General features: G+C 39.6%; 8 protein-coding genes across 13 annotated transcripts in view; 4 read left to right on the top strand and 4 right to left on the bottom strand.

Moving 5' to 3' along the window:
* The window catches only part of spats2 (spermatogenesis associated serine rich 2), a 15,796-nt gene extending 14,023 nt beyond the window's left edge, over positions 1-1,773 (top strand). For both annotated transcript variants that reach the window (XM_031844982.1, XM_031844981.1), the window contains one exon: positions 1-1,773. This exon is cut by the window's left edge and continues 1,882 nt beyond it. The gene's annotated coding sequence lies outside the window, so the exon portion shown is untranslated.
* A 1,490-nt stretch (positions 1,774-3,263) lies between these two features.
* pan2 (poly(A) specific ribonuclease subunit PAN2) lies at positions 3,264-12,680 on the bottom strand. 3 transcript variants are annotated; one of them, XM_031844980.1, is made up of 26 exons: positions 12,595-12,680; positions 11,842-12,146; positions 11,573-11,742; positions 11,328-11,448; positions 11,128-11,205; positions 10,773-11,043; positions 10,315-10,660; positions 9,571-9,667; positions 9,288-9,407; positions 9,040-9,159; positions 8,793-8,921; positions 8,505-8,704; positions 8,239-8,387; positions 7,982-8,088; positions 7,779-7,877; positions 7,576-7,667; positions 7,030-7,174; positions 6,788-6,925; positions 6,643-6,702; positions 6,472-6,562; positions 6,226-6,383; positions 5,729-5,872; positions 4,999-5,178; positions 4,764-4,857; positions 4,096-4,287; positions 3,264-3,981 (listed from the first exon to the last, which is right to left on the bottom strand). In XM_031844980.1, the coding sequence occupies exons 2-26, from the start codon at positions 12,127-12,129 to the stop codon at positions 3,947-3,949; spliced, it is 3,624 nt and encodes a 1,207-aa protein (XP_031700840.1). In that variant the 5' UTR covers positions 12,130-12,146; positions 12,595-12,680; the 3' UTR covers positions 3,264-3,946. The 3 variants fall into 3 exon arrangements, with proteins under 3 accessions (XP_031700840.1, XP_031700837.1, XP_031700838.1); XM_031844978.1 differs by having other exon boundaries at positions 3,947-3,981; positions 4,084-4,287; XM_031844977.1 differs by lacking the exon at positions 12,595-12,680 and having other exon boundaries at positions 4,084-4,287; positions 11,842-12,129.
* A 7,102-nt stretch (positions 12,681-19,782) lies between these two features.
* Positions 19,783-24,273, top strand: ormdl2 (ORMDL sphingolipid biosynthesis regulator 2). Of its 2 annotated transcripts, none has more exons than XM_031845605.1 (4): positions 19,783-19,836; positions 21,101-21,275; positions 22,167-22,318; positions 23,571-24,273. In XM_031845605.1, exons 2-4 carry the CDS (start codon positions 21,102-21,104, stop codon positions 23,704-23,706), a joined length of 462 nt encoding a protein of 153 aa, XP_031701465.1. In that variant the 5' UTR covers positions 19,783-19,836; position 21,101; the 3' UTR covers positions 23,707-24,273. The 2 variants fall into 2 exon arrangements, with proteins under 2 accessions (XP_031701465.1, XP_031701466.1); XM_031845606.1 differs by lacking the exon at positions 19,783-19,836 and adding an exon at positions 19,843-20,007.
* A 1,661-nt stretch (positions 24,274-25,934) lies between these two features.
* nemp1 (nuclear envelope integral membrane protein 1) lies at positions 25,935-30,295 on the bottom strand. Its single transcript, XM_031845604.1, has 9 exons — positions 30,167-30,295; positions 29,483-29,604; positions 28,982-29,198; positions 28,823-28,895; positions 28,641-28,734; positions 28,424-28,538; positions 27,815-28,040; positions 27,409-27,585; positions 25,935-26,735 (listed from the first exon to the last, which is right to left on the bottom strand). The coding sequence occupies exons 1-9, from the start codon at positions 30,276-30,278 to the stop codon at positions 26,582-26,584; spliced, it is 1,290 nt and encodes a 429-aa protein (XP_031701464.1). The 5' UTR covers positions 30,279-30,295; the 3' UTR covers positions 25,935-26,581.
* A 4,398-nt stretch (positions 30,296-34,693) lies between these two features.
* On the top strand, positions 34,694-41,962 carry cd63 (CD63 molecule). Its single transcript, XM_031845345.1, has 8 exons — positions 34,694-34,802; positions 35,498-35,583; positions 39,055-39,243; positions 39,399-39,473; positions 39,567-39,665; positions 39,860-40,003; positions 41,154-41,237; positions 41,569-41,962. The coding sequence occupies exons 2-8, from the start codon at positions 35,518-35,520 to the stop codon at positions 41,632-41,634; spliced, it is 723 nt and encodes a 240-aa protein (XP_031701205.1). The 5' UTR covers positions 34,694-34,802; positions 35,498-35,517; the 3' UTR covers positions 41,635-41,962.
* letmd1 (LETM1 domain containing 1) lies at positions 41,535-49,354 on the bottom strand. Its single transcript, XM_031845344.1, has 9 exons — positions 49,224-49,354; positions 48,184-48,338; positions 46,917-47,032; positions 46,395-46,477; positions 45,961-46,147; positions 45,174-45,275; positions 44,911-45,063; positions 44,690-44,786; positions 41,535-43,455 (listed from the first exon to the last, which is right to left on the bottom strand). The coding sequence occupies exons 1-9, from the start codon at positions 49,337-49,339 to the stop codon at positions 43,379-43,381; spliced, it is 1,086 nt and encodes a 361-aa protein (XP_031701204.1). The 5' UTR covers positions 49,340-49,354; the 3' UTR covers positions 41,535-43,378.
* Positions 49,355-50,214: 860 nt separating this feature from the next.
* On the top strand, positions 50,215-52,798 carry gtsf1 (gametocyte specific factor 1). 2 transcript variants are annotated; one of them, XM_031845877.1, is made up of 7 exons: positions 50,215-50,236; positions 51,133-51,252; positions 51,365-51,471; positions 51,595-51,721; positions 51,812-51,895; positions 52,278-52,335; positions 52,419-52,798. In XM_031845877.1, exons 2-7 carry the CDS (start codon positions 51,168-51,170, stop codon positions 52,468-52,470), a joined length of 513 nt encoding a protein of 170 aa, XP_031701737.1. In that variant the 5' UTR covers positions 50,215-50,236; positions 51,133-51,167; the 3' UTR covers positions 52,471-52,798. The 2 variants fall into 2 exon arrangements, with proteins under 2 accessions (XP_031701737.1, XP_031701738.1); XM_031845878.1 differs by having other exon boundaries at positions 50,219-50,236; positions 51,137-51,252.
* Positions 52,799-57,929: 5,131 nt separating this feature from the next.
* nr4a1 (nuclear receptor subfamily 4, group A, member 1) lies at positions 57,930-62,540 on the bottom strand. The gene is made up of 7 exons (XM_031845319.1): positions 62,458-62,540; positions 60,658-61,450; positions 60,410-60,539; positions 60,157-60,320; positions 59,837-60,039; positions 59,561-59,739; positions 57,930-59,048 (listed from the first exon to the last, which is right to left on the bottom strand). The coding sequence occupies exons 2-7, from the start codon at positions 61,438-61,440 to the stop codon at positions 58,792-58,794; spliced, it is 1,716 nt and encodes a 571-aa protein (XP_031701179.1). The 5' UTR covers positions 61,441-61,450; positions 62,458-62,540; the 3' UTR covers positions 57,930-58,791.
* Positions 62,541-69,395: the final 6,855 nt, after the last annotated feature.

Raw genomic sequence — 69,395 nt, 5'->3', positions numbered from 1 at the left:
GCATTGGCAGGTTGTCTTTTTTTTTTTTTTTTTTTTGGTCCTATGGGGGCCGAGATGCTTTGAGGCTGAAGTCTCATCGTAGTGTCCACAGCTGGTGTATACCTCATTGCTGATGTTGTGGCACGTTTCCTCTGTGGGCTCTTATTTAAGGGACCCCTGGTGATTCCTCTGATCTTCTTGTAGTTGTGTACGTACAGTGTGTGGAGCTGCAAGGCTGTAGTCATAGACTGGTTGTTACATAATTGCTGCATTTTCTTCATAATGTGTTGTCTTCCTTCGAGCAGTCTTTTGGAAGAAAAATGAATTCATAATAAGCCCCCCTGCCCCGCCCTTTTTTTTTTTTTTTTTAATTTCTTCGTGGTTTTCTGATGAAGGGGAGATTTTTTTGTCATATTTGAGTTTTTACTTCAGTTATTATATTAGTTAATGTTGTGGCGAGAAGAGCGTTAACTCGTTTACGATCTTTCTTAAATATGTGCTGTAACGACACATAAATAAGTTTAGGCTAAAAGGGAAAGTATGACATTTTGTGAAATACTCATTTCCTTTGTTACAGTTTGAAAACACTTCTGATTTACCGTCGTCTCATCTTTGTGTCGCTGGTAGAAGTGTTTTTAGTGAGATTAGGCTCATTGTTGCCCCCTGTGTGCGTTGGGGGGGGTGGAACAAAACAAAACACCTGAGGTTCTCATCAATGATGGTGCAGCAACAAAAAAGTGAAATGTATGCTTTATCGAAAGTGTTTTCAAACAGTGAATGGTTTAACAGGAGCAAACACTTCAATAATGAAGAATAACTGCTTGCTTTGGCGACTGTACACCTGGTTAAGCGCCCCACCTCCACTAAAGGAACTGTCTCACTCACACGGTCCTGAAGCTAGAAAACTCCTGTTTCCTGTCTTAATGTGACAAAAACCTCCTACCAGCCCTGGTGACCTTCGTTTGTTTTCTTGAACAAAGCTAAGCTAGCTGTTTCTTATCTAACTCAGTAATGTAGTGAGAAAGTGTGTTTCCTGAAATGTCAAACTTTTCTTTCAATGCTCTCGGAGGTGGTAAAGACCTTTCTTGACTGGTGTTTTGGGGGCTACATTTTGGATGGAAAGCTGTCGGACAGATGACGGATCAATCGGCTTGTATTCCACATATCTCCAGTGAGCCCTGGAGGTGCTGGATTCTTTCAGTCATGACTCAGAGTAGATCTAGTCTGCCTCACTTTATCCACTTGTTTCCAATCTGTAGTAACATTAGGTTTTCACCAAAGATAATTTTGTCCTGTTTTGAAGTTGCTGCCTTTCCCCCCCCCCCCCCCCCTCAGCCTGTAAAAGAATTCCAAAGGGGATTAATCCAAAACTTCACATCTTCTTCTTCTTCTTCTACTTGATCCCGCCCTACTTTACTTTCTGATTCCTTACTGTATATACATTTATGTAGCTATATAATTTTGTGCTCACATGGGGCATTTTGTATGTGATATTCATATTAGGCATAATAGAGGTTAAAACATCTCGTTCATTCCTTCTTCCAGTAGACTGTGTCCTCCTCCTCAAAACTACTTTTCTGAGACAACTGTAAACTCAAGTGCCTTTTCTTGTCTCCCACCAATTCATTGACGTCCCCTCCACCAGAGTATGGACCAAAGACATCGACCGTCCCACACACCCCTGTTCTCTCTCTCTCGTTCTCTCTCTCTCTCTCTCGTTCTCTCTCTTTTCTCTCCCCCCCACTCACTGAATTGCACACTTTTCATTTACTATGAATAAACAGTTTGCAATACTGAATGTGTTTTGTTTTTTTTCTAGCTATAGTGGCATGTAATGGTGGGGTGTGATGCATCCATCAGTAAGCAAACCAGGAGACACAGCTGCAGTAACTCAACATATGTCCTGCTTTTTACTCCATATGCTGCAACTTGCTGTTCACTTTTAATTTTAAATGTTAAACACTGAACTGTTACAAATCCTTTGCACATAAACTGTGGTTGTATCTTAGTACATTTACTCAAGTACTGTACTTAAATGTGTCCTTTTTATGCAGCTCTATACTATCTCAAAAGCATATATAATACTTTTCGTCTCGCATGTGGAGTTACTTTACAGATCACAATTCACCCTTCCTGTCCAGTGAAAACCATGAATCTTTACATTGTTCTGATGACTCCTCCTCCCGCTTAAGATAAATAAACTATAATCCTCTTGGACGGCAAATGCATCGTTGCGTAACTGACAACCGGCTGTTTTTCTGAGCTCATGAAGAATTGACATTTAAAGAGCATTGTTTCCTGACACTCGCTCTATCATGACACATTTTTATTGTGAATTTTTCTATACATTTTTATGACGTACTAAACTGACTTTATAATTATTTACAACATACTATATTGTGTATATTTTACTTGGTGGCACAATGCTGTTTGTTTTGTGAGATTTTTAAGGCTTACTCAACTGACTCTTGATATACAATGGTATGTTTTATAGGATACTAAGAAGTTTTATGACACTGTAATGATCTTTATACTTATAACGTACTATATAACTTTTTTTATGGCGTACTATACTTTTTTATATTTTTCATGACCCAATATACTGTGACTAGTGACATGTTTATTTACATACTATAGCATACATTTTTGTGACATTTCTTATACAGTACATATAATTCTTATAATACTGACATTGTAATGTTTATCATGACATAATATACTGTGGTTGTGACATTTTTATTAAGGTTTTGTAAAGTCATATAGTATGTAAAAAATAATTAGAAAAGGAAAAATAGTATAGAATGTCAAAAAGCAACACCAGACATATTGAACTGATAAAATGTGAAACATCCCACTAACCTGCACAGCCAGCAGAGGGCACCTTCACTCTAAGAACATGTTAAAACGTGATTTTTGAGGGAGGTCTGGAGGATCTCATCAAGCAGCAGTGGTGGAAGAACTGTTTAGATCTAACAATAATACAATTTCATGTTCATGTTTTAAAGTTTCATATTCATAATTCTACGTAAGCAAAAGTATTAAAAGTAAAAATACTCGTGCATTAAAATGACATATTATAGATTACATTCTTGTAAAAAGTGATGTAAGAGCAGCATTTTACTCTACAGTTTGGTAGTTTAGTCCAGTGTAGACAAGTAACTATAGCTCATAAATAAATGTGGAGTAAAAAGTACAATATTTCCCTCAGAAGTGTTGTGGAGGTTCTTCGCTCATGTTTCACTGCTGTAGGGTTATTCCAAAACAATTGACCTTTCCCTTTACAGTCGTGTTTAGATTTATCAATGACACATTTTATTCAAATGCAAGCTGCAACATGTCCACATACAGAAAAGGTCATGTTGAAGAGGACGTCTGTTCACATGAGTGGCTGCAAACAGAAAGCACGTTGAGTCAGAACAGATCCAGGAGGGGAATCCGAGGCTGGATAGACGACTACGATCGTTCGTAGGAGATCCTAACTGATCGATTAATCAACAACATCGTATTGTTAGTCGACTTAGAATTTCTTAGCTTGAGGACAGCGCTACTGCGAAGCAGACAAAACAAATGAACTGTTAAATTTGAAAAGACTTCTCAGAAATACCATGTTAATAATGTAACATATGTTTTCCACTCCTTGGTATTAAACACAATGCGTCTTCTTGTGCTCATGATACATTTATTTATTTACACGCACCAAAAGGAACTTTCCGTTTTTTTTTTTTAAAAAAAGCCTCCAAAAGTATACGATACAAATTTTCTTTTTCCAAAAACCTTTCCTGGATGAAAAGTACAAATTTTGACATGATTAAAACCCCAAGCTGGAGTGGACTGTACAGGCAACAAAGGCCTTCATGAACTTTCTACGCAATGCAAACATAAATGCAAAATAAGTACAAAATATGAGAGCAACTGAACCAGCAGATGTCAATCAAAACTCTTCAGTGGGAAGATGTCCCGGTGCAGCTCACAGCCCCATCACAGAGGGAAACACAGCAGCACCTGTTGAAGGAAGGAGAGTGCTTTCAATCCACTCAGACAAGTCTCCCATGAACTCATTATTACATCACTAACATCAGCATCTAATTCAATGTTGCGTCGTACTTTTTGGGCTACCTTGACCATCTCCTGTTTCCGATTCCGGGACTTTCCAGTCCATCTGGCGACCTTTTTCGTAGAGTCCCTTCAGGACCTTCCTGACTTCGTCGTTCCCCCCTCCGCGACCCAGCTCCACGTGCTTCCTGTACAGCTGCAGAGCGGTGCGTGCATCCTCTATGCTGTCGTGGGTTTCTCCCTGGATGCTGAGGTCTAGGAGCCACAAAGAGGAAAAAGGACAATCCGGCTGCATCTCAACCATGAAGCATCAGTTTACAACGGGGACAAAGTGCCCCTCCAACCCGGCCCACCACTTATTAAGCTGTCGGAGCTACCATGGAGACCACACTGTCACTAAATATAATTTCAGAGAGAAGCAGGCAGAAGTGTCTACAATATGCGTTTAATAGATGAATCCAGGATGTCAATGAGTGTCACTCTTACGCAACGTTTAAACACTGCAACTACACCTCCTGATGAATGCATGTCAAATATTCTCTCTCAAACCAAACCGTGAAGTTGCCAGAGAGCCAAACAATGAGCGGAAAGATGCTTCACAGCTCCATAAGAGTTGAAGGAACTGAAGGAAGTTGTAGTCGGCTGATAACGATCTGACGATTTGTCATTACGAGCCAACCCTTTCGTCATGTGATCTGTTAATCATAGCAGATGCTTGATCGTTAACTTACCTAGAAAGTACCAGGCGAGAAATCTCAGAGAAATCATCCTTTTGCGAGGTAAATGGAACAGGTAGACGGTGTCGATGACTTGGTCCTTCAAAACCTTCAAAACAGCAAAGAAACAGACTAAAGTTACCTGTGTTCATTTTATGTATGCACTACTAAGTACTTCACAGTCAACTGTTAACCTAAAATACCCATTTAAATAAAAATAATGACACTTTAAAGTTGTGAAATAACATACCAGTAAATTAATAACCCGGAAGTCCTTCTGTAAACCGTGACCAACAAAGCGAACTCCCGTGTCAATGAGGAAGCGCAGCTTTAAGTAAGTGGACTTCAGCGTGGTCAAATGCTTGGAAGAAATCTTTGCATCCAGGTCTCCCGGTTTGATGCCAGAATATTGAGTCAAATAGTCGACCACCTGGAAGAACAGACATTCAGCAGTGTTAGGGGTCGACAGCAAGAGCGACGCTTTCACGAGTGCTTCTTCAGGGTTAATGTTCATCAAAACTAATAAATACAGTCTTTCCTATCAAGCTAGAAGAAAGTACTCGGTATGGTTGCTTGTCTAACTAGATAAACGAGGGACAAGTGATAAAGCACAAATAAAGATCATTTTCTGTGACGCTTGCTTCTTGTCCATCAGGAATTGGAAAGTAAACAAAAGAAAACACTGTCTGTGGATGTGCTACTTATTTCAGAACTTTCCAGAATTGCTAGATATGCAGTCCGACCAAATGTCTTGTTCTTGTAACAGATTATCCTCCATTGTGTGTATGAGTGCATTATCATCACCAACAAAAGGACACACTGTCCAATGACAATGACGGTAACACGATAGAGGTAGTGATCGGGAATAGGTCTCATACCCGTGGAATAGTTTATTTGTCAGATGCATCGTGTTTCCACAACATTCAACACTTCCTTCAAAGGTTATGTTAATGGACGACCCCCCCGCTGTTTACACTCACCTGCTCCTGAGTCGATATGTAGTCATCGATGAAGGGCACTCCCTCGTTGGGCCCCTGGCCCCTCACGCAGGTGATCCTGGCCACGGACATCTGGCTAGGCTTGATGGTCGACTTGGTGCCGTCACTGCGAAGCTCCGCCTCTTCCTGCAAACACACGGTCGTGAGGTTTATTCAAAGTGTCCTACCACAATAAGATGACTTTACAACAACAACCAGCTTTAGTACGAACTACACACTGTACAATATAGAGCTAGTTTGATTACAAAAGTAATAATACTCTCAGCAGAGCTCAACAATTAAGCATTGAGCTGAATCTCGTAAAAACTCATCACAAAGACATTTAAATCATTCATCGAATGTATACACAGCTTTACAGGAACCAGGTTACTACAGTGCCTCTTAACCCGAGTTCTCTGAGTGAGCTGGCTTTCTTGTAAGCGTCTTCTGTGACAGACAGCGTGAGGTACACAGACAGCGGCGTTATAACCCAGACACACCTGGTTGAGCGTGACAAACTCGGCGTCCAGCCCCACCATGTCACCGGCCTGCGGCATCTCGCTGACCATGAGGGGGATGAACGTGGCGTGACTCTTCCTCTGCTTCCGGGCCAACGAGGCCTCCGTCAGCAGCACGCTGGCATCTATGGGATTTTTAACTGAGACAAACCTCAACGCGTGAGCAGGCGAATAAAAAAAACAACAACCTTCAAGTAAATTCGCCAGGTTTGTTGTCCTAAAACTTACTGCGGAGGTCGTATTTGGTGTGGTAGTTCCTCTTGGCATAGTACAGGATGCCTGGCACCTTCCAGCTCACATCAAACTGGGCAGCTTCAGTCTTTGACAAACACGAACACAACACTTTGACATGACTGGAAACATGACATGTCAGTAGCATAAATGAAATCAAATAGTTACCTTGTCAATTGGCTCAATTAGGAAATCATTGAAGAGGTACCACTGCTGATGTGTGACTCCCTGAAACAGACACGGATTTTGTAAACTACACTTTGTTTGTATCAGTATCTGTTGGACTGTATTGTCTAATCTAAGCTTCACGGACCTCTTTTCTTTGATGGTAGGTCTCTCCTACTTTGATGTGTGCAACCAAGTTTCCACCGGTGCGAGCATCCAGGATGTGAGGCACCGTGACCACCAAGTCGTAGACCGATGCGCCCTCCTCCTCTTCATCAGCGCTTAACTGATAAGAGACGATGCAACAAGTTTGTTGCATGCAAATCTTTACACACGAGCTAAAACCAAAGATACGGAATCTGTGTTTTAATGAAGATCTCTCTCCGTCACCTCCTCTCCTTCAGGCCAGCTGCTGATCTCCAGACCCTGACTTTTGCTGATGGACATCTTGAGAGTCAGCGGGATCCAGACGTGTCGCAGATCCTCCGCTCGCGTGTCAAAGGTGAAGCCCTCCATATTGCAAACGCCCTCCCCGCTGCATTGGGATGTACAGTGACGTGAAAGTGTTCAGACACATTCAACTGATACAAGTTATGTTATTTGTAGAGCTGAAACAATTAGCCATTAAGTCAATTAATGGGAAACGAAATTGAGTATCAATTGTTAAAATCCATTTTTGGCAAACGTGAGCCTCTCAAATTTAAGATTTGCTGCTCATCTCTCTTTTATAGTACTTTGGACTCTTGTTGGGACAAAACAAGCAATTTAAAGACATCTGGGGAAATTGCAAAAGGGCATTTTAGAAAAAACCTATTTCCTGATGTTTTATAGACTAAACAGTTAATTTATTAATTAATTAATCAAAAACATGAATTGATAATGGCGAAAATTAACAATGCAAAACTATTTATTATATTATATCAAAAGAGATCTTACTCCAAGCACCACTCGGTGGGCATGGGCGGGGGGGGTTCTTTAGGTTTTGGAGGCTCCATTGCTTCTTTCTGCATGGCCTTATTGAAGGAGTACTGTGAAGAACGACAATTACGTAATTTATTTAACAACGACAGGTATGTTAGGAATTAAATGAAGTGTATTTGAAACCGCCAGGATGGGAATAAAACCAAAATGTCATTTACCTCCGCCTGAACCTTCCAGAATTCAGCCTCTTTAGCGCTGTTCACCTCACAGTTGATGACCAGAACATCTGGGAGACATCGAATGTTGCGCGTCTGCACCTAAAGCGGCACACAGAAACACCCGTGATGCAGAAAAGACTTCAAAGAGACTACGACAGTCTCGTCAGATAATACGATGTGCCTGAACGGGAGCTGTAACTCACTGTGGGTTGATACTTCTCACAGTTTTCACACCACGCCTGAGTGCTCTGCTCCAGACAGATGCTTTTCTTCAAGATCTCAGCAAAGTCATATTCTTTTACTGTTTTTTCTGACGAGTCAAAGTTAGATGAGTACAGTGTCAGACAGTTAACTATTATTATTTACTTTTTAATTGGTCTTTTAGGGCCAGGCTTGAGGAACATGATAGCTGCCATAGACTATCTACAAACAGCCGTGTGAGAGAGTACGCTGAACTCACCTTGAGAGTTCTGCTCGGGGTAATGCATGGTGAAGAGCAGCGAGAGGGAGGAGCGGACCGTCTCCTTGCCACAGCGACACAGGCTGCTGTTCTCAACTTCACAGCCAAACAGTTTCCCGATGGCGGACTCACCAGAAGAACCCAGAGTACTGCATAAATGTGTCAGAAACATTAGTGATCATCTTCACATCTTCCCGAAACTGCACCTAGAATACCTCCAGACTCTGTGCTGGGCGTGTCAAACACTTTTTTTTTTTTTTTCTGACCTGCTGCTGGCTCCCCTGTAGGCCTGTGGGCCCTCTTGCTCCTGCGTCTCCTGGTGGAGCTGGGTGAGGATGAAGCGGTTCCAGCTCTGGATTAAGCGACCGAGCCTGGCCTTCCCCGTTTGCTCGTCCGAGTCCGCGAGGATCAGACCCAGCGCCGACGCTTCTGGGATGGTACGAAACGCTCGGAGGAAGTTACTGGCCTTAAGGAGGTGGAGAGGTTGGATTAGGAACTCTACGAGGGACACAATGTGCAGTTGCGACACAATGTCGGTTGTAACAAACAGCTACCTGACATGGGTCTCCGCGTGACAAATCCAACATGTGGAAGAGGAAACCAAGCTCACAGGCCAAGCAGAACTCCTTCTGGCACAAATGGTTTTGCACTAGATACCGGATTGGCTCCAGGAAATACAGCACCTAACGGGCCAACACAGAAACAGGAGAGCAACAGCTGAGCAATGGGTCAGAGACAACAACAACTTTTAATTAATCTCTCAAAAACAAACTAAAATTCACTAAAAACCTTGTTTCTTACCTGGATCATGCAGTTGCAGTAAGCATTGGGGATGTGAGGCTCCAGACCAGCGAACAAGGTTCTGTTGTAATGTTTGAAGTCAAAGTCCTCTAGTCCAAGTTTAGAGTATTTAATTGTGACCTGATCCAGCACAAAGATCAAACATATTTATATACACAGCAACAGCAAACAAATGATTAAAAGAGGATAATTATTATTTTCCAACAGTCCTCTTATATAATAAGCATGATAGATATGTTGAGTCGAACCTTTCTGTACTTTTTGGGCACCATGTAAAGATGTGGCTCTTCATCACGTCCAATTGGTGATTCGGGGACCTGGTTGTAATTATCATAATCCAGCTCCACGTCTTTTATTTTGTAAGGAACCTGAAATAAGACAGGAAATAGAAAAAGGTTATGTTTGTTATCTTAATCTGAATATAGTGGAAATGACAGAATACTGAGGTTGTTCACATAATGTGTTTTGTTATAACAATGAAAGGCTGTTTCACAGTAGTGTTAGATCTACATTGTGTGTTTTTTGACATGCCTGGTTCCGAGGGCGGGTACGAGGATTTGCTGCATAACCGATGAACCCAACAGTTTTCATGGTGCGCAGGATTTCTGGGTCCACAGGAGGAGCTCGCCTGTTGGACAGAACAATAATGGGCCTCATGCAAGAACCACTCGTACCGACAGATTTGTTCGTAAGTGGCTCGTACGAGTGACGCAGGAGATGAATTCACCAATTTTCTCACGTTTGAGTCTGTGTTTCACATCGTTCCATATGTGACTCATAACATGACAAAAACACTGACATCACTTCAGGAGAATCAGCCAACCATGACTGCAGGAAAGAGAAATTAACAAGTTCCTAAAGGTGACGGTGTGGTGTGCAGTGAGATCATACAGCACAGTTTGATATTTTGATAAAACTAGTGATGTTAATTTCAAAACCAAAAGTGCATTCTTCTGTCTCTCGGTACTTTCCTGACTTCCCCATCTTGTCCCAAGTCTAATGGTTCCCACGTAAGACGTGAATCTTGGGTCACAAATATGAGTTACATTTTTAACAAAGACAAAATAATTTCCTAGCACAGCTGGGAGTTAATGCCGTATTTGCTGGGAAAAAATTTCAGCCGCAGATTTGATGTGTTTTTCAAACTTTGTGGACAACAATAGAGCTCTATCATGCAGAGAAGTAATGTCGGTGCTGTTGCTTTTATGTAGGGTTGCCATTGCCCGTCACATAACATCAGCTGGGGTAAAGACATAGTACCGGGGACTGTGTTACCTGGGGCTGGGCGTAGCCATTGCAGCGGACCAGTCCGACAGCAGATGCTCTGTGCTGGTCAGTTGCGTGGGGATAATCGAGAGGGGCAACAGATCGTGGTTCCAGTCCAGCTGAGGCAGCGTGTCCACGAGGCAAGGCAGAGCGAACTCTGTCTCCCGGGAGTAGTCGTTGAATGAAACCTCTGGAGCATCAGACCACAGGTGCACACATCCCCCAGAGTCCCCGAAGGCCAAGGCTTGTTTGCTGGCCGATACGTCAAAACTCATGAGCACCTGGCCCACGGTGTTGACGTGGAAAATGTCCGCCATATTGGCGAGACCAGTGGGTTCACAGAACTGGCACTGACCTGGACAAAGAAACAGGAAGTGGAACATTATTACAAGGTGTCAGTATTGGAGGAAACATTTGCACTCAGTTAAGATGGTCAGGAATGTGACCCCACATTCCCCGGCTGATACCTGTCTGTGAGATGATCGCCAGGCGTGACGTGTACGTCGGAATGAAGCGCAAGAACAGGGGGTCCACGTGAACCTGAAGTGGCGTTACTGCTCGCATCATACGCAGGTCATACACCATGAGGAATCGGTCGCATGCCAACCCATTCATTCCTCGGCTGGAGAACCCGCACGCAGCCAGAAGGTTTCCGTGAACGTCAAAGTCTGACAGGCTGCCGGAGAACGCGTCAAACTCGTGCTCCGTTTTGAAGCTACGCAAGTCCCGAAGGGTGATCTGTTTTCAAGCAGAGAGTGAATGTGAGTTAGCCGGAAAAAAAACACGTTTCGCAAACTGATTTGATGATCAAGTCGTCCTTACCTTGCCAGAAGTGTGTCCACAGTAGAAGTAGCGACCGGTTTGGCGCATTATTGCCACTCCAGGTAGGTCGACAGTGAACTGTCAAGTACACATGACAGGAAAGTAAGCAGTCAGTAACTTGAATATATGCTATTTTATAGAATGTGACAAACTATTTCCTGTGGTGCTGTATGCGTAGATGGGTATTGATAATCTCTCACCTTTTGGGTTTCTTGAACAGTATTCAAGTCAAGTTCAACTGCATAGTTTTGCAATCCACCCATGAGCAAGGTGTTGTTATCAGTCATGAGGAGACTGTGCATATCAGCTCCTTCATCCATCCTGGAATGTACACAGACACAATAACTCATTCTGTGAGCGAACACATTATTTCACTGCTGCGGTTTGTGCAAAATCTATCTCAGCACAAGGACAATGGTCCCAGTCAATACTTTGTGACACTTACGGGTAATCAAACATAACAAGGCCCCCACGAGTGTGGCATTTGAGGTTACACTTCGAAAGGAACAGGACGCCTGTTTCCAAACTCTGAATGTGTCGGATGTCATCTGATGCATTCGCTTGGAAAGAAGAATGGCGGCCCATTGTAGGTCCAAAGAACGAGGTTACATGACCCTAAAGAGAACGATTAAAGAAATAAGATTGAGAGAGTGTGTCTTTCAGAAACATGCAGGCTGTACTATACTCTATTTCCCATCATAACCATAATCTTACTCTGTGGTTTCCCGTCCAGAGCATTTCCTCCTGGAGATCAAAATGTGTTGCGGTGACTGGGATGCCAACTTCTGAAACTGCACTGTGTAGCTCTGAAAACATTCCCTCCATGAGGTGCACAGACTCAGGACCTGTCCCGACGAGTCCCTCCGGGTCAAGCTCCACACCCTGCAGTAGACTGGGGTTCAGGTGGGGGTCCATGGAGGGCTCCATCACCGCCTCCAGAGTCCCGTGAAGGCTGGGCGGGTACTCACCCATCCCAGCGTCCAGACCGTCAAAGTTCATCATGAGTTAGTTAAATCAACCTGCAGATGAATGACACGTTATGTAAATAATAACACCACCATAGCAAATAAATGCATTTCATTTTCTTAGGTGTTTTTATTAAACCAAACTCAAGTATCGGTCCATATCTTCAGGCTTATTCTAATGTTAGCTTTGGCTATCAGTAGCTAGCCCCAGAAGCTAGCGTTAAAGCTAACTGTTAGCAACAGTCTCCGAAGCCAAAGTTAGTGTTTAAAACTGAAATGTGTAAACGTTACAGAAAGCTAAGCTAACTTCTCTTTACTGAGCTGCCGTTGACGGTTAACGCTGCGGCTAATTTAGCTAACCTGGCTAAAGTTAGCATGAACCAGACAGACACTGATGTCACATTTCGTCACTTTCTAGACACACAAAATCTGCATAACTGAAAAGTGTGTTTTTCCTAAATACTTGAAAGGCTTGAAATATCAATATAACGTTTACACAGACCTCTTCTTGTGATACGATAGGAGTCCATGCTCACTTCATTCACAACAACAACACACAACAAAAAACTAAACACTTCCGGAGCAAACAGAGGTGCGTTCAAGAGCCGCAGTGTTTGTAAGCGTTCAGAAACAAGTACATTTAGGAAATAAGTGCAATTTAGTGATACTTCCTTTTAGTATTTAAATTTTACGATCATCTGTACCTCTGCTGGACTAAATTTCTACTTTTTACTCACAACATTTATCTGACAATATTCTTTCAATAAAGTCAATACTCTACAAACTGCAAATCTGTTGTATAAACTGATTTGCCGGCTTCATTACTCTAAAAAAATGGAATAATAATAATAAATAAGTACATTTTGCTGTCAATACATCTGTCTTTGAATGGAGGACTTTTACTTGTAATGTATTTGTACACCTTGGTATTGCTACTTTTACTTTGGCAAAAGATCGGAGTACTTCTCTCACCTTCAACAGAAGATTAATCGGCAGCTATATCAATGAATGATGAATGTTTTATATTATATTCAACGAAACATCTTTGAGTTTTGAACTGTTTGTTGCACAAAACAAGACATTTGAAGGTGTTACCTTGGGCTTTAGCAAATTGTATTTTTCAGTGTTTTCTGACATTTTATAGGCCATACATTTGATCGATTAATTGAGAAAATAATCAGCAGACAAATTTGCTTTGGGAGTATGTACCATTAATGACATACATTCAATATTCTTATCTGAAGTGATTTACACCTGTGATTCAACTCAAGTGTGTGTGATAGAAAACACTAGTGTGACACACCAATTAACATCAATGTGTCCTAATCAGGTTTCACATCAATGTCTGTCGAGGAAGTGAGATTAACCTTTACAGTTCAGGGAGATAATGAACTGAATTCTCACAGATTGGACAAACTTTCCATCCGTGTCCACAATCTGCCCCTCTCGTGTACCAGAGAAAAACCTTTGCCTTTTATCTGAAATGTTCTTTCACAGAGAAAGGAAATGACATGGGAAGGCTTAAGATATTTTTCTGTTTCCTTAATCTTCCTCATTTATGTTCAGACATGTTTATACATGTTCTTTATTGTGGTAATATGTCTGTAACTGACTCATTAAGTGCACTAAACATGATCAAACAAATTCAGGAAGCATATACTTTCTTGTAATGTATGTATTATTTTAAAATGTTGGTAAAGATGGAAAGAGTACTGATATTCTGCTACTCCTTTAATTCAAATTAACAAAGAGCAAATGTATATAGCCTATATGCTGCTCAATTTGTCCCTTTTACGGGACAATCACTGATATGTTGTGCATGGACTATCTTTATACTAAAGGTAATATTTGTAGCTTGCAGCAATAAGAGACTCAGATCTTCTCTATTAAAGTCAGACGTTCACTCACTGCCCCAACCTCCACACCTTCACATCTTGCCTCACTACACAAAGTGAATGCTTGTTCCTGCTTTGCACTGAATATGGACATAAATCATGAGGCACAGAATCGCCCAAGATTCTGGGCTGCAGCACTCACATAACAGATTCCTTATATTTTGCCTTGAGCCACAGAAACCATCAAGCACAACAGTGCTGGAATATCATCCTGGCCCATGTTTGTTTTGTGTCTGTTAGTTTGCAGTGTTTTGTTCTGAAGGAGTGTAATATGTAATGCATAAATGCAGTTGTAATTTAAATATTAAAGGTTTTAAAACAAAAATCGGACTCAGAGTACATTTGTAAGCACTTTGTCATTTTTAAAGCAAGCCCAAATTGGTTCGACACATTACTTTTAACATATAAAAAACATATGCTATGCTGACACATACTATACTATCTACCCAGTAGCTACTAAGTATCTGAAATGGATGAGCTACAACATGGAAATACTCTTACATGTACAATAGAAACACAATAACAATATATAACACTTTGAAATAATACATTCTGCACAACGAGTACTTTTACTTTTGATACTTTATGTACATTCTGCGGATAATATGGGATTTTACTGGCTATGGAGTCATTTTAGACGATGGTGTTTCTATGGCTTAATTTTCTTCCTTTTTTTTGTGTTAAAGGACAATTACCTCATATGATGTAATTATTCTGACCTCATCATCATCCCTGTGTAAATTACGTGAACATTGATTTGCACTCGACATAAGCTCACCTCAAAACTTCGGTTTGAGAGGGGCGGGCACCGGCAAAACACTTAAATTGCAGCACGATTCAACACAAACACTCACATCACCCACCGGGTCGAGCTCACAACAGAAGGCGCTGACCAGACACAGCTCATTAAAACAAACCTACCGACAAACACCATGGATTTTTGTTTCAAGTCTTTTGCTGCTCTTTTTTTGCTTATAGCGGCTGCATCCTGCGCTCCAACCGGGCACACTCTGCAAGACGCATGCAGGGATGTGCGGAGCAGCTCTCTGGAGCTCAATCACCTTGCTCGAACTGTTTCAAAAGAGGTTAGTAGTTCCTTTATTTTTTTATTTCATTATTTGGAATTTTTAATGCAAAATACGCCGCAAAACATTAGCCATGATATTTCTATAAAGCCTCAAATTGTGTTTTGTATGAATGTAATGCTTTTACAAATGTGTTTCTATGTTGAAGCATGAATGTAAACACCAGCAATATATTTTTTAATTTCACTGACTATCATTAGTGTTAAATTAATTAAATTAAAGTAAATCAAAAAGTCCTTTTTTCAGACAGAAGCTTCAAGAACAATTTTGTCAAAACATCAAAATACAACTTAGTATAAAGTATTTTGACAGTACACAGTAATATGAAGATTAACCGGCATTAACACTACATGTTGACTTAAAACATGCAGTTAATACCAGCATTTACATGTTTACTGTTTCTATATAATGCAACATTGTTACTGAGCATGTTTGTCTGAAATGATTTGTAGGCACGAAATGGATCCAAAGATGTGACAGACTTCTCCACTGCACTCGTTTGGATGGAGGCGAAAGACATGTGTGACCCTGAGACCCTCAAACAGAAGCCTACGGTAAGCAACAAATATTACATCAATTGTATTGTATCAGGGACATCAAAAAGCTCATGGACGAAAAACAATGAGATCCTGATTGTGATGTGATTTCTAAGTCTTCCTCTTCCTCGCTCCTTCCTCAGACATGTCTTGGGAAGATACTTAACGTCCTAATGAGATACATCTCTGCAGTCGAGAGGGTTGCTGGATTTCAAAGCTGCTCCGAGTTTGTCAGCAAAGTGAAGCCGGCGATGCAAAAACTGCACAAAGACATGAACAAATGTGTGAAGACGAGGACAGGGACGAATCACCAGATGGTAAGCTCAGTCGTTTGAAATAAATGGTCCAAAAAAAGTCCAATAACCATTGGGAGAGACAGCTTCATTTCCATTTATCAGAGTCAGAAATATGTGCAGCATTTCTCAGATACTATTGGACAAATGTTTCATGTTTTGTTTTTCTTCTGGTTCTGCAGGAGTCCTACACCAGTGAAGAAGAAACTCACGACATTGAACGCTGGCAGGAGGAACTGCTGTGCCACTACACCATGGACAGACTGTTCTCATTCTCCATCCTCAGCGCTCGAGTCTTTGCTGTTGGTGATCCGGCTGATCACACAGAGGGCTCGGCTCAAAAATGCATGTAGTGCATGAAACGTTTGCTGACATGCAGCTGTATCGCTTATGTGATCACATTGATCAAAGTTACTATAATATTGCCTTCAATGGCTGATGAATCTACAAGTGTTTCTTGTTTCTCCCATGTATACATGGAAAGTACTTCCAATGGAATTATTATCTAACATATTTATTCAAATCATATTTAATGTATTTATTTATTGATATTTATTGAAATCAGTTGTTATTTCTATGTCCTTTTTTATGCTGAATAAATAAAATATTCAAAACAGATAATATGACTTTCATCATATGTGTTGTGGCTCATAAATTATGTCACAGTATTTTTTTATGCTGATTATTCCTTCCACTGAAAACAATTATGATAAACAATTTCTCATTAAGCAATCTAAGGAAGTTACTTTCTGTGACTGAGTACCCAAAACAACACTCAGACAAATATGCTGAGACAAGGAGGAAGCTGTGCTTTCCTAAAACACTCCTGTTGCTCTCTGGAGATCCACAGCTTCCTGCATACTTCCTCCCTGTCAGTGCCTCTATTATAGTGCTCAGTTGAGTTCCTTCACTCACTCTGATGATGCAATTTTGTATTAGTAGTAATTCAATGGAAAAACAGGAACATGGTGGAAGAGGAAGTAGCAGTGGGCTCAGCATAAAGGTTGCTCAACAAGGAAGTTTATTCTCCGACTGACTTGATATCCCTCATCCTGTCTGTAAAAACTCCCAAATTGACTGTTCTCACCTGCAGGTCGAGTGACATCATATCTTTCATAGCCCAAATTAGATATTTAGCACCTATCTAATAACAGAGAGAGAGAGAGAGAATAGAGGATATGCTCAAATAAGTTGCACAGGCAAAAGGAAATCAATTATAATAACACAACAATAGGAAAGTTTATATAACAAAAGCATTATGTGCACTAGCATCTCTGTGAAGCTGTCATGCTCATCCGAAGGAAAAACAAACTCTTGAGGTCCTACGTTTGTTTTTGATCTTTAGCCGTCATGATGACGTAAATGTAGCGATGAACCAGAGGTCAGAATGAAGATTATTTTTACAACCTATATGAGAAGAGTTTATTATGCTGTGATCATGAACAGGGATGTGCTGGTAGTATTACAGTAGAGTGTATTTGCATGAGGATGATGCAAGCAGAAAGGTCAATGTGTTACTGTAAGTCAACTGTGAGATTTTATGATGTTATTTATAGTGTAAGAAATCCGGCCTATTATTTTGTGGTCATTTAGACATGACTTGATTACAACATGAGAGGATACTGGTTGTAATTTGTGTAAACATCATCATCATAATAATGGATATATTATAAATATAAACAGTCAATATAAAAACGTGCTTCAATAAATGACCGCACTCAGCAAACCAGAGTTCCTCAGGCCGTCCCGCGCATATAAACCATGTGTCATTTGTGACGTCACTTCCTTAATTATGTTTTTGACACACCGCTCATGCTTCGGGGAAGCAATCTGCTGCGCGTGCTGGTAACAGCCTGTGTGTTGTTGTTTTCCCTTTTCCCCACTGAATTAGTCATTTCCCTTCATCCAAAATATCCCTCCATGCTATGTACTGTATCTCATATATTAAATTCAATTATTTTCCCATGCCTTGAGTTTACTTTACTACTCCTTCTAAAGGATGCAAAGTTAAATCTCAGTTCAACTCATGCAAGGCGACTTTAAGACCAGAAAAACCTGTCAAGTGGTATTTTGGGAAATGTTAGCTCAAAGGCTTATGGACCATCCGTTTTGTGAGCTCCACAACGACATTCATTGCAAGATTTTGCTCCATACTTTTTCTCTTTTGACTATGAACTGTGATATTAAAGGGTAGATTGATTTGATTTGTGGATTTTAGCCCCTTGGTAAAAAGCTGGTGCACAAAATATAACATTCAATCTCGGGGTGTGAGGTGTTAACAGCTAAACCTGCTAACCTCTCTGGGTTACTGGTTTAGCAGCATTGTTTTATAAATGTGATCTGGATTTGTCAGGTACTTATTTTGCTAGATACGCCAACAACAACAAACACTCCCATCTGGTTACTTCCTCAAGTTGTCAAGAAAACAGGATACATCTCAATATACTTTATATCAAAATTATGAAATAAAATGAATTCACAGTGATTTTATCAATATCGCCCACCTTCAGTCAAATAATTCAATATGTTAAATGTTGAGTAGTGTGCACAAATGAATGTCACATTCCCTTATTGGTCCTTTTGCATATACAGTTATTCTGATCATATTTATCCATGTGTAAGAAAAAATAAAGTATCACTAATTACCTTCTGAGGTCACAATCAATAGTGGAAGTAGTATTCAGATAGACTTACATAGAAGTAGAAGTCCAGTAATCTGGACAACAATGGAGCTCTCTGGCACATCAGAGGGAAGCTATATCAGGCTTTGGCAGTACTTCTTAGTCGGGAATATTACTACAAAAACTTCACAATGTCATTTGTCATGTACTTAAAGTACTTTGCATCACTAGTGTCAAACCACTTTTGCAAGAACCACTAACTATAGGCCATTCAGTTTGTTGACATCTGGCCTGTTGAGATAATGTTTATAATTGTTTGTGGTGCACTATTGTTTAGTGTTAACTGGTGTGCATGTGAAGGTTAAAGGTTCCATTTCAACAAATTTCTAAAACACAATTTGGTTGTCATTTGTACTGTATAGATTTTGTCTAATAAACTGCACCTGAGAAGCAAATAGCCAGTGGTGGAAGAAGTATCGAGACCATTTACTTACGTATAAGTACCAATACCACACTGTGAAAATACTTCCATACAAGTAAATTCCTGCATTAATAACCTTACTTAAAAGTTTGTGAGTATTATTAGCAAAATATATCAAAAGTAAAGTAGGTCTACTCATTGTGCAGTAAATAGTTTTTACTATTATATATTGTGTTTCTAGGTTAACATTAGTGCTGCATTAATGTGTATGTTGCATTGTGCACATTTTTATCTCCTTTAACACTTCAATGGAAGCCCATTTCCGCCAATGTGAGGAAAAAAATAAAGATCCTGTAAGTCATTATAATGAGATACTATCTCAAAATAAGGAGATGTGTATCTCATAATGATGAGATAGAAAGTCATAATTATGAGATGCTAAGTCATAATTATGAGATACTAAGTCATAATTATGAGATGCTAAGTCATAATTATGAGATACTAAGTCACAATGATCTTTATTTTTTCCGCTCAGTGGTGGAAATGGGCTTCCACACTTCATCCTTCAGTTTATCAGAAAAATACAAAAATCAACACTCATGGTTATATGGGATTGGGAATTAACAGCTGTTATTAACAGGGAAATAATAAACAAAGCTATTGTTCACATTTACTGGGGGATCCAGGAACTTTCTTTGAGATCAATTGCTCTTTGTTAAAAGCTTAAGCAGTAGCGTCCCCCTCACCTGTTCACCTGACGCTGATGAGGACGGGTGGACACAGGCTGGAGTTTTGCCAGCTGTTACAGAGGAACGGAACCAGCCCAAGCCTAAGGAAGGCGGGGTCAAAGAAGAAACAAGGAATTTCCTGTAGAGCTACGACAACACAGGAAGGTAAAAGTTTGCTCTTTATAGATGATAAGTTGTAAACCTCGAAATTCTGAATGGGCGAGGCTAATTCATCACGATTCAGCAGAGGCGTTTAACCCCCTTCAGTATCGATTTAATGAGCAGCCGTTACATCCGGATCAACGTAGCTTCGAGCTAACGTTAGCAAGTCAACCGGTAGATAGCAGCTACACTGTTAGCTAGCATGCGAACGTTGTTTAAAAGCTAACTTTTAAGATGTTAGTTAATGTTGGGTTTTGTGTGAAGGGTTGCTGTTATGTTCTCGTATAATATTTAAGAAGTGCACGTTAACTGATGCTTCGTTATTGTTTTTGGTGCCAGTTTGTTGTCTGAATGCTGCGGTTAGTTGTAACGTAAATTAGTGAAGTCCTGAGAGGAAGCGAGTGTTTAGTCACACAGCCCAGTTCAGTCGGGCGGAGTCAGAGTTGATGTATAAAACAATTAAGATGCGATAGTAACTTCTTAACTGTGAGGATGTGATGCTTTTCTTTGTCTTATGTGATAATACATTTCATATATTTAGGATTTGGAGTTTTGAACGGATAGAACAAGACATGTCATGACATCCTTTAGGGTTTTAGGAAATTGTGATGGACATTTTTGATTTTATAGACCAACCAATGAATCAAGATAATAATCAGTGGGTTATTAGATAATGTAGATAATATTTAGTTGGAGCATTCTCAGTTTCCTCCAATGTGAGAATTTGTAGCTTTTCTTTGTTTTATATCGTTGTAAGAATTGAATATCTTTGACTGTTTTTTTTGGGCCGTAGTTTGAAGGACTTTAAAAACAACTGTTGGATTAATCAATAAGAAATAAATGACTGTTAGTTGCAGCTCTTGTTGGTTCTTTTTATGAATGTGACAGTTAGCTTTTAAAGAAGTGCATAGCTCATTTGCATATATTCATAAATAACTGCATACATTATTTTAAAAAAAGTTGAAGTTCAAACATGAAATTGAACTGTAGTGAGATGATTGGAACTATAAATCTGTATTGTTTGGTGATGGTATGAGACTTGGTCCGTAAGCAGACATTGTTCAAATTACATAAGAAAAACTCAATTTCAGCAGATCATCCTCATCACCTCATTAGCTATTTTACCATGTGTGGGGCGATCAGGTTTGAGATTTAGCCTGCTTGCTTACATCATGTTTGAAAAGTTGGATGTCGGTGCCTCTTGAATCAACAGAAGCTGGTTTTCAGCATCCTGAACGCTTAAATCTAGTGTCTCCTCTGTGTTTAGGATGAACGTGGGCGTAGCTCACAGCGAGGTGAACCCCAACACGAGGGTGATGAACAGCAGAGGAATATGGCTCACCTACCTGCTGCTGACCGTCGTGCTGCACATCGTCCTGCTCAGCATCCCCTTCTTCACCGTACCGCTCGTCTGGACTCTGACCAACGTCATCCACAACCTGGTCAGTTAAAGATAGAGCTGTATAAGATTCATTACACATCTTAAATACATGTGACAATAACCCACATATGTTTGTATTTATGCTGTATATTATCTCTGGCATTGTTGTCATTGTTAAAAAGCAGTGATCAAGACTGCCATATGTTAAAGGAATAGTTTTTCATTTTGGGAAATGCTGTAGTTTTCATTTTGATGGACTTTCATTGAAGTTCACACTGATCAGCGCTTCACTTTGTGTGTGTGGTCTCTGAATAAGAAATTAAAATATGAAGCTACAGCGAGGACATGTTTAGCTTAGCTTAGCACAAAGACTGGAAACAGGCTAAAAAGCTAGCCTGGATCTGTCCAAGAGTTCATGAATATCCACTTATAAACCAGCACCTCTAAATCACGTTGATTAGCACAGGATATATTTTTTGTTGTCTACAAAGAATGCAAGTTCATGAAGATACATTTCCGTTTTAAAAACAGGGGTTATGAGACTATTTCTTGGCCGGAAGCGGTAATGCATGTTTTGTTTTCTGCTAAGCTAACCGTTTCCTGACTCCACCTTCATATTCAATGGACAGATGTGAGAGTTGTTTTGATCTTCTCAGCTATCAGCAAGAAGGCATATTTCCCAAAATGTCAAACTATTCCTTTAATTTCAGATGATGATATGAATTTTGCATCAATGTGATTTATCAGGTCATGAACTTTCTGGATTAGCCAAAAAGACACACACTTGTTGTTGTTTTTTATCCATCAACAATTTCTAGATTGAATTTCCAGAAAATCAACTATATCATAATATATGATTATTAACTTTCACTTTGTTACACTTGCCCCCTACGCTATGAAAATGATCAGCCTGAGCATTACTTCTTCTGTGATTGTGGTCTGTCCTCTGCAGGTGATGTACCTGTTTCTCCACACAGTGAAGGGCACTCCCTTTGAGACACCAGACCAAGGCAAAGCTCGTCTCCTCACACACTGGGAGCAGATGGACTACGGAGTCCAGTTCACATCTTCGCGCAAATTCCTCACTATCTCACCAATTGTTCTGTAAGTATTTTCTTTAAAAGTGCTCTGCAGAGCTGGACAGTTTCATCATTGCTAAATCATTTTTGACTCACTTATTCAGGCTGTTGGGAATCTTCTGGCCTTTTGTTTTGAGATGATCTGGGAACAATTTTAGGCTAATTTACCTTAAAGTTAAAGCGTCTTCAGATATAGATATATACTGTGACGTGTTTCACAGTGAAACGGAACAGGTGAGACTTGTACATTTACAAGAGGGATTTTAATCAAATCCTTTGCATTTGATTGGACCGCTACAAAGCGCCCGGCTTAGAGTTTGGCGCGACTGTCTGCTCCACACACACACACCTCCGACACCTGTTGTTCTATTATGAGGAGGACAAGGGAAACGTTGCTGATATTCAACTGGTTCTGGGTCACTTCAGCGCGAGCGGTACCTCCCTAAATGCCGCCAGCACCCACCGGCAAATCTCCGCCTGTCGTTTCGTGTTATCTGTCGGTTAAAAGTCTGCAAAGTTTCCCTTGAATGAATCAGACCACAACCACATTGTTTTGGAAATGAAAACAAGGTTTTTTTCTCTCTGATATACAAACACACATCTCTTGATATTGCTCCGTTAGCTACTACGATTTATACAACTGGTGAGGCTAGCTAGTCACCAAAAGTCTCCTTTGTTTGGATTGTTTTTTTGTAAGCGCTGAGTGCAGGATGAGTCCTCAAACATTTGAAACCATAAGAGAAGCAAAATGACGCTCGAACTGATGCACTTAAACTTTAAACTGATGCACTTAATCATTTTGAGTTTTCACTGTGGAGCAGTTGTACCATGAGTGGGCTCATGTACATCGGTGACACGATACGCCGATGGTTTCCCACTATTCTGCCGATCAACAGGTGACGGTAATGCACAAAGATATCCAACACGGTGGCATCACAGGGTGCTAGCCCTTAAACGTGGATGTAAACAATGCAGCTTTCAACCTTTAAAAAAGGTTTGCAAGTTTGTTGCATTCATCACGTTTGTTGCATTCATCACGTTTGTTGCATTCATCACGTTTGTTGCATTCATCACGTTTGTTGCATTCATCACGTTTGTTTCATTCATCACGTTTGTTTAACCTCAAGGATTCACACAATTGAGTAACAATAAATCTTGCTTGAATGGTTCGTTGTGGAGATATTTTTACTTTCTGATTTGAGTGTATGCCATGTATGTTTTTGGTGCTTCGATGTAAATGTTGACGCTACATTCACACCATTCTTCTCTCTGTGCAGGTATATTCTTGCCAGTTTCTACACAAAATATGATCCCACGCATTTTATCATCAACACAAGCTCCCTTCTCACTGTGCTCCTCCCAAAGTTGCCTCAGTTTCACGGAGTACGGATATTTGGGATCAACAAGTACTGACAGAACACTGGATTTTACCCACCAACAATGGACTCCTAGTGTTCTGTTCCTGCTGAACTACTTTATGTTTAGAGGTTGAGGAGAAGAGAACCAGTTGGATTTGTCTTTAACTGTACAGACTGTGTGGAGTAATATATGACAGTTGCAATGTGTGCTGCCTCTTGCAGCCTGAAAAAAAAAAAAAAAGGTAAATGCACTGCTGCTGTTTTATGAAAGTAGATATTTTCTTTACCGACATTCCTGATCTACATCTTTGATGATTCCTGTTACAAACTGCACCGGCTGCACGTCTGTAATACTCTATGGTTGTTGCCATAAATGTGAATGACTTCATTGCGGCAGTGTGGCTCATGTTTCGAATGTCACTTGCAAGTTTCTGTTTTTGTTTTTTTTTTCATGCTTTTTTCCTCCTTTACTGTGAGGGATTTATATGCAGCATGCTTTTACAGGCCTACAATAACCCCTGCAGTCTTGCTATCACACACATAATCCTGTAACTTACTGTTTTCTGAAGCTTTACGTTGTTTCCCGTTTATAAAATGAGCAGTGAGAGCTACACGCTGTGAATGCTTGGTTGTCTCATCTCTTTTCCACGGAGTCGAGTAGAAAAAAAAAACGGCAAATTCCTTTTGTGTGTAAGAATCAATTGATCGATTGTGGGCCAGTTTATAAGCTGTGGGGAACTCCAGACACTTTACATGATGCCACCACGAGTTAGCCGTCACAGCTTGTGCAATATGCTTGTATATAGCCAAGGGTTTCTCCCCCCCACACACACACACACACCTCCCTTTTGCATGCATTGTGGTCACGTTTGCAGTGAGGTTTCCCTGTTGGTGATGCATTTCTTTGGGGAAGTAAGTCCTAGGAAATGCAGCAGTGGAGTATGCCAACATTTTCCTGGGAAACACATGCAAATAATGCTATCCGTAATCATCCATGTGTAATTCTCAGTTATCAGCGGCTGTAGGGGTGTTCCCTGCCTTCAAATGATCGGCGGACAGAAGAAGCCGGGGGTGGTGGGATGCAGAGGGCAGTCGGGCTAAATGTCATCAGATATGGCTCGCTGAAACTCGAGTCGGAGAGAAAAGGATGAATGCAGGGCTGTAGTTGTTTGCGGCAACATATAATAAAAGGGTAGCAGATGCAAGATAACGCCGTCTCGCTTGAACAGCAAATCTTGGTCATCCACTGCGGTTTCATCCCAGTTTTACTTCCACTTCCTATTCAATGTGAACTCAGAATATTTGGCTAGAGGTACTCAATATGTTTGTTTGTTTGTATATTTAAAACGGAGGGCATTTAATGCATAGGACAGTATGAGTGAATGCCAGTCATCACTTTGTCTTTGATTTTAACGTCTGAAACGTTACATAGAAAGATATAAACAGCAGATGTAAGAGGTGAACTGCAGATAGGAGAAAGCGCAGAAATTTCTGCTGTGTCACAGATGGTAAAACTTCCTGTGACTTAAAATCAGGTCGTATTTAATAGAAGCGTTAAATACGTAACGGACAGTAAACCCAAGAAAAATCACTAATGGGATCCGGGGGGGATTTTTTGATTAAAAATGCTGATGCACATGTTTGCTGACAAAACTCTTTGAAGACTTCATCTTGGGCTGTGGGAACCTATTGTGGGCATTTTCATTTTTTTAGGGCACATAGAGAATGGAAATAATTTCTTGCAGCCATAGATGCAACTAGGAATCCATTAAATCTCTTAAATTATTATGAAAATCCAAAGAAATCTTGTGGTGGAAGATGTCGTATTCAGATGTTTTACCTAAAATAAAAGTATCAGTACCTTACGGTAAAATTACAGAAGTCACTTACAAGTACCGACAGTAAAAAATAAATAATTCAGCAGCAGAATGACCCTCATTGAGATTTTTGGATTATTATTAAGTAGATACATTGCTGTGTTTTATGTTGTAGCTGATCAAAGTAAAGCTACTTTTGACACTGTTGGGTAGTTTAATATTTAAAAATGCATCGTTCTATAAATTAATTTTATTTTGTATGTAAAACCCTGATCTACAGCTGTCGGATAAATGTAGCGGAGTAAAAATTAACAATATTTCCCGCTGAAATGTAGTGGAGCAGAAAGTAGCATAAAATCTACTCGAGTACAGAAGGAGCATCTTAAAATTCTACTGAAGTACAGTGGTCATGAAATTAACATCTTGCCCCCTTTTACTTCTAATCTTATACAATGATGCTAATTCATGAGTTCAAGTATAGTTTTTATTCAAAATACTTTGGAGACACTTCTCCTGATTTATGACCATGAAAACAATGAAAGATAGAATAATAACCACGACCGTATCACATGGTGTACTTTACGTCTAACTTTACACTCAGAACACATTTAGAGGTTAAGGGCTGTGAACACATGTTTAGAAAAATAAAACTTTAAAACCGTTCCTAAGCTAAAGACAACACGAGCTCCCATCACACTGTAAAAAGTTAAATTGCTTTGACCTCCAAAAAAAAAAAAGGCCCTAATCGCAGCGCCACCATTTTTTGCAACCTCAAATTTAACAGAGGCCTTAGTTCCCTAAAGAAGAAGAGATTTGGCTTTAGCGCACATTCTTTGAAACTACATTACTTTGACATTTCTTTGACATTTCTTTAAGCCGATAACAGATGTGACCACACTGTTCTGCCTGTTTTTCGTTCAGAGTCTGGACTCAAGGTGGCTCCTCTGACCGATATCACAATCCAGAGTTTTCTTAATCCGGCCTCCGCGTTCATCACCGAGTCAGTCCGGACGTTTGCGTCGAAGCCACGGAGAGCCGACCTCTGGCCACCTTTCTGACAGGCAATAATAGAATTGTCCGACTGTTTTTCGTACGTCTCTCAACACAGCGGTCTCACTCCGGTATCAGCATAGGCTTAAGTTCGTCTTCATCGTCTGTGTCAAAAAACTCGTCCTCAAAAAAAGATCCTCCAAAGCCGTACTCGTGCACGTGAACAGACACCTCGTTTGACATCAAGTGAGGAGACCCTTCAATGAAATCAGCAAACCTGTGGATTAAAGTGATGACATCAGCAACAATATCCGCGTTATGCAGTGTAATAACCATGTCCTGGTCTGTAGGAGTACCTACATACTACACATGCACTTATACTCACACTTCAATAATAAACCAAGCATGAGTTAGATTCATAAACCATGAATCAAAAAAAGGATTTTAAGATTATTGTGATATCTGAATAAGTATCAGTTCAGGCAACAACATATAGTGCATATAAAAAGTATGGAACCTCTTGGAAGTTCATGTTTTACAATATTTAATCAAAGTAGATTTGAGGTGAAAACAGATCTCTACAATGTGATTTAAAGTAATTACAAAAACAAAATACACACCTGAACCATGACGGGTGTAGCCATTTGGTTTCAGAAGTCACATTTTTAGTTAAAATAGGAGTAAATACAAGTATAAAATGAATGTATATGGTGCTTTTTTTAATATATATAAATTATATATATAATATATAATATATATATTATATATATATATAATATAGATATAGATATATAGATATAGATATATATAGATAGATATATATATTTTTTTTCATGTAAATGAAGAGTGTCTTTCTATTTTTTATTAAACCAAGCTGGGTTGAAGCAGCTTAATATAAATGTGTTTTAATGAATAATAAACTTCTGGGAACAGAATGTGAGGACAGGCACCTTTTCGGGGACTGCAGCCTGGACACTGCCTTCCAGGGGCTGAACTCTGGGCTGCTGCAGTGCTTCCTCAGCTCCTCCAGAGCACGCAGAGTCTCTTCCTCCCCCTGCTTTTGAAACTCTTCCTCAGTCAACAGGCGACGTGGCTCCGGCTTCCAGCGAACATACCCTTTGATTTTCCTGCACAACACAGCAAGAACTCAATTAAAAAATATCTAAATGATAACAAAATAAAATGACTACTGATTCTAAAAGAGGGAGAATTCAATATCACTGTTTCAACGTCAACTCGGATAAATCCAAAACTCTGAAATAAGCAGACATCATGCAAGACTTTGACTCTTGAACTATAGATTTCATATATTACGGTACTCTGACGCCACCTTCTGTCGGTACTGTGAACACCCACCTCCATGCAGCAACCGTCAGACACACTGGGTACTGCAGATGTTTGGAGAACACAGCTGCCACGATGATGGCAAATGCAACTTGCTGAATTTGAATCCCGAAATAAATCAGAAGAAGGCCAAACAGCTGCAGCGTCCATGACAAGATGTTAATGCTCTTCGCATCCACCAGAGGACCGTAACGGTAGCACACAGCAAATGTGATGAATCCCACCACTGCTACATAACCTGAGAAAAACACAAAAACACATTGATTTACCATGTTAAGAAAGAACTAACCCAAAATTAATTAAAAGTTGCTCTTTGAAAGGGCGTACTTGAATTGTTATGCTATTGTATCATTACATCTGTTGCAATAAACTGTCTTAAAATTACAATATAATTTATCACAATCATTTGTGGGATAATATATCATCCAACAAAAGTAGTTATACTGAAAGGTATCCAAAGGTACCCTTCAACTTAAAAAGGTGATTCTCAAGGTGTCAAATATAGTGTAGTATAGTCTAAAAATAGCTCTTTAATATGCCATCTTAAGAGTCTTTGGTCTGATATTTCAAACACCAGAAAAGGGACTATCTATAAAGTTTGTGTTGACAAAGGGTCGGTACCTAAAGCCACGTTCCAGTGTTCTCGCAGAATCACGCCAAGGTTCCTGAAGACGAGTTGGATGGCGTACAAAGAAAACGACCAGCCGCCAACAATCAAGACGTAAAAAGGGCTTTTCTGCAGAAACAACATACACAAAAGAGTACAATCATTAAGTATGAGGCCAAAATTATTCAACCCATAAAATCATGGATATTTGTGGGCAATGAAATTCCTCACCTTTGGCAAAAAGCGTGCCAAAATGAAAAAGAGGATGATGAGTGAGGCGATCATGCCGGTGCTCATACCAGCAGAGTAGAAGAAAACTGGACTCCTTCAGTTAAGGGGGGAAGAAAACTGTTAACTACTACATCATAATGCTGTAAAATCCTAACAATGAAACATGAGTTGGGGAAAATGACCTGCTGAGTGATCCTGCAAAGACAAACAAAGACGCTCCAGCGAGGAAAACCAAAAACAGATAGATATCAAACTCTGCAAGGGAAAAAGAGGACATAGTGCTGAATGTAATAACTGTCAATAACCAGCAAGTTAACTGCGTGCATTTGTTTCCCACTTACTACGAAGGGGCTTGACAGTGTACTTTGTTCTGTCAGCAGGATCAACCTTGAAGCACGTCTCCTTGCTGAACAGGTTGATGTTAAACGTGGTTTCATTGTGCCGCTCACGTAACAAGCTCTGAAACCAGCCCCAGACACTGAAGCGATCCAGCTCCTGCAGCTCCTCCTCACCCGACACAATTTCCACCTTAAACACGTTTGAACTCCACACTTTGACCTATCACAAATATTCAGTTGTTAAGTTAAGATGAAGTGCTGTAAGATGTAACTCTTGTTAATAACTGTTTACACAATATCCCAGCAGAGGCTTCCCGTTTTATCTTGATGTCATTGACCAAAACATTTTTAAACAATATCAAATGTGGCTCCAAGATATCTGGACTGAGGGTGATAATAACAGCATTTTTGTTAACATTATCTAATCATTTTATAATTGAGAAAGTGCATTAAATACACAGTAAACATTTCTGGATTCGGCTAACCACCGTTTGTGTAACTTACCTGAATTCTTGTCCATGTTTGCCTCCAAGTCGGAAACACAGAGTTTTTGTAACAGAATCTGTTGGACCCTGACAGTACGTACTCCTCTCCATCCTGGAGATCAGTTACAGGATGTTTGTTACCTGTGTTTGATAAGAAGATACGTGCATGTTAATACTAAGATTGCATCAAAAGTTGCTTGATAAGTTAATAACAAAATACTATATTATAACGGTGAAAATAATACAGAAATGCATACCAGAAGCTTAACAGGTGTAGTATTTTTGCAAGGTATAAATACCTCATACAGTGTGTTAATATATCATTGTCTTCACTTCTTGAATATCGTGCAAATTGCTGCAACTGTCAAACTTGTTTCTGCTCAGTGACGCACAGGTTATATAATTAGCACGATAGAAATAACTTGAGGGCGGGTCAGTGCTCGTAAACTCCAGCTAAATAGTTCAGGTTTCACACATTTGTTCGCAGACAACTTTAAACATGATACAACCGAATTAAATGTCTCCCTTACACAGAGACAGAATCAGAGAAAGGCTCAGCATGAAGTCACCTCTGTACCGTTTCACTTAACTTACATCCAAACAGCCCAACACAAGCTAGCATGAGTTAGCCTGACCAATGAAACTTGTTTAAAATACGTATCACATTAATTCTCCGCTGTTGCTGCCTAACACTGCTTCTTACCCGTAACCTGCTGTTCTGATGTCTGGGTTATATAGATAAGTAGCACCATGAAAACCCTTAATTTAGCACTTATAGAGGTGAAACCGTTTGTCACTTTCATGCATCCCGCCATGATGAACCTCCGTAGTGTTTTGTCCCGCCCCTTCCGCCTCTGGGAAGAGATCGGATGAGTTACAGGCCGTCGAGCCAATCACAGAGTCACACTCGATGTCGTCATCGTTGCTGTGCGTTCAACGTCTTTCTCAAGCGACTGCAGAGATACACTTACGACTAGACTAATTTAAAAGAATAAACAGCTTATATGTTGATGTTTTTTAGTTAAAAAATTAATTAATTAATTGGAAGTAGGTTGACAGGTGCGTAGGAGAATACCTTGGGTAAACAATATAGAAGAAACAACTGTATTTTTGACTTGTGTTCAGAGATATTTATTGATAACGTTTCGGTATATCGATTAGGTTACTTTACAAAACAATAGATGAGCATGTCTTAAATAGGTTGGTAGGCCCACGTAGACCAATCAGGTCCCACTACACAATGACATCAATCAATCAAGACCTATAACCATCACATCATAGCACCGAAGGCCTACAATATCAGCATTAAAAAACATATACTGTATATAATTTCATATAAGAGTGTCTTGAAAATAGTTTAAAATGCACATCGACATAGCAAGATAAATGTTGATAACATTCAGAATTGTTTGGAGCTTGACAAATAGGTCAATTAGAGTCTGTCGTTATACAGTAGGATTTTTCAAAAACACTTAATTTTGGATTTACTGTCAATTAAAACTAGTTTCAACTTACACAATTCTGACTTCATCCAATTAAAAGCATTTTGTAGATTGCCAAAAGCTGGGTCTGCTGAATCATAATGAATTGTTGCATTTGAAAGATTCTCCCAAACATCATTTAAGTGCAAAGTAAAGAAGCACTCAACAATAACTAAACCCTGTGTTACCCTCTTGTGGACAGTCAGAGGATATTACATCAATTTGAGGACATTGAGAGCTTTGTAAGACAAATCAACATCTGTTCCATATCATTTAATTTTGAACCTTTAGTAGGCTCAAAATTGTACGAGAGACACCTACACAGAAGCCCCCACCGCCGACACACAATAAATACATTTGAAAAAGAAGCAAAAAAAACACAAAGGTTGCCGGATTATAGCACATAATTGTCCATGCACACAGTGACCTCCGGTGCTGTGACTAAAATGTCCACACAGGCTAAAACTGTCTGCTCATTGCCACGGGCCAGGGATGAACAATGATGATGATTTAAAGGTAATCAAATACATTTTACACAAAGCACCAACATCAACAACTATAGGATGGATTCATTCATGTTCCCGATGAATCCTACTAACGTTTGTGATCATTTGTCCATAAAAAATATATTTAATACACAATATTATACATATATTTCTGCTGCCTGACTAAATGGATCCATTTGTCGTCGAATTGTTTGAGCTCTACAGGTTAAATCCCTTCCCGTGGACCGCCTGCTGTGAAAGTAAACGATATGCAATTCATCGTAATGTTTGCTTTAGAGCCAGTTGATCCCAGCCGATCCAAGTCAAACAGTTCACCCACACAGTGTTTGTAGAAGATCGAACTGTATGCTCTCATCACCCCACCCACTGCAGTAACTCGTGTGATCATATCGCAATTCATCATCTGATCACCTCACGCCTGTTGCAACTTCTCCCATCTGTTTTTAGCATAAGTGCTTAATCATCAGAATCAGAATCAGAATCAGAACCGTTTATTGCCAATGTATGTAACATACAAGGAATTTGTCATGGCAGGTGGTGCATAACATTAGACAATCAACAACAATCAACAGTGCAAGGAATAGAAACATATTAAAATGTACCATAGAATTTAAAAGAATATAAAATAAAGTGCACAACAAACAGATAACAGTTAACAAGTGTAATGTCAAAGTGACAAGTGTATTTAAATATGAAGGGATGTGCAGGGGAGTAGCAGGGAGGGAAGGAAATTGTCCTGGGGATGACAGAGTCAGTGGGGGACCCGGGCTCTGTTAATGAGCCCGACTGTGGACCGGAAGAAGCCGTTCGTTTGGCGTGAGGTCTTGGTCCTGATGGACCTCAGCCTCCTGCCAGATGGAAGGGGCACGAACAGTTTGTGTCCAGGGTGAGAGGGGTCGGCTGCAATCTTTCTTGCTCGCTTCAGGGTTCTTGAAGCGAACAAGTCTTGGAGGGACGGCAGATTGCAGCCAATCACCCTCTAGGCAGAGCGGATGATGCGCTGCAGTCTGCTCTTGTCCTTGGCTGTGGCTGCAGCGTACCAGACTGTGATGGAGGAGCAGAGGATGGACTCAATGATGGCTGTGTAGAAGTGCACCATCATTGTCTTTGGCAGGTTGAATTTCTTCAGCTGCCTCAGGAAGTACATCCTCTGCTGAGCCTTTTTAGTGATGGAGCTGATGTTCAGCTCCCACTTGAGGTCCTGGGATATGATGGAGCCCAGGAAGCGGAAGGACTCCACAGCGTCGACGGGGGAGTCACACAGGGTGATAGGGGCAGGTGGGGGGCTGTGTTCTTCCTGAAATCCACAACCATCTCCACTGTCTTTAGAGCATTGAGCTCCAAGTTGTTCAGACCGCACCAGGTCACCAGATGGTCAGTCTCCCACCTGTAGGCGGCCTCATCCCCACCAGAGATGAGTCCAAAGAGGGTGGTGTCACCAAGGGTGACCCTTGACCCTTGATGGTGTCATCATTTTGTTTGAGTAAGGTCTTCATATAGAAGCAACATTTGAATCTTATAAGCAGGTACATGTCTAATTGTTAACCACAACTGAATTCCTAATGTTGAAATTGAAATATACTTTAATTATAAAATAGAAATATTTTACTTTGACCCTTAACCATCCCGCTAAACATCTGTATTTTAACATTGTCATTGTGAGCATGTTAGCCTAGCTCAAAGTACAGCTGTGCCTAACTACAGCCTCACAAAGCTGAAAGTCCTGTTGTTGACTCTTGTTGCATGCTGCACCACCGCCCTGAGCTACAGGCCTACGTGGTGAACTAATGGTGAATGGTGAACTAATGGTGAATGGTGAACTAATGCAGTATGTGGTTACATGACACTGCATTTTAGCTGCTTTATCATTGTGGTCCCACAGCTTACAGGAATAAACTGAACCCTTCTGCTAAATATCTACTTTTTCAAAAAAACAGTCGAATGGAAATTCAGTTCCTGAGTGTGACTTGAACGATACATTTACAGTAAGCTGATATTATAGGTCCATTATGGTTTTCTCAGAGATGTGGCTCACTGAGGTGTTTGTTTCAACTGAGGTCAACAATTCGGTCCACTGCATTCATCTTATCAGCTTGAATGTGAGTAGACATGCAGCATGAGTCAATTGTTGAAAATGTAACAGTGTTGCATTCAAACCATAAAAATATGAGCTTTGAACACTAAATTATTTCATAGTATTCACAAAGACTTTTGATTTTTACCACATGAACATAAGTTTGAGCAAAAAGTTCACTTTGTCGAGGCTCAACATAACATATCAGAATGAGGTTACTTACAAAGCTCGTTACGAAAGGTTCCTGCATTTTGTTGGTTGTCGTTTGAATTCTTTGAACACATTGCTCAAGGAGACAATGATTTGTCTGTCTGAGGATGTTACACAGAAGAGGACGTTATTGAGAAATTGGGTTTCTTACAGGCCTTTGACAAGTTTGACGCAGTGTTTCATTTCATGTGAATGTAACAGCATTTTAACTATTAATAATGTCACTGCTTTAGGAAATGAGAGAGTGGCGAGATTATCTGATTCATATATTTCACAATGCCTTTCTTCCTGTTGTGTATACAACTATTGTTAGCTGTGACATTTATCATTTATCACTTTTTTGCCATTATTCAGAATAAATTTGTGTTTGCCAGGTTGTAAAAAAAATCCTTTTGATTGATTGGACCATGTACTTCTGGGAAAAGGTTTCAGGAGGGTCTGAACCAGAACCCAATTATTAATTGCAATGCAAGTGTCTATAAACACTATGATAAACACGTATAACTATGTTATTACCAACGAGAAAGACTAAACATCCAGACAACCCAAAATGTGTTCTTAGCATTAGCTTGACTGATCTATGAGGCATTAGTAATTCATTTATTTATGGTATTTATTTTCATTTACAAGTTTATGAACAAGTATGAGTGCTGTGCATTGGTAGGAAGTAACAACGTATTTACTCCTAGGCCTAATTAAGTACAATTTTACTTTATTTCAGTGTTTTCCTCAGTACATTTTAGAATTAAATATTATACTTACTCCACTACATTTGTGTGACAACCTTAGTTAATTCAGATTAATAATACAATATCATAAAATATGTATTACTTCTTTTGACTAGTACCATCGAGCAGACTCCGTTAACGTCTTTGGAAAGTAGTGTGTTTAACGAGGAGACCTTGAAGGCAGCATAATGAGTTTAGGTCAATAAAAGGAGAAGTAGAGGAGGTGGGAAGGGAAGGAGCCGAGGGAGGAGCGAGTCCTATAAACGGCAAGAAGTTACAAATTTCAACACATTGTCGTCTTCGCCTCTCAACGCAGGATTTGACAGATTTCTTCTTTAAGGTAAGTTAAAACCTCCGAAATAAAACTTTTCTTCGCTGCCCTTTTGTAACAGAAACGTTTTTTTTCTTTTAAATATTCAACAAAACCAGCTCGTTAGTCAAAAAGAGGATGTTTTCAGTTTCACCTTCGGGAATGAAACGTGTCTATCTTTTTGTGTTTATGTGAGACTAACTTCGTGGTCAAACTCTACAAATCCAATAAGACAAAGTGGCTCTGGATGATGTAATTATTTGGCTTCGCGACAAAGCAATATTGTTGATAATTTAGCGGTGGTTAACGGTCCAGTGCACAGACAGGGCTCTGCTTCTTCCGCAAATCAGCACTTTTAATCCCTTCAGACTATGCGTTGTAAAGACCGTAACGTATTGGTTAAAGCAGCCCTGCCCCTAAAGATTAAAAAAACAATATTTTACAATATGGATGAGTGCCATCGTCTTGGTTGTAATTAAATTCAAGTGAAATCAATTGTAAGATGTGTGGTTCACTGACCAACTGGTGTGGCTTCATAGGAACTAAAATGCGTAGTTTGATCAAGATTCAAGGCGTTTTGTATAGCTCAACTATCAAATCATCAGATGACTCATATCTTCTGCTCATATTACAGCTGATGTAATGTTCGTGACGCTCTCTGTCTTGAAAAAAGTGAATGCGACTAAAGTTAGTTTGAATATGTTTGTGTACATGTTTCGATCCAGGAAACAGATCATCATCAGCCATGGCCGTCGAAGGGGGAATGAAATGTGTCAAGGTCCTGCTTTTCCTTTTCAACTTCATCTTCTGGGTGAGTATCCGCTCAACCACCTCTTTAATAAATGTTTACTTATCAAAAAGACAGCAGAGTGGAGGCAGATGGCACCTAAACACATTGTCACTGAGAGGTGAAAGGAGCTTTTTGAATGCCACAACTAACACCACAAGGTAGGAAATAAGGCCACTTGATGTTGACAAGTGTTGCTTTGAGTTACTTCAGCGTATCTTTTTGGCTGAAATACAGACTAGTTATGTGGCCTTTTGGCCTTTTGCCAGCCCTTGTGACTGTGAGCGTGAACTCTGGTCTTGTTACCCTACTTTGACATATATTGTAGTATTCATCTGTAAAACCAGCTGATGAGCAAACACACGACCTTTGGCATCCCCTCTTGATTTACTCTACCTGAACACTCACTGGCTCACATGTTTGTTTATTATCAAATTATGACTGCACAGAACATGAACATTGGGGCATTCATCTCAAATATCCTGGATCAAGCGGAGCGTTTCCTGTTTCCTCGTTTGTGAGCTTGACAGAGAGGTGATGATGGAATGTGAATCTTATGACCAGATTGAAAAGTGTAACGAACGGCGTCATGTGACATGTCCAGATCAACACTTTATTTATTTTTACTGCCCTCCGTCAGTGCAACTGTGCTACTGAAAGCTCCACACCGTCGACTCTGTAGCACCAAAACATCGATAATCATCTCACATAGGACAGGAAGAGGAGGTACATTTTATTTAGTTCCTCCACACATTGCACACTCGTAACACTTCCAACAGAAATGGTTTTCATTACTCATGGTGACACTTTTATACTACTTTTCTTTTGTTGCTGGTGTTTTTGTTAGTATCTTTAGACTGTTGGTCGGACAAAACAAGATATTTGAAGATGCCACTCTGGCATTTGTTACGGTTTTCTAACATTTTATAGACTAATCAAATTAATAATGTTACTTAAACTCCTCCTATTTATCATTTAATAACAGTACATGATGATTTAATACATGTTTGTAACAAACTATAATGTAGTTGTAGCCAAGTGTTTACTTGTAAGTGAAACACAGTTGTTATAGCATATCCACCTGTATGTTAAACTACATTATAGTGTGTTATGAACATTAATTAAATGTTAATATACAGTGTATAAATGCTTAATATGAGGGGTTGAAGCGACGTGTTTCGTTATTGATACATTTTTTGATTACATTAATCTGTAAAATGTTGGAAAATGTTTTATTTATTTTTCTAGTATATAGACAAACATACTGAAGGCTAGTTTATAAACGGATAATGATATAACAGTTAATAATAATATGGTAAAATTATTACATATTATATGTATTGTAATAATATTTCATAGAAGAAGTAATAATACTGTTATGTTATAACCCGGATGAATATTCTATCGTGTTCTTGTTTTGATACCGGCTCTGTTTGCCTGGTCTTTTCACTCTTTAATGTTTTCCTACATCAAACATTAGCCACTTATTTGACTCAAGCTCAAATATTTACATTGGTGTTGCCAACAAGGAGAGGTCCTCAGCTGCAGCGAGGGTTTAAAATGGAAAATACACAACCAATTTGGCAGACAATAATCTGACTCAAAGGCTACCGTCAGTCTAAATATATAGTTTTGTTATCCTGATATGAGCATTTCTGTTAATTTTACATGAAACTACAAGGAAGCCCTCTGCCAAGGCCAAAGGCCCTGTCTTGCAGCGTTAAAGAAGAGAACAATAATGTGTATTTAACAGGTTCTTCATTGGCTCATGATACACCCTTCCACGAAGTTTCATTAAAATATGGCTGGTAGTTTTGTCCTACAGACAAACAGACAGACAAACCTTGTCTCCTTGACTGAAGTGACGAGTAGTAAGACTAGTCGGCGGGCAGAGTTTAGTTGATAACCATGCAATAACCATGAACTGCATTATTTATGTCTGTATCCTGTCCTGCCAGGGTGTTTTTGTTTTTGCGTAATGACTCATATAGTAAGTCCTAAAAAAGTCTGCCTGATAAGATAAGCATTATTAAGGTTGTATCCACATGTTTTGATTATTTATCAGCAAGCTGAAATAATTGTTTACAATTAATTAAAACAAGATAATATTAATAAGCAGCAATGTTCATCCTTTAAGCAGGGATATGCGCTAACATTTTAAAGCATGGAGCCACCGAGCCCCTACAATTGGTGGCCAGAGTACATTTTTGGTAGGAGAAATGAAAGCTCATGTAAAAACAATTCCTAAAACTGTAACACACCCTTCCTCTCAGCACTGTGCCGGAGTCAGTCACACATCCTTAGATGTGTCACATCCAAAGCCACTTAACCTCCTGCTTTCATTCACCCCTACATTCTTGTTGGCATTTTGTTTTTTCATAGTCCACCTTTTGCTTTTCTGAGGATCGCGTTTGCAGTTTAGTAAACCCAAACCTCAGTAGCCCCGACATGCAGCCAGCCTGTGTCGAGTACTGTGAGCTATTTTTGTACATCGTTGAATTACAGGGCGTGAATGAACCAGAATGTTTGTGGAATTGTAACATTGAGTTGCCGAAGGCTCACACTGTAGGGAATCTGTTTTTATTCAACCTTTATTTAGACAGGTACTCTCATGCAGTCTCATTCTCAAAAGAGAATGAGAAAGTAAACGATATGCAGTTCACCGTGATGTTTGCTTTAGAGCCAGCTGATCCCAGTCTAACAGTTCATCCACACAGTGTTTGTTGAAGATTGAACGATATGCTCTCGTCACCCCACCCACTGCAGTAACTCGTGTGATCATATCGCAATTCATCATCTGATCACCTCACGCCTGTTGCAACTTCCTCCCATCTGCTTTTAGCATAAGTGCTTAATCATTTTGTTTGAGTAAGGTCTTCATATAGAAGCAACGTTTGAATCTTATAAGCATGTAAATGTCTAATTGTTACATTTAACCACAACTGAATTCCTAATGTTGAAATTTATATATACTTTATCAAATAGAAATATTATACTTTGACCCTTAACCATCCCTCTAAATTTGTTTGGTTTTATTATTATTATTATTTGGTATTTAATTTTACCTGCTGAACATTAGCATGATGTGAACCATGGCTGTATAAGAAGAAGTGAGTACTGCAGCACACTGTTGGTTTTACTTCCGGAGCTATGCGGTCCACTGAAATTGGGCAGTAGTGTTATTCCCATCATGCCCCTGCAAGCCTGTACACAGCGGTGACGTCATTCACAAAAAAATGTAATTTCCAGGCTTTGGAAAAGTTTTACAAATATTAAATCCCGTGGCTTAAAATATACAATACAAAGAGTATTTACAGTAAATATTTAGTAGCAGTTAAATTTCAAAATTAGGTATTCAGTTCCTAATTAAACTAAAGTATTACAGGCTCTCTTTACTTCCATTTTGTTACCAGATAATCTGTCGGCTAAAAACATTTGTATTACATGAAAAGAGATCCCAAAGAACGTAAACTAACCGCCCTCTTTTCCCTGCAGCTATGTGGCCTAGTATTGATCATCGTGGGAGTCCTGGTTCAAATAGGTCTTCACAACACCTTGGCCATCCGTGACGCGTCGGCCTCAGGAGGTCCCATTGTTATCATCGGGATCGGCGTGGTGATCTTCTTCATCGCCTTCTTCGGCTGCTGCGGTGCCTGGAAAGAGAACTACTGCATGGTCACCACAGTAAGTCACGTGGTGCGATATCTGTTAAACAATACAGCAAAAAGGGGTGAATTACCTTTGCTGTACAGAGGAATGAATAATGTGTGTAAAACATGTATTATGTAGCTTAGAATAGTAATTACGTTGATTTCATTTAATTTCTCTGTTTTCCCCAGTTTGCCATTCTTCTCTTCCTGCTCATTGTTGTTGAGATCGCAGCAGTGATCGTTGGATACATGTTCAGAGAAAAAGTGAGTGTCGAGTTTCACTGTTTTCTGTGTGTGACAGTATGTAAGACCCTGCAGAAGGTGTGCTTTAACCTCCATGTTGTGCCTCCCATGTAGCTGTCAAATGTCGTCCAGGACAGTCTCACCGAGATGATTACTGGTTACAAGAACGGCACAGATGACTTCAAAAAGACCGTGGATAAACTCCAGGAGGATGTGAGTTCAGTGTATATTCTCTTTCTCACTGTTTGCTGACAACACCTTCACATAACACCGCTGCATCCTGTTGGTCTGTGCCGCACGATGTGACGTTGTTATTCTTTGCACCATCTGTTGACACGAGTTACATCCTTTTACTGTACATTGCCGGCATGACCATATTAAATGTTTTTCACGTGACTCATTTGCAGATGAAATGCTGTGGCGGGAACAGTTCCACTGACTGGAGTAGCTTTGGAAAAGATGGAAAGTCTGTGCCTGACTCATGCTGTGTGACTCCCTCTGCCCACTGTGGAAAGGGGACCATGAGAAACCCGAAAAAAGTGCACCAGAAGGTAAACCCCCAGTCAATGTGTTGTTTTTAAAAGTCATTGAGCATGAGATATAGTTAGAATTACACATATAATACATATAAAACACAGCGGAAAGACCTTTATGTGAAGCAGCAGTTGTAGAAAATGTAGGGTTTGCATGAGCAGTAAGCTGTAATTTGGCTGTAGGAAACAAAGTAGAGCCCATCTGATATCAATATTGATAATTGAGGGTTTAAAAATAATCTATATTTACATTAACATGATTTTTTAAAGACGTGTGTACGCAGCAGGACATTTTACAGATGAAAAACTAGTCCGTGCTACCAGACGGACAAACTATGCAATAGTGCAACGTTTCTAGCTTCTGTTTAAACTTATCTTTGTCTCTTTATCTTAATTCTTCTTTTTAATTATCGGCAGACATACAGACCGATACAGATATACCAGCGCTCATCAATACATCAGCTGATTTATTGGTTGGACTAGAGCGAGAAGAGAAAGAGGTTGTGCATTGTGACAAACCTACTGAGAATCACAACCCGACATTGCAGTTATACTTTACTTTAGATCTTCTTTTAGCTCATTATCAGTCTAAACCCTGTCAGCAATAGAAAAGACCTCTGATGAACCCACCGTTAACTACACTCTCAGTACCAAACCGCTGACAAAGTAGCATCTACTAAGCTAACTAAAGAATGGTGAGTTGAGACGAAACCGGAGCTGGACATAAAGTAAATATTAGACAGAAACAAGTCCAATGGGATGATGATGGTTCTCTGTGCCAAATAGGTGTTCAACACACACGCACCCACACAGTTTGCGTGTGTAACAAGTCCCCACACAGGTGCATGTAAATAAGACATTTCTGTGGTAAAACTGACCTCAAAATATGTTGGCTGACTTTTTGGAAAACACTAATGAATATATCGGTTTATAAATAGAACATACAACTAGTAAAAGGTAAAAGATTTCCATATTTGGTGTAATAACAACACTTTATGGTCATTTCTGTATTTTGTCACCTTTATCAAATGTGCAAGGCCAGTTTTTTACAGTCAGAACTATAAGACGAAGTAAAGCCAAAGTCAACAAAACACAACTGTTAAATAATAAATAACTCAACCAGTGAAATTTCCATATTAAATCTAACTTTTGTTTCTTGTTGTTGTAGGGTTGTCATGATGCTTTGGTGGCTTTCCTGAGGAAAAACCTCCTGTGGGTGATCGTTGCAGCTCTCGTCATTGCGAGCCTGCAGGTACGTAACGTCAATAATATAAAACATAATCTGTCCAGACACTTAGTATGTAGTGCATAAATCCTAACAAGTACAATATTACTACTAAATTTTACCTCCTAATATGATTTCATTTGAAAGATAGTTTTAATGTGTTTTTGTATTCATTTGAAACTTCTAAATTTGATATTAGTTTGTTTTTTTGCATTTTTAATGTCACTGTGATTTTATTTTGCTTCTAAAAGGATTGATTGTATTGCAAGTCTGTCAAAAAAAACCACAACTTTATTACCAGCAGAAAAATAAACCGATGTGTCCTCTCCTTCTCGTGTGTGATCGTTTTAAATTGCAGGTGTTGGGCATCGTGTTCTCCTGCCTGTTGATGAGAGGCATCCGCAGCGGCTACGAAGTCATGTGATCCAGCCCCACAGCTGAGGAAGAGTCATCTGTTCAGGTCACGCTTAGTGGGATCTTCTTTTGGAAACTTATATGTTCATCCTATATTTCAGATATAAGTCACAGAATATATTTTCTTGTATAGGGATTTTGGATTGTATTTTCATAGGTTAACAATATCTCTGCTTTGTTACTGTATGCATTTAGGAAATTATAGAAATGATAAACTCCACCTTACTGTATATTTTTGTTGGTTATGAGGAATTCTAACACTTTTTGTTGTTCTGTTAAGAAGACTTAAGATCTGTTTCGCTGTTTTCCAGTTGCTATTAAAGACTCTTTAAATTACATCTGGATTATCTGAAGTGTAAATACAAACAGGGAAAAATAAATGCACCATAAAAGGTTTTTATTTCAGACACAGTTCCATTAAAATGTATATAATATTGGCACAGCAAAAAAACATTCAAAACCAGTTGAGCAAATAATATATATATATTTAACAGAAAATAACTTCTGCAACTTATATTTTAGATGTAGTGTGCCAGTCCTTGTGAAAGGCACAGGAAGTAAATGACTTTTCCTATTTGACACTTTCCTACATCAAACACCAGCATGAAGGACGTGCAGTTCCTCTTGTACTGGACGTTCAGACGTGCAGTTCCTCTTGTACTGCTACTCTGAATTTAGCAAAGCACTTGAAATTCTGTGCAGAAGTGTTAATGTCATCTTAAGCCTCCAAATCAAGAAAACATTTAGTAAACAATAAATTAAATTGCCATCACTTTCATTTTTCAGATAGCTTGCGAGTGCTGTGCTGCACAACAACAAATAAATTCAATTACAACACAAACACGCTTGAATGTCTTTGCAATTGCAAACATATTGATTGTTCTTTTTTTAAATCTCTATAGAGGATCCATCAACATTTTTTCTTTTTAGAAGGTGCCTTTGTGTATTCTACCGATTTTTCATGTCGACCGGTTGTTCCCTGCGTGACAAAATTATGTTGTTCCCTCAAAACTGTTGCAAGAAAATTCCCGTCTGGACAGAGTTATTAATTGTAAAGAAGTAACAGCGGAGCACATAAGTGAGGTAAATGTATGAGAAGCTACAGTACGTGTTTAATGTGTACATGTTATGACATTTAACATGCCCACATAAAAGCATTGTAATTTTAATGAGGAATGAGTGAACAATTCTACAAGTCAAAAATTAACTTTTACTAAACACTATCCTCTTTGTCCAAGTAGGTGTGTAATGATGTGTTAGCTTAGCAGTAAACAAATGACGAGCCTGAGCTTAACAGTTGTATCAAGCTTGAGATACAGCGACAGGTAATTATAACAACGCCACTTAATATGGTTCAGTGCATCATAATCAATTTAAGTCCCTCTTGAGGGTCTGAATTACACGATAACTCCAATAAGCAAGATTTTGAAGTCAACATGCACCTCTCTTAATGTGCTAATTTATTAAGTAAGATCCCATACCACTCCCCTGATGAAGACTAAATGGATTCATACGATTTTTCCCAAATAAATCCTATTTACTGGGAATGTATTTGGAAAACAGGACAGTTTTAAGCCTTCTGGACTTATCAGGATCCTTTCAAGTTTTGGGCGTAAAGATTTTTTTTCCTTTCTTAAACCTCATAATTTTGCCAAGAACAAGAAAATAGAGATGTTGACAACTCTTAGGAAGCTGTGCTGCCCGTTGCACAAGAGACGACCTAATCACAAAAGCAGATTGCTTCCTGCTTCCTGTCAGTGTCGGCTGGCACCGGTCGGGGAGTTGGAAGAGAGAAACACAATGCAGTGCAGAAGGAGTGACACCTCTGAGTCTGCAGAAAATCAAACAAAACAGGCATAAAAAAACAACAGTATTACGTTTTAGAATAGACAAATTAGGGAATAGTGCGAGAGTTAGATGAGAAGATCAATACCAAGTTTATATCGAGGCATTACAGGAGAACTCCACATAAAAGTCTTTTGGGGTACGACTATGGAAGTGGAAACAGTTGTAAAGAAGCCTTTTGTGGCTCCAGACGGTGCTGCATGAAGTCTGATTAATTGAGTCAGCATTGGATGGGCCTGAAGACCACAAGTGCATTGTGGGTAATGCAGGAGTCAGGTATTGACAAGGAAAAAGAATGCATGGAATAAAAACAACAATATCTCTGGTTCTGCTGCATCGATTTTGATCCTTTTTTAACTTTGAGTCTGACAATTTAGTAGGAGTGCGATGCCAAATCTGTGATGTACTCTTTTAAAAAGGTGCTAAAATTCTATTTAAGACCATTAATATAGCAGCAAACGACTACTTGCAATGTAAAGACAGGCCAGGTTGTATCACAATTGATTGATTTTTAAACCTGATTAAATCATGCAAACTTTAAAACTAGCTTGAAATAAAGAGATTGAATTCAAACATCAGTTTTTTAATTTTTAATCTAACTTAGATTCAATTTAATTCTATTGCACCAAAACTTGAAAGACTCAACCCAACTGAGTTTTATGATCCTGCTGGTATAACAAGGAAACTATTGTGGAGCTTAACAGGATTAACAGTTAGTGTCTTTCTTCCTCACTGTGAAAAAAGTATTATTTTTCCTTACTGTTCTGTTTTTTTAGATTCTATTATTTGGACATATTGCTACATTAATTCGGCCAATACATTTTTCTCAAAAGGAGGATTTGAGTTCTGTGCCAAGCCATCATAAGTGACGTTAGGCTAACTAAATTACTTTGCACAAAAAAACTGCAAACTGATTTATCACCTTTTTTTTGTACAGATTAAACAAATAAGATATGCCATGTGAATTAGTGAGCTTTGGAGGTGCTGTGGGCTGAATTTGTTTCCTTCGGACACAACAAGGCCAGCTGCTTCTTCATGCTAAGCTCAGCCAATCAGGCGCTTCATATCTACAGTACAGACATACTCCTGATCTTTTCATCCAACTCTCGGCAAGAAAGCCAATAAGCATAATTCCTATTCTTCTTTAAATATTAGATAAAACAGATGTCAACAGGATTGGGCTAAAATTACAAAAATAGTGCACATCCAAATGAAAATACCTTTCAGTGAGGAGGACAGCTGAAGCCATTGGGTTAACCACTCGCGGCATTGATTGATGCCAAGACTGTTAGAATGGAGCCCCCTCACATAACAAGCCTGAAAAAGAGACAAATGTTCTTTATTTATAACACAGCTTAATGAGGGATACGCAACATTCATCATGTAAATCAATGTATTGCCAGTGAATGTGAAATGTTTTAAGTTGTGTGGAGTGACTGACCTGTCTGAGTTCGGAGTCACTCAACTGGTGGGGGCCCAGCCTGCTGAGGGCCCGGTCCAGCAGGAGCAGCTCCATGGCGTGGCTGTTCAGCCGGCGGCCTATCAGGACACCCGGGAGGCGAGGAGTCAGGAAGAGCAGGGGGCTGACGTATCTCTGATTGGCCGTGAAGACAGACAGGAGAGATATTCTAGTGACGTTCGGGTTGACCGAGTGTTTGTGCAGACGTTGTGTGACGTTGTGAAGAGTGGAGGGGTGTAACTGACCATCTGATCCACACTCATCCTGTTTATACCCAGAGGAGGTCCAGAGAACAGGCTCCGGACTGCGAGGATTTCAGACACTTTAGGATTTGCTCCGCTTTGCACCTGAAAAGGCACAGAGAAGGCAGTTCATCCCACTTTTATGGAACACTGGATACAGGTTCAACCTTGTTGTACTTGTATGTGCAACCATGAAGAATTTGTAGTATTAATCTACAATGAGAGACAGTGGCCATTTATTCTGTAATTTGATATATTGAGTAATTTATGTGAAATATAACTTAAAATCCACATCCCTTTACCAGCAGAGGAAACAATTTAAAATCATGATGTTTTTGACCAAATACCTCAAATTTGATATTTGTACAATGAGCAAAGAGAAATTTCTCCTGTTAACTTAACAGACGTCATCTAAATAACGAACGTCAATACGCCGAACACTAGACTGCCTTCAGCTTCGTGGTGGTGACATGAAGTCGTGCGACTGGGGTGTAGTTCGTTTGTTAATGTTAGCTTTTTACTGCAGGGGATTGTATGTATGCTTACAAAATCATAAAAGTGGTGTTCCTTTGTGAAGATTATGTTGCCACAGAGCTTATTTTCTGCAGTAATCCAAAACCAAATAGAAAAATCTTTCTGTTGAGGGAACTAGTGTGATGCTAACTTCTGGGGTGGGCCTACAAAAACACGTCATCCTTGCAGCGCTTTTATTGTGTGAAAGGAGAAGATATGATCTGTTTTGTACACCGTCATATTTAAATATAGAGAGTATTCCTCAGTGTTCACTTACTTTAGCACACAGGTCCCTCAGGCGACTCTGTAGCTGGCCGTCTTTGACCTGTTGGCTCGTGCTCTCGAGCCCTTTGAGCACTGGCCAGTGGTGCAGGACCCTGTGGGAATGGTACAATTCCCGAAACTCTACTTGCTGCTTCGGAGTCCAGAAATGAGGGATCAGGAGCTGGCGGGGGAAAAAGTACCTGGCAGTGAACAGGAGGAGATGGTAGCAGAGAGAGAAGGGACACATGGAAGGATGGTCAAATATATATTAATATATCAACAATATATATTAATATAACAACATGGACACGATAAGAAGAAAATTTCAACAATAATATTGAGGGATATAAATTAACATCACTGTCAATAATTTCACATTTCTTTGCTGAATATGAATCAAAAGGGTGCCAACTGAAATGAAAAGATGGTCATTTGAAAGTAACTCACATCAAGACAAAAACCAGGTAGTTGGCAAAGGGAGGGATTGATATCACCACCAGCGGAAGGGCCTTCATCAAGTCTCTGCGGAACTGTGAAACAAATGTAAATTGAGTTAAGATGCCGTGAGATAACAAACATTACATAGCTGGAATTTATAAATAAAAGGTAAAGTATTAAATGCTTACTAGTGAGGCTATAACATACAGAACATAATTATTTTACTGTGAAAACTGCTGCTGAATTTCAGACATCTGATTTAATTTGATTACCTTCTTTTGTCATTTCAATAGTTTATGTCAAAGACCATTTGTAAAATCTTCTTTTATACCTTCAGCTGGTGTCTTCCAAAGTAACAAAATTTGACTTTTTAAAAATGTGAACCCGACACTTAGAGTTGCTTAGAAAAGTGTACAAACATGATCAGTAATCCATTACATCACAACCACTGTATCACAATGTTTTGACTCAATATCTGGTCATAAATGTGACAATATCTGGACATGATTCATGGTGGTGGAGAAGACCCACCTGTCTGAGCTTCTCCATCTCCCTGTAAGGCAAATCCTTATACTGCACTCTGTTAGAGAACATCTTTGCTTTTATCATCTGCACATCTTTGGCGTCTTGGAACAGTAGCTTGAATCCTGAAATGATTCAATGATAAAAAATAAAGAAGTAAAACAGAGGCTCTGTGACAGGGGGAGCATGTGAGACATGTTCTTTCCCCTCTTTTTACAATGTTTCAGTATACTGATGGCATGTTCTTCGTTGGCCTTCTACAGAAACAGAGCCTCTAGGTGAAGCTGCCTGTATCTCGCCCACACTAAGGTCCTTCAAACATGGTGTCACTTTAGCCAGCTGGAAATCAATGTGGCCAAGACAAACAAATACGTTATCTGCACAAAGCAAGATCTGAAAATACCCTGTTGGTACAGTTCTGGACCTCCAGGTGAGCTCCTCTCAAAATACAAAGTATATTTTCAAGAGATGCTCACAGCGACTTTATCTTCCTAGAAACTTAGTGGCCTTGGTGTTAGTCGGGGGATTTTAGAACTAGTGTACAAAGCTATTGATGGATGTTTAAACTTGCACTTTCTGCCTGGTACGGTCACTTCAACTGTAGATCAAATAATTTACTTTCAAGGATTGTGTCAATGGCAGCTAAAACAGGTGGTAAACCCCAAAAGCCTGTGACTCAACTTTTTACAGAAAGGACGATGAAGAAAGCGAGGACGGTCCTGTCAGATAGCTCCCATCCTCTCTTCTATACAGTCCTTCTGGCTGCTAACGATGTATTTTAGAAGTGCCATCAATATTCTTAACTCGGCAAAGGATGTAAGCTACAAATATGAACTGTTTTAATATGTAATATGACCATGTGTTTTGTTTTTATTAACTACTATTTATGTAGTTGTGTCTTGTATTTGGTACAAGGAACAAAACTGTGTTTTTCCTGGTCTCCAGTGCAAAAAACCCTAAAGAATGAATGAGGCAACATTCAGACTACACATAAGGTGCAAACGAAACAAGGTACAATCATGTAGTGCAATACAATGTAAGTGTGTATAAGAGCCAACAGAGTGAATTTGACATTGTGTTCCTGTTTCTGAACTGAAATTCATTCAACAATTTTTTCCACTTTGGAAATTGTGGAACTACTGTTAAAAACTGTGTAGCTACACAACCAGTGTGCAGTTTAACACAGCTAACATAAGATATGCAAAAAGTATCTACAGTATATAACATTAGAAATATAGTCTTAGAGATGCCAGAGGTGAGTTAACGTTGATCCTACCTTTTGTGAAAGTGTGATAGAGTTGATAAAAGCGGGGAAATCGCCTTTTGAGGAAACCTTCATATTTGGCATTTATCGTCTGGAACTTGGAGGCGACATATCGGCCAATACCGCGTCTGACTTTAGATGATGAGTAGTGTCTGCACAGAGGCAACCTGTCGAGCAGAAGACGTGAACATGAATACATTCAATCACACGAAAAGATCAGCAGTTAAACGCCAGAAATCTTCTCGTTTTGTTTTCATTGAACACAAATTAACAGACCTACAACATCTCGCAGAGAATATAATATAACACAGTATTAACGTTTTTTTTAATAAAAGTAATACATTAAATACAAATGTAATATAGGGGGGTTAAATTAAACTATTTACAGAAATATATTAATTACATATACATTAACATTTTTTAATCACTAGGCATAGATAAGAAAAAAGATCAAAGAGGAAGGAAGACTTAAAAAATAATTGACAAATCAAAACAATAAAACGAGACATTTCTCCACAAATCTTTCTTGCTATTTTACTACAGTACGTTGTTTTATGTTATGAGAAAACTATTGTTTTAAATCATGTATAACCTAAAATAAAGGAGGGCTCACTATTTATCCACTTGCTACAATGAAAGGGATATTTACCCATAAGAAAGATTAATCATCGAAATAGACGAGTTTGAATTATCAATATGAAAAAAGAAATGTCAAAAGTCGGAATGTCATTTAACTTTGGTCATTATTTATATCCATCTTAATGATACAGGACATGAAACTACACTCCATGTTCACGTGTTTGAGTATATTAAAATCACAGGTAGTTTAATGCTGGACGTGTTGTAAAGACACAGCAAAGTACTATGATTTCAATATAGAGTGGACAACTAATTTTCTATCATATATCTGTCTACATATGTCTTCTCAAACACAAACGGTACATCATGTCCTGATATGCAGCTAGCTTCAGTTAGCAACGGTTCAAGTCAGACGCGAGAAAAACAAACCCACAAATCGTGGACAAATGAAGTATCAAGTGTTTTAAACATACCTGGACTGACAGGACACATAAGGAGAGTAAAGGCCATTTGTTATCATGTTTGTCCGGAGACCACATAGTTGGGTCAAAGACAAACGGCTACACAGGCCGGAGCTGAACAGCGCCATGTTTGACAGTTGAAGTTCCACCCACGTTACCGTAATGATGCGCATATACGACAAAGCCAAAAGCTGTTATGTTACGGTAATGATGCTCATATACGGCAAAGCCAAAAGCAGTTAAGTTACCGTAATGATGCTCATATACGGCAAAGCCAGAAGCAGTTATGTTACCGTAATATCTGCTTTGTACATATATACATATATATATGATATATATGTATATATACATGTATATATACATATACTCATATGAGTATTATGATATGGTAACTTAAAACCAGTGGTAGAAAATAACATTACTTATACTCTACTTAAATACACCAACAATCCAAAAGGGTTAAATTGAGGCCCTGCCTCAGCAACGTGTAATTGGTTGTTGAACAATCCAGTTGTACGATTTTATTGTAAGTAATGGTCCAATAGTTTAGTAAAACAGTTGTATTGCGAACAACCTCTCAGACAATTTGATTTTTAAAACAGTTGAAGCTGCGAATAAACTACAACAATAAAGTACCACTTACATATTAATGTATCAACAACACAAATATGACAATATACAACTGATAGGGATTATTAGTACTTGTTATTTATTGGTACTTTAACTTTGGTGCGTTAAGTACATTTTCTTGCTAATACCTCTTTTGCTCACATATTGTTGTTTGAATACTTCTTCCACTACTACACATAATCTATACTTTGCTGATTTATTTCACATCTTCAGATATTAGTGACGAAATTTCTGTTAATTTGAATTCATCTAATGTTATTTTTTACAGATTTTAAGCAGAGTAGTTGTCGCGTGAACTGGAAACCACGTGACTTAACGATGTTCGCTAAAAGTTGGGGGCGGAGCTACAAAATCATCGAACCCGCGAGCAGGAGAGAAGCAGGCTGGAAACAAAGGTCTTTATGAGATTGTTATTCGTAGAAATTACATTTATCAACAGACTGTATTCATAACATATGTTAAGAACTGAAATGTTACTTTTTAGAAATGTCACTAATTTTAAGAGGCGTCTTGCCAAGTTTTTGCTAGCAAACGTTACTAGCCAACTTTTTGTGTGCATGCACTGTTTAAAAGCAATGTTTGACGATTAAATGTTTACAGTGCAAACAATATTTCTTGAAAAATCTGCCGTCGCACGTAAACTGCTCTAAAATACACCCGCATTTAAAATAAAACATCTTAGTTGCACGCTTCCAGGTGCCCGATTGAAAAAGGCCGACCTGTAATAAGGGAGGGAGGGGAGGGGGGGGGCCTTTAAAACCGTAAACCAATAAAGTAAAACAGTAACCAATAAATAATCTAACTAGCTAGCTAGTGCTAAAGTAATTTGGAAGTTGAATCAAAGTCGGTGGCGTCCTGGTGCGAATACATTTCTTCCAAATATAGTTCAGGTTGTCGTTTCCTCAGGTGGCTAATGGGCCACCTCAGACTAACAAGCACGAGACTGTAACTAATCGTTTGTTTCTCATGAATGTCCTTTGAGGCCACATATCTGCTTCTAAGTGGACTCTATGATCCTGTCTTACTATTCCTGTTTTGCATTGCAGTTGTACTAAAACTAGATGTGCTCAGGACTAATATTCAAAACAAAACTAGCTACACCAGCAAACAAACACACTTTCAGCAGGTCAATAATTTGCCACACCTGGAGAGTTGGACATAATCCTGCAGATGATCTGATTGGTCATAGTTCTGCAGCTTTTGAATGATGCATGTGCATCTAGAAACCGGTCACTATTGTTTATTTTGTCTACATTGTGTTTTTTTTTGCATTCTGCATCTTTGCCTTTAGCTAGTTGGTGTATCTTCAGTACATCACAGCTAGAGATGGCGACCACGATCAGATATGGAACCACTAGCTCTCCATGCAACACTGCAGCTGGTGAGAGAGCACAGTTGGACGAGGAAACCGGTAATATTCAAGACGCTTTAATACATTTTCAACATCTTAAGTTGCTGTCTTTTTTTTAGTTGTAAATATTAAAGGGTGAAATGTATTCATTTGTTCTTCTCTGACTTTAAAGAGGAAAAAAAAAACTGTGACCCTGACAAACTTCAGCAGTGCCCTTTTGACAAGAACCACCTCATCCGGGCCTGCCGCTTCCCTTACCATCTTATAAAGTGCAGAAAGGTGAGTCGAGTGCTTGTTCACCGCTAACACCAGCAAGTATGGAAATATTGTAAATTGACATGCAAGGATGTGTGTATCATGTATGGTTGAAAACTGTAAATCTCCTTTTCTTTTCTCTCATAGAATCATCCGAAGTTGGCCAGTGAGCTGAAAACCTGCCCGTTTAATGCTCGCCACCTGGTCCACAAGCATGAGCTGACACGCCACACTGAAACCTGTGAGGACAGGATATCCGTGGACACTGAAGATGGTAATACAACCACTTTATTGTCTCTTCTTTACCCTGCGGAGTCAACGTGTGCTTACAGTGTACCTGAGTGGGATTATGTTGTGTTTACAGGGGGAAGCACCAATGGGCATTCTCAATGGCAGGTCCCAGTCAGTACTTGGGTAAACCAGGACATGTCTGAGGATTGGGACAAAGGTATAATTATTAACCACAACTTGTTGTTTTTTTTGTGATTGAACAAACATGATATAATGTGTTAATTGGTGAGCTTTGACGGTGCTGGTAGGTGGATTGTCTCAAGAGAGAGTCAGGCTATTTGTTTCCGGTCTTTATGCTAAGCTAACCGTTGCCGCCTTCATATTAAGCGTACAGACATGCGTGGTATTTATCTCCTTATTTAACTATCGGCAAGAAAGAGTATTTCTATGCTTTTAAAGGAACAATCAGTGCTTGAGTTAGAAATATTCAATACACCGTATCTTAAAGCAGTATTGTTTTTCTCCCCATGCGTACTCTGAACCAGACTTTGAACACATTGATTTAGTCTGTTAAGGTAACTGAGAGTTTTGTCTTGCAGAGGCTGATGATGCTGCTGTTCCATTTGTGTGGGGTGAAAACACAGCCCTGAATCCAAAGTAAGTGGTCTGCTTCAGCTCTTAGCACCTGTTTGTGCATATTTTCTTTGTACTTTTAACTGTTCTGTCTCGTTTCTCTGCAGACCGGAGCCAAATTTTAGACCTCCCAATACCCTCCCATGGTCTGCGATGTAAGCCGTAATGTACTGGGTATCCAATTTAAAGCTTAATGTTACGCCTATTATATGTAGTTATGTATAGATATTTCTTCTAATGTTTGTTCTTAGCAAGTTTTTGCCCACAAATTTTTTAAGGTAGGACTTGAGGCATCTAGTGGTGAGGTTACAGATTGCAACCAACTGAAACCTTCAGCCAATAGATCTCCCTAAATGCTACATGCTGTTCCTTTTTAATTTGCATAACTGTATTGTCCATTGGTTATCTCATTTTTAGTGCCTTGATGTGGCAAGTACCCTAATTGCCGAGTTTAGTGACGGTGTTTGTACATGCTTCAAAACTAATGCCTCATTTTTTTTTTCTGTATTGTCTAACCTTCCCTGCTGTTACAGTAACAAATGTCACTGGTTTTATATTAAAGGTGTTGATTTCAAATCATTTTGTGTGGTTAATTATGAAAATGTTTGATAAAATCAATTGCATGTGCACAGTTTGAAAATCTTCTCAGTTTGGCAATTATTGAGGAAGATGCATTCTATTGAGCCTCAGTGGCAACACTATTTAACAGTAAACATAGTAACACTGTCATCACATGACCACTGGATGGCAATACTAGCCAAGCACTGACATCATCACTATCTTACTACTTCCCTTTGAAACTTCATTCTTTTTATTTGATGCATCTCCTCTTGATTCAAGGAGCTCCTCTGGTTATCAAACTATTTTAATAAAGACACTTTTCATGCATGAAGTACAATATTCGGCAGGTGCAGCAGTATTCAGATTCTTTGTTTAAGTAAAAGTAATAATACTGCACTGTAACGCATCAGGAAAATGTACTTAAATTATTAAAAATAAAAATGTTCCCTGTGGCTGTTATACTATTATATTTTAGATTATTATTTATGCATGAATGTAAAGGAAAGATTTTACCTTTGTAGTTGTTTGAGGTTGGGCTATTGTTTTTAACTATTAACTAATTTTATTAATTATGTATTAATCTGCTTATTTTTGTTGACACCTTCACAATGCTTTGTTTTTATCGAAAACAGTCCAAACCTGACATTACAAATTAATTGAAATGATTGCAGTAATTCAAAGGAAAAGCAACAAATTATTTAAGTTGGAACCATGACATGTTTTTGCATGAAAAATTAAGTAATTGCCAAATAACTATTTAATTATTTCAACTGTACTTGTGCTGTTGGGTAATTCATAGTAAGATATTCATGTTTCGTATGCAAAAATATTCATTTATAAAGTAACGCTTTCAGATTAATGTAGTGAAGAAAAAATATCTCCCTCTGAAATGTAGTAGAGCAGGAGTAGAAAGTTTCATGAAAGACAGGTAAAGTTCCTCAAATTTGTACTTAAATACAGTATGTGTGACTGGTTTACTTCCACCAGTGGGCAGGTGACATTAATGTTGATCTTGAGAAAATGTCTCCAGGTGAGAGCTGAGTGACCTCAGTGTGACGAGTGTCAGGATAATTACGGCCGGCCAGCCAGCCAGAGAACTCTGTCATATCTAAGTGGCATTATTGATTTCATGTGACTGTCTATTTTAGTCGTGGCTATTATTAGAAGTGTTCAGACGGGCTTCTGTGCTGCCCTGTCACTATCTGTAAGGATGAGTACGACTCCTCAGAGCAGAGTACATGCAGGACCTCTGTCTGCACAGGACCGATGTGTCTATAGAAGCATTGCCTTCTTAGATGTACTGTATATCTGTTACTACCCGTCTGAGAGATACGGTATGTAGAAGCTAGTGTTAGTTCTGAACTCTTGAACTTGTCACTGCCAAGGCTTACGTGTCATGTATTCCCAACTGAACCGAAGTTAGTAATGTTAATTGGCACGGTGTGCCATACCTGGGAGAAGGAGCTCCTGAGAATCTATTGTGGAAGATGCTTTTCTGATTTACAACAAAGGGTCTTTAAAACAACATATTAAAGAAACACAAGGCAACATAAACACACAATAATAGCCACAACCTGTTACAATCCTGCATTTAAAATTAAGTTAAAGTACTGAAGTATTAGCAACACAATATAAAGTTTTGAAAGTAAAAATACTCATGCAGAATGCCCGCTGTCAGTGTTATATTATCACATTACTGGATTGTACATGGGGTGCAATTTTTTACTGCTATGTATACTGTTGGATAGTTTAAAATGTAACAATAAATCATACGTTATCAGCTGATCTTATTTTTTGTATGACAACTCTTAATCTGAAAAGTAAAAAGTACAATATTTGCCTTTGAAATGTAGTAAAGTAGCATAAAATGGAAATACTCTGTAGCCTATTTCAAAACTTAACTCAACTTTTCAATGCTGGCAATGTCCATATTATGCATATAAACATACAATTAAATGCCAGTCTAATCTATGATGAAAATGTTGGTGTTTGTCCAATATAATAATATTTTTCCTCTAAAATATCAGTAACAAGATCAGTAATAGATTAGTAACAAATCATTATTAAATCTTGGCTAGAAGTGTAATACCAAATCCATATATAAACTCTATAAACCAGCAGCATAAAATTAAACTAAATAGCCTCAGTACATCTTGTTCCAAACTGAGTGTCCAGTACAAGACACCGCCCAATCCAGTTGAGCAAAGACAAAAAGTATACAGTCACAAAAGAAACTTCTTCACCTCTCCTATTTAAGTGGCGTGATTAAAATACATGTCTAATTATGGCATAATTAGGGTGGCTTAGGAAAACACTATTTGTCTGCAGTTTCTCTTCTCCTTCAAAGAGCATATTGTGCAGTCGGTGCACCAATTTGGTCCAGACTGAAATATCTCAACTATCCGATATCCATGACATTTTCTACAGACCTTCATGTTCCTCAGAGGATGAATCCTACTGACTTTGATGATCCCCTGACTTTTCTCTAGCACCAGCGTAAGGTTCACATTTACAATCAACAAAATGTTATAATAAGGCTCTCTGTCGATCTTCTTTTATTAATGTGACATTGTCATATTCTCCAGGACACAAGAGTCACAGTATGGAGTGAACAATTTGGTCTCGGAACTGGCCTATAATCTTGTAACTCTGTCTGAAGCCTGCTCCTCTATTATCACTGTCATTTCATACTCCACTCACACAAGCTGCAGTCAAGTTGCTCTCGCCCCAGTTTCCACTGAGGCATGATGGGTGGATCATGAGAGAGCTGCCCTACTCACCTTATCATTATCAGCGTACCATCACCCACGTGAAGTATGTTCTATAATCAGAGTGATGCTGGCTTGAACTGCTCTTGTTGCATAAGTCCGACATTTACAAAGTTATCAAGGCCTCCAACTTGTATATTAAGTTTCATTACACCAGAAGAAACATTTCAGATCCTGTAACTCAAGAGAAGCATGAGACCAGCTCAGATAACGTAGCTGTAAATTACCTCTCAATCCAACAGCAAAGACTGTTCTCAGTATTTGATATGACATCTGAAGCATCGTGATAAGCCCACATGTAATGTCATATATATAGTGGGCATTACTATGTGACAGCAACTGAAGATATGTGCTGAGTGACTGGGATTCTGAAGTTAAAGATACACCACAAAATGTGTTCTTCATGATGCCTTTTAAGTAATCTACAATCAGACAAATGCGTCAAAGTGCAAGTGGCCCTTTGTAAAGATCTATACTTTCTTATTGGGCTGTAGTCTGTCTCCAGTCCTCTGAATTGTTGCCCACATTTGAGTATTTTTCAGTTATTCATCTGGTGTTGTGCTTGAGAAACAATTGAACAATCAGACCGTAGCAGCTTCCGTATAGTATTGGCAATTTGCTACCACGGTCCACCCCGCACCCCCCACACACACACACACCCCCCACACACACCCACCTTCTGCCCCAAGGTTTAAATTGGTGAAGCTAAACAATGGTGGTTGGCCAGCCCAAGGCTAGCTGTTTAACATGCTCATTTCAGTAGATATCTCTAGAACACAATTCATAGACAGTTTTGGAATAATGTCAACACTGTAACCTCTTCTCATTCTCATGACAGGGCCGTTAAAACAATAGTTACAAGTTAAGTTCAAGGGCCTCTATGATAGGAAGACCTGGTTAAGAGAGGAACTGAAAATAATTTGAGTTTCCTTTAAATCCCCCCTGACCTTACCAAAGGAAAGCACTAAGAGGAAACTTAATTGTTTGCTTAGATGTGATTTATTAAGAGAACAACCACGCCCGTATAACAGCACAAGAAACCTAATTGGAGGAATGTCCACTGGGTTAATCCAAAATTTGTCCAACTCAAAAAAACTGTCTTCCTTAATGTGACCGTTTTAATCCAACAAAAAAAGGTTGAATTTCCTCCCTTCACAATACAAAAATATAATCCAGGAAAAGGCAATGCAATAAATCTCCAAAAAGGAATCAAACTCACTGGATGTTGGGTTGGGAAAAAAATTATCCGGCCTTGGTTTGTTTTGCTGCTCAATCTTTATGGTCCTCAGTACTCAGTAGTCTTCAGTCTGTCGATGTACCACCATAAAAAGGAGCTAAAAGTGGGTATTTTAACCCAGAAGAATGCCGTCTCTTCTCCCATACAAAAAATAAAATTCCCTTCCCAATCAATTCTCTTCCCTTTGTTTCCTGGGCCACGCTCCCTTACACCTGTGGGGAACAGAGCACCTGACTCGTGTTCACTTGTGGGAGGCGACAAGTTAAAGCAGGTGAAGGGATAGTACGCCATAGGTTTAACCTTGTAAGGCTTTATTAAACCCTCTGTTGCTAATGCATACATATTCTTTCCCTCACATTTGTGGTGGTGTCACACTGTGGGGGAACCTCGCTTATAGAGGGCATTGTGTAAGCTAAGTGCGGCTCCCTCCACCAGATTCACAATGTAAGCTATCTTAGCCTCACTGTCGTAGCAAAATGGCTGTAGGCACTAAAAGCTAACGGACACTGGGTTAGTAACTCAAGGCAGGTGTTGGGACTTTGCCTGTTTTGGACCATTATAGTAGATCATATAGGCCCACATGCTATTAACTGGTGCATTTATGTGATCTCCTATTGTCTTGTAACAACATTTACTTCAAGCAGTACAAGATTTACATTTGTGTTTTAACACACACACACACACACACACACACACACTCTTGTGAGAGTGTTGCACTATACAATGATGAAGTTGTCTGAGTCACTTGAGACCGGACTGGGAATTCAACCAGACTCTAAATAAAGACCAGCACATAACTAGGAGGGAGGTGAAGGGGGGTACATTTTTTTCAGCAACTGTTCTGTTGCCAACTAAAGAATTTATAATTCACTAAGGCTTATAAGCTGCTGGCACAGCAATGCACAATGGATACACACAATGGAAGAATAAACAGGAGACTAACTTATTTATTATTAAGTAAGTCATATAAGTAAGTAAGTAATATTTTGTGCAAGTGCAAGTAGGGACAAATAGTAAAAATGACAAAAGCAGTTGGAATATGCAGTCTTACATTTTATTTCATGTTTAGTTTCAGTAAAATATAATCTCTTAGTATGTAAAAATAAACCCAAACAAATTTCATTTCGCCCAAACTGCAGAATACAGTTAATGTGGCAACAACACCGGCAGGTGTTTAAACAGGTTTAAAACAGATTCAAAATAATCTACATAAGTCCAGTGTATAAGACAATACAGAGTATAGCTGCACAATGTAAATTCATGATACATGAATGATACTACTGAATGATTCTGTAGGTTTAACCTACTGTATTATCACCAAATCATATGGTGGCATTAGCTATAAAGCAAACTGGAGCTCTGAGGGACTCTGAGGCTGAAAAGTGTATTTGAGTGGTTCTGTGAAATAATTGAAAACATCCTGGCGCACCTGAAGTATTTAATCTAAACTGAAATATAATAACCTTTTTTAATCGTTGAGCTGAAGATATGATGATGCTTTGTCGGATATTCTATGTGCAATTTACAGTCGAAAGATTGTTATTAAAAAAACAAGATTATTGCGCTTACATTCTTATAATGATGGTGCAGATATGATTTGTATTCAATTTGTAACTGCTTATAAAATGCAATCATCTTCCTTTTGTAGGGCACCTTGTTATATGTAAACAGTCACCTTTTGGTCCATGCGGCCCGTCTACAGAGTACACAATTTCCTGGAAAAACAAACAAGGAAGAGCATTTTGGGACGGCTCCTCGTACATGTTGCATCTGCAAGTTTTATAACTAATTTGCTTTATAACTGGTATGTAGGCCTTTTCCTCAAGAGCTGCATAATCCCTTAGGATTCTTCTTCTCCAGGATCCTCAGTCTGTTCTCTTTGGCTCTCATATGAACTGCTCTCCCATCTCACACTCAAAACGGAAGCGCATCCATGAAGATTTTGTCCACAATCTGCGGCGGGGGAACAAGATCTTCTAATTTAAGGTAAAATATACGCTGGTAGCCTTGAGTGCACAGAGTCCTGAGCTCAGGAAGCTTCCCGAGAAGTCTGGACATATAATTTGGCCGCAACGAGTCGGAGCCGCAGCCAGAGAGGTGATCTTTTAGGCAAGCGATGAGCTGGTTCTGCAAGTCCTCCACACGTTTTGGCTCCTTGAGACCATGTCGGTCTGCAGAAGAAAATAAGATACAGGTTTGAGTCATTGTTTTCAAACACTTTGAAATGCGAGAGTCACACATCAATAGAATTGATCACGGTTTAATCTAATATTTTATTATATATTATATTTTATTTACATTGCTGAAGCGCACACAGACTGGTGTTGTCAGAAGTGTTAATGCTGCTGCATTGGAACAATTCCTTGGCTTTGTGTTTATGCTTAGTGCATTGTGTTTATGCTTAGTGTGCTGTGATATATTGCTTCTCCTCTGCACTATAGAGTACATGAGGCCGTGTTACATTCTGTCATATACATACACCTGTCGCGTCAAATCCTGTGTTGTGCAACATCCGTGTATTGTTTGCACCAATGAAACCGTGTTCAAACTGTTGTCCTTGTTGGATAAAAATAACTCTGAATAACTTTAAATCTGAAGAAAAAAAAAGTGGGTTGAAGCCTGATACCTATACTTCTAAAGGCAGATGTGTTAAATAGTGTTAAAGGATGACTGAAGATCATACCCGTGATTATGACCAGGGCTGTGAGACAGGAGCAGGAGGAAACGTCTAGCTTCATGCGATGGAGACTTTGAGAAAACTCCAAGATGGAGTCAATCCAGTCACCAAAGCCTTGGACGCACTGCGTCTTGTGAAGCACGGCCCCATTGCAGAAGATGAGCGTGTTCATTTCAGGATTGGAACTTTAAACAGAAAAGGCAACGCAGGTTATTGATTATATCCAATGACACGTAAGCTGTATCATATACATGACATTTTTTTTTAGGGGGCTGCACTCACCGATAAGCAAGACGCAAGATGAAGAGTTCGACAAACGCAGATTCCAGCAGCAGTTCCTGGTCTTCTGAGCAGAAGTCAGAGTAACCTGGGATGCTCTTCGCCCACTTCCTTATGGTCTCCATGGAGGATGAGAGTAAGTCGTAAAACTGTTTGACGTCACTTGCCTCAACTTTCTGGTTCGGACTGACTTCGGTCTCACCAAACTGAAATTGCAGACAGCAGAGAAGTTCAAACAGATGCCTACGTGCGTAATCAAATATTCCCAAAGCATAAATAAGAGGGATTTTGTTTGTTGTTTATTGTTTGTTTTTGTTGTTTACCTTGGAGTAATCCAGTTTGCCAATGACTGGGTTTGAGTCAATGTGGGCCCTCACAAGTGAAGCAATCATGCTCACTGGAGACACCGTGGTCGTCACATCCTGGACCACTTTAGGCTTTGAAGGCAGGCGACCTCTTCGCCCTTTCAGGCTGTCCGTTCTCACAACTGAAAAATTGATGACATCAACAGTTATTTTCAGTTCATCTTCACCATCCTAATTCTACGCCATTCATCTGGGTTTGTACTGAACTCACCTTCCTTCACCATGCCCACAACTAGACATTTTTGGAAACGGCAGAACTGGCATCGATTCCGCCTCCTCTTGTCTACAGGACAGTCTTTGTTGGCGAGGCAAACATACTTGGATTTTTTTTGTACTGTACGCTGTGAAATTAAAATTAAAATTACTCTTAAACCTGCCCCAAAGACTGACACAATACATGCAATCATCTTTGTATAGAAATAGGGTATTTGCATGCATAGACAAGTCAGATCTTATTACCTTGAAAAACCCTTTGCATCCCTCACAGGTGCGAACCCCATAGTGCTGACAGGAGGCGTTGTCCCCACACACAGCACAGCAGCCCTCATTCCCACTGGGACTTTGCAATTTGGGTGATAAGCTCCCCTCCAGCTGGTCAGTACCATCGAGAATGCGTGCTTGCTCCATCGCCAAGGGGGGGAAGGTCAGTGCTGACGGTTGAGGGTGGGTCAAAGTGAAAGGATCCTGCTCTTGTAAGTGTGTTGGACCCAAATGAGACATGTCCTCCACAGAACCAAAAGGGAAGAAAGTGGGCTCTTGTGGCACTGAGGTGTCCTCTGCCGCCCAGTATCCTGGACCGGGTGAGTATGGCCCGAAGGCTGAATCCCAGTTGGACGCATGCTGACTCTGGAACCGGGGGGTTGAAGGAGACAAAGTCGATGCAGGGCTGCCAAAATAATCTGACCCACCAGGGGACACAGCGTCATCCAGATAACTCAGCGTGAACGCTCCAGGGTAGCAGCCGTAAACCTGGAGGTCATCCAGCTTGAGGGGGGTCTCCTGGCCAGACGATGGGGGGACTAGTACAGGGGCTGCAGTAAACTGACATGAATATGCATCAAAGTCGCTACTGTGAGTGTCCACCAGGGAGTTGATGCTTGGCAGGGATGGAGCAGAGAGGCGGTCCCGTGGGCTGATCATATTCACAGCCAGTTTGGAGATAAAGTCTGTGCTCTGAAGCTCCGAGCTGCCAAGGCTGTTCTCATAGAGCTGAGATCCATGTTGGGGGTGTATGCAAGTCATAGCTGCAAGACTGAAAAAGACATAATCAAAAATGTTAGCGCCAAACAGATTGGAGATTTTTAACTTTATCTTTAACACTCAAGCCATGGTAGCCCGGTAAGGGATCCAATGGTGCAAAAGTTAGCAGCTGGGCCCTTTTTTACTCTCCCACTTTGTGTACAGTATTCATGTGCTGGCATTTAATACACTAGTGCAGCACCCGCTCAAAACGTGCCTGTTTGCAACGAGCTGATTGCTTCGCCTCTGGTATTTCTGCCTGCAGCGTTCTGACACTGCTCTGCCAAACAACACTCAACACGGCGCCTCCTGCGAACAGCATATTCATTGCACACTGTTCATACTGTATATCTTAACACATTCATATACCCCTACTGTTTATACCGTAGTTGTTCTTACTTTTTATTCTAAATATCACTCTGCACTTTACTGCTTTTGCGCTTCTGTTTAGATGCTGTACTGCATTTTGTTGTCTCAGTACTGTGTGCAATGACAATAAAGTTGAGTCTAATTTGAAACTGAATCAGGTTTAATGCCAAGAAGTTATCACATACATTGAATTTGCCTTGGTGTTTTGGTCCATAACAATAAACATAGTGTGAAAAAATAAAAAGCAAATACTGCAAAAGTTAAGAAAAATTCACAATAAAATATTATATTATTAAAAAAAACGGCACAATATACGTTTTAAAATAAAGAACTGTAGTTTTGTGTAGGGATGTGCTAAATATTGGCATAAACTAATCCAATATATAGCTTTTTTCTATTGAAAAATCAGTCTTTTTCTTGCATACCCAGTTTGACAGCCTTTGAGCCAGGCTGTGACAAATGGGTGTAACACTGAGACATGCAGGAGCTGTAAATACTTCACTTTGCTTTTTACTGAAAACAAATGGGGAAGGGGCGGCTACTTTCTCTTCGATAAACTCCTTTTAATGCCCAGGTGTCACTTGTAACGTCTCTAAAAAGTTTTCGCATTCACGTATAATGTATTATAAAAAAGTCATTCATATTTCATACCTGTTGGGCTCGTCTACAAGTGTTTTGAACTGTCTGTAATCCACAAACAGCCGTCAGTCATCTTCAGTGTTTCCCAGCTGAGGAGCAAGTCGCTCCGCACACATACCCGCAACACATTTATACTATCCGAGTTATTGTACCCATGACGTCCGGGAGATTTCCTTACATGGCTGGGCGGTGGGCGGGGAGATTTCCAGCCCCCGGCCAATCACAGCGCGCGTTCGAGAGAATAGACGTTTGATGACGCACTTCGGGATTCCGTTGACGCGGGTATGCGAAGAAACCGCAGCATTGTCCTCCCGACACACACACACACACACACACACAGCGGAGAAAAAGACACACAGCTAAACAACTCAATAAAACGGAATATAACTATTTTGTGCAGGAGTAAGTTGACATTGACACACCGCCAGTTTGCATCAGTGTCTCTTGTTGTATCATACTTTAGTCTTGATGATAACAGAAAAAAAAGAAAGATAGATATCATTTTTAGTTTCTCTGGCATAAACTGCTTATCTGGTGTGTAATAGATGACAAAATTACCTGCATCTGCTACAGGAACTGTGTAAAGTAGTTACCTGCCCCAGGGTTTGAGAAGTCAAGGGGTGTGTAATGCATTTGGAAATATGCAAAAAGCACAATATTCTATGACATGGTGGGTCCTGCTGTGAAGGCCTCTTTCAGTTGTCAAAAGTTGGTTGTTTTCGGTTTTGCATATTGCTATGTTAATTCATGTAGTAGGTAGTATAGGCCTACTCTTGCATAAGAAAACTGTACAAATTGTACAGGGAGTGGGAAGAACAAGGAGCAGAAACAGGTTAATCCAGCAACCAAAGATAGTAATATGGTCTTCCTATAATTGTGTCTATAGAGGGAGGAAAGCTTTTAACAATCATGTGCAACAGAGATTGCAGGCCACACACACATCAAATAAAAATTGTTAAAGAATTGCTGAATATTTTAATGAAGGGACTCAGTTGTCTGTCGCACTGGGATCCTCGTTCTTGCCGTCTGTTCACAGTCATAGCTGCAAAAAGATCAAAAGTTATGTGGCTGCCATTAGCTTCGTCGCCAAATTCTTGGATGGTACACATTTTTGGCTTGTGAGCCCTTGGTAGTAGTCTAGCAGTAGTAGTGGACTGCAGTGGAATCTAATAACCATCGCATAGTTTTGTTTTTTTTCCTGTGATGTCATGCCAGCAGTGGCTGAGCCTCCCTGCTGCACAGAAACTGATTTTACTGGTTATCTGATCTTGGTTAGACACAGGGCACATTTTTTGACTTCAACATCCTTTGGACGCAGATTCATATGAAACAACTTCAAGTTATCTTTCAGAGTTGTCACTACAGTAACAGTTGTTGGTCTGTTGTTGGTCTGTCTGTGTTTGAGTAAAGGCTGATGTGAGCGTTTCAACGTTCTGTGACGTGCAATAAATGTGGCCTCTACTCCCACACATGCACACACACACACACACACTGTACTTGTTGTGTATTATCACATGTGCATAGCCAGAGCTCAACCCACCACCTGTTGCTCCTCCAGAGTGATATTTTGGAGTTGAGAAGATGTTTGTCATTGTGGAGAAATCCTCAAGTTCTTCAGGCCAACCTTTTTAAACCCTGAAAACACATCTGTGCTTGTTTCTGGTGATATTTCACCAGCTTGACATCTCATTTTAAATCTGCAAGCAACCAGGAGAACTGTGGGGGAACCGTGTGGGAGATCAGCATTGTAATGACACCGATAACAGAGGGATTTTATCAGATAGACCGACTCCGCCGCTCCAACTGTTAAGGCCGTAAAGTAGTTAGAGCTGTTAGTCATTTTGTCTATTAGATTCCTGGTTTGCATATGTATGTAAATGAGGCCGTGATGATGCTATCAGTGATGCTTTGCATCTTTTTCCGAAGTTAGAGGATTTCACTGCTTGTGCACAGTTAATAATTGTTGATTTTAACCCCATTCAAAGATTAGTAAATTGACAGAGATTGTGGTTAGTTCCATAATGTTAAGTGGTATTTTTAATTCTTTTCATACCTGATTGTATAATTATGAGTGTCATGACATAAACCGGTGCCGGTGCCGGTGGCACTGACCACCATAATCATGAAGTGCTTTGAACGGCTAGTCATGTCACATATCAAATCCATTCTTCCCCCCACCCTGGACCCTTTCCAGTTTGCATACCGTGCCAAACGGTCCACGGAGGATGCAATCTGCTCTTCTCTCCACCCAGCCCTCACCCATCTGGACACAAAAGACTCATATGTGAGAATGCTGTTCATAGCATTTCATTCAGCATTCAACACCATAATCCCACAAAAACTCATTTTCAAACTTGACCAGCTGGGGCTCAACACCTCGCTGTGTAACTGGCTGCTGGACTTCCTCAGTGAGAGGCCACAAGCAGTACGTGTCGGCAACAACACCTCGAGCAGCATCACACTGAGCACAGGGGCCCCTCAAGGCTGTGTGCTCAGTCCACTGCTCTTCACCTTGCTGACACACGACTGCACAACAACCTACAGCACCAATCACATGGTCAAGTTTGCAGACGACACAACTCTGGTTGGTCTCATCACCAACGACGATGAGACCCACTATAGGAAGGAGGTCAGCGTTCTGACCACATGGTGCAGAGACAACAACCTCCTTCTGAATAACAGCAAGACCAAGGAGATTGTTGTTGACTTCCGGAGAGGCCACACTCAACACCCACCACTGACCATCAATGGTGCTGATATAGAAAGAGTGAGCAGCACCAAATTCCTGGGGGTGAACATCAGTGAGGACCTCTCGTGGACAGCCAACACCAATAACCAATAATCTGTCCATTACCTATGCAGATACATGTACATCTGATATATATATATATATATATATATATATATACAGTATCTATCAGTGCACCAGTCTGAAACAATGCGAAATCGTGCAATGACAATGACCTTATCTTAAATATATAAAAATGATAATGAAAACCAAGCCTATAATTAACCTAACAAGTCCAATACTCTGCTTTTGTCAGGATCCCTGTATGACCCATTGTGTGTTAACCTCTGTTTCCCCCCAATCTCCTCTCCTCATGTGTCTGTCCTTCCCCTGTTTGTTTTGTTGTGCCATGTACTTGGTGTTGTTTTCTCGGGCCTGCCTCCAGACACCTCCCATTGCCACCGCCCTGATGGATGCACAGCTGCGGACAATCTGGCTCGTTACCCAGCAGCATATCAACCCTGGTCTTGCAGGCCTGGGTTGTCAGTCCGTATTGTCTTCTGCCTCGGTAGCCTCCACTGCCGTTCCGTAAGTTGAACCCCGTTGTTCCTTTCTGAACTAATCTCTCTCCTCTCTGCTACGGGTGTAGAGTACTGGTCGATCTGCGTACTCTCCGGTGTCGAGCCACGGGACATCACACCGTCGAGCTACCAGCCCTCCGGTGTCGAGCCACGGGACTCACACCGTCAATCCACCTGCCCTCCGGTGTCGGACCACGGGCTCCACACCTTCCTGTCTTTATTCTGGCTAAATAAAATCCGTTACATCGGACTCTATCTCCTGTGGTCTTGCATTTGGGTCCTATCCATGAAATCCCGTGACAGCTTTGTTTTCACACGTACCTCTGATTTACACCGACTTAAAACACTGTGTGAATGTGATATTAGTAAACACCTGCCTCTTTACTCCATCCCTAGTCTGTTTTAGGACTTGCAGATAGATTGGTGTCTGATGCAGCTCATATTCTGAACCTAAAATATCAGCATCTCCATCGGGAACTTCAGCATGAGGCGATCGTGTTCAAACATGCCGTTGTGCACACTGGCGTCTTAATGAGCTGTGACAGATGGTTTTTATTGGGTGTGCAGAGGGTAGATTGCTTGGAGCCTTGTAACATGATATGAAGTCATGTACATGTGTGAATCTGTATTTATTCCCCTGCGTGTATTATTTACATGTGCACTTGATCTAATAATCAGTTCCTATACGTTGAGTGTCCTAAAAATATGGAAACACCTGCATGATGCAATGCAATGCAAAAGCCTTGATAAATGCTTAAGTTTTAGTGAAGACTACTCGAATAAGCGGTGTATTTTGAAGGCATTTCAAATATTTTGCCAATTTAATTTACATAATGACATTGGCATGAGATTGGGACAACACAGCAATATGACAAACTACAGCCAACAAAATTACCATAAAGTTAAGTTAACACCATTTTGACTAACAGTTAAATGCGTAAAGTAGATAAAACTGATGAGCTTTACAACGGTAGCATTTACAGGACTGTTTTTCCATGACGATATTAGACTCACTAATTTTCTGGTTAATTAATAGTGTGCGTTTAGGCACACTGAAGATCTGACAATGAGAAACTGATGTTTACCAGGTATAGTGTGTTTATTATTGTCACTATCAAAGTTTAGTATGTTAGCATGCTACTATTTGCTAATTAGCATTGAACACAAAGTACAGCTGAGGCTGATGACAATGTCATTAGTTTTGCAGGTATTTGGTCATAAACTAAAGTATTGGACTAATTAAAAATCTGACCTGATGATGACGCAAGAGTAAAAGTTAAGGGATCTATTAATCCTAAAGGAGACATAATTGTCTGAACCAAATTTGATGGCAATCCATCCAATAGTTGTTGAGAAATTTCACTTTGAACCACAAATATGAACCTCAAGGGCCCTTTCTTCGAATTGGTGGGATTTGCATGTCGTCACTCTTCAAAATCAAACTTCATTGTTTTTCTCATTTTAGCACCGTATATATTAAAAACAGATCTTTAACTATCAAAAATGAGTAATTGTCAGTCTCAGGCTATTTGTTTATTCATAGGGTTTCTAAGTAGAAGAGGGTTCATATGAGGAACAGGAGTTTATAGTACAGCATAACATCAAAGCTGAACACTTGCCACCTTCAAATGGTTTACCAAAACTATGTTTAAAAAAACAACAAAACAACATCTTAGAAATAATTTGGGTTGCAGGACTCTATGATGAGATTTACATTCTCAGTCATGCTTACGATATGATTAAAAATACAGAAAATAGAGTGAGAGAACTTACTCTGGTCTTCCATTGGCCCACAGGAAACTAATGCTACTTCCTGTTGATCATGTGACTTGTTGAATGACCCACATTTTTAAAGGGGAGTAATCTTTCAGGGTAACAGGATTAAATGAAAACCTGGGTCATAGATTTATGATGACAACATTTATTTTATGGTTAAGTTGGAAATAGTGTGACACAATAATATAAAAACAAGATTTCTGAATTATTCTAATCATAAGTAATGGTGACGTGTAGTGTTAGAGATGAGACGGGTGAAAATCCTATTAATCCTTATAAGGTTTTACATGATGTATCTTCAAATTGCAATTAGGACAATGTGCAGGATACTTTGCTTTATATTATAATGTATTATACAGATACTTTTCATGCATGTTTTGCATATAATCTCCTGTGAACAGAAAAGGCACCAAAGGGTCCTCATGGTGGCACTAAAAGGAAAAGTTAGGAGATCCCTGTAGTCATATGGTATACTGTCTGGGTGACTGTAACGGATTTCATGTCAACTCATCCAATACTAGACATTTCACTAAAACCCACAAATGTCAACGTAATGGTGGCGCTACATGAAAAGTCAGGGATCACCAAAGCCAGTAAGATTCATCTTTTGGGGACAATAAATGTCTGTACAAAGTTTCAAGCCACTTTTCCAAAATATGTTCGCTCATTTGGTGTTTCGATGATAGTTGTGAGGAGAGAGCTGTCCAACACATTATTCTAAAATCTCCAATAGGTGTTAATGATGAATTGATTAAATATAATTCACCTTCATTCATCATTTTCATGTTTTTCATGGCCCCTTGTGTCCTGTGTGGAAGCATCTGCATTAGTTATATTTCTCCGCTGATCATTCGATTATCTCCACCAGGAGGTAATGAGATTGGTCATGTGTGTGCGTGAGTGAGTGAGTCTGCATGTGTGCATCTGTCTGTCTCTCCGAGGCTAATCCATAGATTGTATAAAAGAAGTGGGCATAGTTACTGCGAAGTCACCCACTGGTTAGCGGACTGCCATTTTGAAGCCTTGAGTTTGACGTTTTTGCCGTCGCAATCTCTGCTTTTTGCAACCAGAAATGACATGATGGAGTGGAGCAAAGTAAAACCGCTGAATAAGACATTGTTAAACAACCAAAACGGTTACAATTAACTTGCATGAACTGAAAACACACTGTAAAAAGGTTCAAGTTCTAAGACAAAAACGCCCTACATCATAGTCTGCTTTATGGTCCATTTTACTCTAAATGGGATAATTTACTAAATGTCATCTTGCTGTATTTAAGAATGCTTGAAACCAGTGATTGAAACCATAAACTAATGTTTACTGTAATAAATCAGTGACTGACTTTCTTTTGCATCCATAGGAGTCATCCCTTGATGGCTTTTAGAGCGAATGCAAATTTAAGGCCCTTCCGCATTGGCTTCACTTTACAGACCCTGAGAACCCGAAATTGCCCCCATGTGAATGATTAGATCAGAATCTGACGTCCAGGTGGCACCTTGTATGGCAGACTCTGCCATCGGTGTATATTAATGGATGAATGTTGACATTTAGTGTAAAGCTCTTTGAGTGGCTGAAAGACTAAATAGACGATGTAGAGACGAAGTCCTTTTACTAAGTCTATTTTTTACTGTCATTGACTACAGACGCCTCACTACTTTTAAAGGGAAAATTTGCTGCGTTCCAACTTCCAACTTCCAATCAGTGCTGATGGTAGAAATAAATTTCCCAGTGCCGGCTGTGCAAAGATGTACCAGGATGATGCAAGCGGCGAGTTTGCTGCTATTCAAGTTTTCTTAGCTTTTTTTAAGTCTGATAAATTAACAAAGTAATCTCACAAATTAACAAAGAGTAACTCACATGAGTCA

This window comes from Anarrhichthys ocellatus, unplaced genomic scaffold (assembly GCF_004355925.1).
Source record: "Anarrhichthys ocellatus isolate YVR2014 unplaced genomic scaffold, GSC_Weel_1.0 scaffold5, whole genome shotgun sequence".
In the NCBI taxonomy this organism is placed as follows: domain Eukaryota; kingdom Metazoa; phylum Chordata; class Actinopteri; order Perciformes; family Anarhichadidae; genus Anarrhichthys; species Anarrhichthys ocellatus.
This window is presented reverse-complemented; position numbering and strand designations above follow the sequence as displayed.

Coding starts and splice junctions, on each gene's coding strand:
- gtsf1 (XM_031845877.1), top strand. CDS start 51,168: ATGGCGACCACGATCAGATATGGAACCACTAGCTCTCCATGCAACACT. Junction 51,896..52,277: donor GTCTGAGGATTGGGACAAAG/GTATAATTATTA, acceptor TTTGTCTTGCAG/AGGCTGATGATGCTGCTGTT. Junction 52,336..52,418: donor AACACAGCCCTGAATCCAAA/GTAAGTGGTCTG, acceptor GTTTCTCTGCAG/ACCGGAGCCAAATTTTAGAC.
- letmd1 (XM_031845344.1), bottom strand. CDS start 49,339: ATGGCGCTGTTCAGCTCCGGCCTGTGTAGCCGTTTGTCTTTGACCCAA. Junction 45,064..45,173: donor GGATGAGTGTGGATCAGATG/GTCAGTTACACC, acceptor ACGGCCAATCAG/AGATACGTCAGCCCCCTGCT. Junction 43,456..44,689: donor GCTGTCCTCCTCACTGAAAG/GTATTTTCATTT, acceptor GATTTTCTGCAG/ACTCAGAGGTGTCACTCCTT.
- nemp1 (XM_031845604.1), bottom strand. CDS start 30,278: ATGGCGGGATGCATGAAAGTGACAAACGGTTTCACCTCTATAAGTGCT. Junction 28,735..28,822: donor TTTGCAGGATCACTCAGCAG/GTCATTTTCCCC, acceptor CCTTAACTGAAG/GAGTCCAGTTTTCTTCTACT. Junction 27,586..27,814: donor CTGACGGTTGCTGCATGGAG/GTGGGTGTTCAC, acceptor TGTGTTGTGCAG/GAAAATCAAAGGGTATGTTC.
- nr4a1 (XM_031845319.1), bottom strand. CDS start 61,440: ATGACTTGCATACACCCCCAACATGGATCTCAGCTCTATGAGAACAGC. Junction 60,040..60,156: donor GCAAACTGGATTACTCCAAG/GTAAACAACAAA, acceptor CTGCAATTTCAG/TTTGGTGAGACCGAAGTCAG. Junction 59,049..59,560: donor AGCCCTGGTCATAATCACGG/GTATGATCTTCA, acceptor TTTCTTCTGCAG/ACCGACATGGTCTCAAGGAG.
- cd63 (XM_031845345.1), top strand. CDS start 35,518: ATGGCCGTCGAAGGGGGAATGAAATGTGTCAAGGTCCTGCTTTTCCTT. Junction 39,244..39,398: donor ACTACTGCATGGTCACCACA/GTAAGTCACGTG, acceptor TGTTTTCCCCAG/TTTGCCATTCTTCTCTTCCT. Junction 41,238..41,568: donor TCGTCATTGCGAGCCTGCAG/GTACGTAACGTC, acceptor TTTAAATTGCAG/GTGTTGGGCATCGTGTTCTC.
- pan2 (XM_031844978.1), bottom strand. CDS start 12,129: ATGATGAACTTTGACGGTCTGGACGCTGGGATGGGTGAGTACCCGCCC. Junction 11,449..11,572: donor CTTGTTATGTTTGATTACCC/GTAAGTGTCACA, acceptor TGTACATTCCAG/GATGGATGAAGGAGCTGATA. Junction 6,563..6,642: donor TAATTGAGCCAATTGACAAG/GTAACTATTTGA, acceptor TGTTTGTCAAAG/ACTGAAGCTGCCCAGTTTGA.
- ormdl2 (XM_031845605.1), top strand. CDS start 21,102: ATGAACGTGGGCGTAGCTCACAGCGAGGTGAACCCCAACACGAGGGTG. Junction 21,276..22,166: donor CCAACGTCATCCACAACCTG/GTCAGTTAAAGA, acceptor TGTCCTCTGCAG/GTGATGTACCTGTTTCTCCA. Junction 22,319..23,570: donor ACTATCTCACCAATTGTTCT/GTAAGTATTTTC, acceptor CTCTCTGTGCAG/GTATATTCTTGCCAGTTTCT.